The sequence below is a fragment of the Mytilus trossulus genome, chromosome 8, assembly GCF_036588685.1.
Source record: "Mytilus trossulus isolate FHL-02 chromosome 8, PNRI_Mtr1.1.1.hap1, whole genome shotgun sequence".
NCBI classification, from domain to species: Eukaryota; Metazoa; Mollusca; class Bivalvia; order Mytilida; family Mytilidae; genus Mytilus; species Mytilus trossulus.
In genome coordinates, this window is record NC_086380.1 from 40,860,437 (window position 1) to 40,927,160 (window position 66,724).

At 32.0% G+C, this 66,724-nt stretch overlaps 4 protein-coding genes and 1 long non-coding RNA gene across 5 annotated transcripts; 2 read left to right on the forward strand and 3 right to left on the reverse strand.

The window, feature by feature from the left end:
* Positions 1-15,772: 15,772 nt before the first annotated feature.
* Positions 15,773-18,411, reverse strand: LOC134680954 (uncharacterized). The gene is made up of 2 exons (XR_010100544.1): positions 16,972-18,411; positions 15,773-16,189 (listed from the first exon to the last, which is right to left on the reverse strand). It is a non-coding gene; the product is annotated as an uncharacterized LOC134680954 (long non-coding RNA).
* Positions 18,412-19,240: 829 nt separating this feature from the next.
* LOC134680956 (uncharacterized) lies at positions 19,241-29,554 on the reverse strand. Its single transcript, XM_063540270.1, has 4 exons — positions 29,443-29,554; positions 26,852-26,893; positions 23,619-23,891; positions 19,241-23,054 (listed from the first exon to the last, which is right to left on the reverse strand). The coding sequence occupies exons 1-4, from the start codon at positions 29,458-29,460 to the stop codon at positions 22,881-22,883; spliced, it is 507 nt and encodes a 168-aa protein (XP_063396340.1). The 5' UTR covers positions 29,461-29,554; the 3' UTR covers positions 19,241-22,880.
* Positions 29,555-30,419: 865 nt separating this feature from the next.
* On the reverse strand, positions 30,420-32,362 carry LOC134727666 (uncharacterized). The gene is made up of 2 exons (XM_063592046.1): positions 32,019-32,362; positions 30,420-30,573 (listed from the first exon to the last, which is right to left on the reverse strand). Exons 1-2 carry the CDS (start codon positions 32,354-32,356, stop codon positions 30,420-30,422), a joined length of 492 nt encoding a protein of 163 aa, XP_063448116.1. The 5' UTR covers positions 32,357-32,362.
* A 5,396-nt stretch (positions 32,363-37,758) lies between these two features.
* On the forward strand, positions 37,759-42,415 carry LOC134727667 (uncharacterized). The gene is made up of 4 exons (XM_063592047.1): positions 37,759-37,840; positions 39,063-39,380; positions 40,694-41,005; positions 42,342-42,415. The coding sequence occupies exons 1-4, from the start codon at positions 37,759-37,761 to the stop codon at positions 42,413-42,415; spliced, it is 786 nt and encodes a 261-aa protein (XP_063448117.1).
* Positions 42,416-43,369: 954 nt separating this feature from the next.
* On the forward strand, positions 43,370-47,245 carry LOC134680957 (ankyrin-3-like). Its single transcript, XM_063540271.1, has 2 exons — positions 43,370-43,469; positions 44,148-47,245. Exon 2 carries the CDS (start codon positions 44,192-44,194, stop codon positions 46,697-46,699), a length of 2,508 nt encoding a protein of 835 aa, XP_063396341.1. The 5' UTR covers positions 43,370-43,469; positions 44,148-44,191; the 3' UTR covers positions 46,700-47,245.
* Positions 47,246-66,724: the final 19,479 nt, after the last annotated feature.

The following is a 66,724-nucleotide window of genomic DNA, read 5'->3' on the forward strand; positions in this document are numbered from 1 at the left end:
GTTTTATTTAACAGTTTTTGTATCAAAATAGGGTTTTTAAGACCAAGTTTGGTTTCTGTATCAACACATGTAACAACAGCAAAAAACTTCTTCACTTTGCTAACAGTTTTTTTCACTACTAGTCTCCTTCTAGTAGGAGCTTTCTTGATAGTGCTTTGTACACTTTCACTATAGGTTTTTAGACCAGGAGAGATATTAATCTTCCTTTTCTTAGGACGCTGGGTTTGCCAATTATTGGCTGCTTCGTATTCAGACGTACTCAGTACCTGATCTAACACTAATAGAATCAATATGAGTATCATTTAAATTATCCATGTACTCTTCAAGGGGATCTACCTCATATCCAGTCCCTGAAAAATGTTTACTGTCATGGTAACTTTCAAAATATCTACTTAATTAATTAAACTAAATTAAATGTACTAAACTCCTGTAAAGGTAAATCCTAAGTAAATGTATATTGAAATACGAATATCAAATACAGTATAAACAATATAAACAAAAATTGTGCTCAAACATAGACAAAGTGCGACGTGTGTGACACCATTGGACTCACTACCAATGGTATGAAACCAATTAAGGTTTGTTTTTATTGCAATTTTTAATTGAATATAGCTGTAGGACAATATATATGATAAAAGATAAACCAGACTGCTATTCCTATATTTTGTATTTTACTATTCTGGCTATTCCTACATGGGGTATTAGTGGTAGAACAATACATGGTGTTATTGCAAAATATGTTGTTTTAGTCATTAGTGTCTAATTTGGTCAAGATAAATTAACCTGTGGAAATTCAATACAAATTATTATTTATATGTAAAATAATAGACTTTTTTGTTTGAAATCATGCATAAAGGAATAATTTTAAGTATTTAAATACCATAAAATTTCTAAAAAATAAAACTTATTCAAAGAAAAGGAAGTCAATATCATTGGAAAAAATAAAAATAACATGAAAGAAAAAGTAGTAAAAGCAAACAAAAGTCTGGAAAGTCTAAAAAGAAAGAAAGATAGTATTTAAAAAGAAAAACAATAGTTACCCAAACTTTCAACTTCAGCCTCAAAGAATTTAATAATTTCACTATTTTAACAAATTATGATTTTTAAAAATGAATATATTATCAAAAGTATTTAATTATCATAGATAAGTGTGTATAAATTGGCCTCATATATTAAGCAAAGCCAAATGACTTTAAACATTGATTAGCTTTGAACACTATTAACTTGTGCTCAATTTCTTAACTGAACACCACAAACTCTACCAAACAATTAAGCATTACTATAAGTAGCCAGATTTTTCCTGTAATGATCATTCTCAGTTCATCATGGCTAATGCACAGTTAGATATCAAGTTTACAACAAATAGATTAGGCAACCAGAACTTGGTACACAATAACTACAAATGCCAGATAAAGTCAAGACGTGAAGGAAGATGTTAATGGAAATGCTCTACCCGTAACTGCCCAGCTACTGTCAACACACACAGAGTAGACGATATATTACAAGGTATGAAATCTCGTTGTAAAGATGAACTCACTGCAATACCAACTATTTATGAAGAAGAATTAAAACTACGAGACCGGGAATGGAATGATGACACACACCAACTAGTAGAACACAAACCAACCTTCTACTTATGGAAAGACTAGCTTTACAACGATAGACACAAGCTAATACCAGCACTAGCAGCAACAGTAGAAGATACCACAGTAGATGGTGAATGGGCTCAAACTACTACTGGACAACCTTCCTACTTGCAGATGATAACACCAATGGGTGAATGCTTGTATTCAGTACCCAAGAGAACATATATCACCTAGCAGCAGCAGACATCATCTACTGTGATGGAACATTCTATGTTTGTCCAACACTGTTCTACCAGCCGTACACGTTCCACGCCAAAGTTGATGGTACTATGTTTCCACTGGTTTACTGCTTCCTACCCGGTTAAGACCAGCAGATGTACACAAGGCTAATTGCTACTATTAAAGATACTACAATCAGTGTATTTGGAGAAATGCACAGAAGCATGGTCTGCAAACAGAATACAATGAAAAGGGCGACATTCACCAACTTGTTCGTAGAACTGCAGTACTGCCACTTTTACCACCCAATACAATTGAAGATGTTTGGTTTAAAGCAATTGAAGACATCAATAATTCAGATACTACTACACCAACACTCAACTTTAGTGACTATGTAACCAGCTACTGGGTAAAGAACAAACAAAGTCTGTGGAATCACTTTGCAACAGAAGGTCCTAGAATAACAAACCATTCAGAAGGTTGGCATAGTAAGCTAAAGAAGTTAGTAAAGGCAGCTCACCCTAACATCTTTAGTACGATTAGTTTGTTGAGACAAGAAGAAGCATTCCATGCTCTCACATTGATCCAGTACAGGACTGGCGAGAAACGTATTCCAAGAAAGAGGAAGTACAGGGAAATAGATGACAGACTCCAAACATTCAAAATAAGATAACAGAATGATGAACTTACTCAAGTCGAGTATGGAGATGCTGCTTCTCATCTCCTGCATATTGATTAAGACTTTGTATTCTCTTATATGTTCAATCATGTTCAATGTTTTACTATGTGAGTGCTATGAATAATATCAATTCAGTATACTTTTGGTGCTTTGTTCAGTGTAACTCAAAATTTCATTCTAACACACTTTTAAATAAAGGTTCCTTTACATTTTGTAGATTCCTACTGGTTCAACAGATTCCTTAGACCATAGCTGGTCACAAGATACACACCTGTAAATGCAAGCTGTTGAAACCTCATTTTGAAATGAAATGCATCAATCAATTGATGTGAGGATATATAGCTTTGTTAATACTACTAATGCGATTTCTGTCAATGTCATGCTCAAGGGCTATAAATGTTACGTTGGTCACTTCTTCTTTTGTTATTGTAATAATTTTCAAATTTCAAAAATATTGAAAATCCTTTTTTTTTTCAAATATGCTCCTTCTCAATTGCAATACATTCTCGATTTGACCCTCTCTTTCTGTTGTGCCCCCTCTCATAGCAAATGTAACAAACTGTGGATATGGTTTTTCTTTTTTTATTGAAGTCTTCTTCAAAATGTTTAAGTTTACTTGTTAGTCCTCGATTTTGAGAAAATATTCTTTCTTTTTTGCATAATCTATATTGGAATGTCTCATTTGCATGAATTTTCTTTAATACTCCTTTTCCGTACTTTATGTTCTCCAATTTTATCATATTCTTGGTTTTCGGTTGTCTATGTTACCTTTTTTTCAGCAAAGATTACACAGGCCAATGTTTTGTGTACAGTTGAAGTTGATAAAAATATATCATTGTGATTACCATTTGAAATATTTAGATAAACACTTGTTTCATCGGTTCTTATATTGGGATTTAGGTAGTTAGCATCAAATTTGTTCCACTTATATGAATAAAAAAATGGAAAACAACACTTTAAATATTTCATTGCGTACGAAGCGCTTTTCTGGATTTAACTTCATCAGGAACGCTCAAAGCCAAACATTTGAAATCCGAAGATGTATAAGTACCTAAAATCGTTGAATGGCTATATGTCAAAGTTATTGCCAGTGTTGACATAGGTGAAAATGTTAGTTCTTAATAAATCAGATGTTACAAAAATCTCAACTTCTGTTGCCAAACTTCCTGGAATATTAATTTGATTTTGCAATACATAAGAAAAGCATGTTTGACCATGTTCTAGAAGGGAATGAAAATGTGTCCCTAACTGATGGCTGATTAACTATTACTGCAGAACTTATTTTGTTATGATTTGTGTCAGTTCCTGTTTTAGCATTAGAAATGACTCTGTAAAAGCAGTTTCCATCACCTTTTATAAAAAAAATCTTTAGGATACCAATTATGTTTTGAGCAGTTAAATCATACAATTGAATATAATGATTTCTCAAACCATAAACCTAGATTTGTGCAATGTTTCATTTGCCATGTCAAGTTTATCGGTTCAAATTGGAAGATTTTATTTATAGTCTCGACTGCAACGAGATCTTGATTTGAATCCCTTCTCCTTAAGTTATTTGAATGTGTTAAAGCTTAATTATGATATACATTTGTTGTTTTCATTTCTTTTGCATATTGATTTGTTTCAATGTTTTGTGTGTTTTTCCTGGAGAAAAGTTTTGCTTCTAACTGCTTAGTGTTTTTTTATAACTTGAGAAACATATTTTTTTTATTTATTTGCCTGCTGTTTGGTACTGTTTTCGCATTGTTCTTTATAATGTTTTATAATGTTACTTCAGCCTACTTCTGAGTGTTATTCTTTATGATTATGATTGGTATATGTTCATCTTTTCTTTTTTTTTCTGTGTTCAAGATTTTCCCTACATAATAACATATGATTGCAACATTGCTGGTATGTTGATCAATGAAATTGGTCACATCTGGAGTATAAGCATTTATGAGATCTTAGTCTATTCTCTGTAGAATATCAAAGTTTGCATTTCAGAATTTTCCTTTTTAATATCTGTTGTTTCCAATAATGTCTATAATGTCTTTTCAACTTTTGTGCTGATGGGAAGGTTTTTCTACATAGTTACATAGATATAAGAAGATGTGGTGTGAGTGCCAATGAGACAACTCTCCATCCAAATAACATGCATGGTTTTGATTTTTTTAAATCTAATTTTCAAGAAGGAAATTTTCAAAATAACAATTAAATTTAATGTTTTGTTTAACACTACGGTGCTTGAAACTAATTTATGTTCCGTAAAAGAAAATAAAGTTTCATGCAAAAACACTCCATAAAAATTTCAAGTTCTTCCGACTTACTCCCGAATAAAAATTGAAAGTAAGCCAGTAATCTGTGTTACAAATTGCAATGTTGTCTGAAAGCATGATGCATAAGATTTTTTCGACGTGGCTAAGTAACACCTATCTATATATAAATAGTGAAAGTGTTGCATGACTGTTGTAATACGATTAAAATCCTAGTAGAATTATCAAATACAAATGCTGTTAAAATATGGTCAATAACATAAGTGGGCAACAATCCTACAATATTCAAATTCTGTCAACCAGTCAAGTAAAACAGCACTTTGTCTTTCAAGTGTACATAATAAATTTTCAAAATTGTGTCAGCATTTGAGTATTATCAAAGGCATAATAATACAGGTTACTATGTTCAATAAAACAGAATATGTCATTTATAAAAATATTAAATAATAGGGGGGCCCAAATTGTGAGCCTTGAGGTAACGCTTTCTGGATGTCAGCACAACTGCTGCGTACTCCCTGAAGTTTGATTTCTTGCATACGATCTGTAAGATAATTTTGAAGTAATTTCACTGATTTAGAAGAAAGACAGTAGGCATATAATTTACTTAAAAGAACAGTATTTGGTAAACAGTCAAAAGCTTACGAAAGATCCATTAGAATATCTGCCACATACATATTTAATTTAATCCAAAGCTGTTTTCCTATCTTCAAGGAGTGTCAGCAAAGTTGTCTGACATCCATGACCTTTTCTGAATGCACATAAAAAAGCATGAAATATATTCTCAAAAAAGTCAAGTCAACTGGTCAGACATAATCATTTCATATGCTTTTGAAATTGTTTGTAGAATGCTCACTGGTCTATAGTTCTTTTTATCCAGTGGATCATTCTTTTTGTGTAATGCGAGCAGCTCCAACTTTTTATTCATCAAGTGGTGATGAAATAAATATACAATATTAGGTCAATGTTTGAAAAATATAAACTTTTTGATGAGGCTGAGAAACTGGGGAAGACGAGGTTCTACCAAGCCCTTCCCCAGTGTTGTGCCGAGTACAAAAAAGTTTTTTTATTTTTATGACATTGACCTAATATTGTTTTTATACTGCAACTTAAATTAATACATTGATAGCTATTTAAATTGAATCACGAATTTCAAACTTTTCTTCATCCCTAATCGAACCCCTAACTGTTGAAAAAGTGGTCAATGATGAAATATAACTAGTTCCAGTATAAACAAGGTTACTTGTGATTAACTTTTATTTATCACTAAATAGGAAGTAGCTGTCTAGCAATAAAGCTCAACAAATAGTTGAAGAAGTGATTCGATTGATTGGTTGTTGGTTGCTTAACGTTCAGTGGCAAATATTCCATGCATATTCAGGACGAGAACAAGTTCACAATAAATACAATAGGTATGTTGATACAATAGAGGCCATCTGGGATGATGGTCGGGGAAATTTGGACTGCCACTGGAAAATGAGAATATATTGGATAGGGACAGAAATTTTGCCTTGCAACAGGCCACCTACGGCATCGAATTTAACGTCCCCTTCGGACCGGACGTGACTGCGAACTTTAAACATCCCGCACATCCAAACGGACGCCCCACTTCGGCGAGCGTTTTACTGCCGGTCGGGAGAAGACCAAGTGATCATATTTCTTTACCCCAGTCACCCTTGGGGAAGAAGTGATTCGATTACATTCTTTTGTTTTGCTGACAAATAAACAAATTATTTATTGTACAAGGACATTGCCTACTAATATAAATGAAGCTTTAAATTATTGATATTTCTCACATCTATATAATTAGTATAATTATTATTTTATGTTTTAAATAAGAAAAAAACTAATAAGCAATAAAAATACTGGTAAAATAATTGAAAATAATATGACTGCAAAAAAGAACTTTGAACTATGTTAACTATAAGTCATATTTTGCTACCATCAAATCAAGTTTATATTTAAAAGGTATGTACTGAAGAGACATGTATTGTCGAAATGCGCATCTGGTGCAAGAAAATTGGTACCGTTAATTGTATTACTACCACTAGGTCGATGCCTCTGCTGGTGGACTATTAGTCCGCGAGGGTATCACCAGCCCAGTAGCCAGTACGTCGGTACGGGCATGAAAATACGGATTTTTTTGTGTTATTAAAATTTTCTGTTACAAAATATTAGAAATTATTATAAATTAAGGAATGTATCTCCCTCATGCAAAACTCTGATTCCTTTCACGGATTTGACTATACTTTTTGGACCTTTTGGATTATAGCTCTTCATCTTTTATATAAGCTTTGGATTTCAAATATTTTGGCCACGAGCATCACTGAAGAGACATGTTTTGTCGAAATGCGCATCTGGTGCAAGAAAATTGGTACCGTTAATTTTATTATTTATGTACATGTAAATGTTAATCTTTGACTTTGTGGAAACAAAATATTGTTCAATTTTCCATCCCTTCCAATGTTTCAGTTCATCAATGTTCAGTATTTATCACTGACGGTTTAATTTAAAATAATATCTTCATTTTTGAAAACAACTTGTTTAATAATTTCTTGTGTCCGAAGCGCTTTTCTGGATTTACCGTCATCAGGAACGCCCAAAGCCAAACATTTGAAATCCGAAGATGTATAAGTACCGAAACCGTTGAAGAGCTAACTGTCAAAAATACCAAAAATAAATAGCCAAATTCATCTAAAGGCAACTTTTCCTGAGTGAGTTAAACCTTATTTTCTTAATAATTTCAAAATTTATAAACGGACAATTTAAGTAAAGTTTGTTAAATCATTGACTACTGAGCTGATGATACCCTCGGGGACAGAGAATCCACCAGTATAAATAAACTCCTTATAGATACTAGTACCAGGACTAAATTCATTATATACGCCAGACGCGCGTTTCGTCTACAAAAGACTCATCAGTGACGCTCGAATCCAAAAAAGTTAAAAAGGCCAAACAAAGTACGAAGTTGGAGAGCAATAATTCTTGTATTCAATTTTCAAATTCATCTCTGATTACAGATAAAGAAATGAATATAAAAATGAATGACACCGTATAATTATTCAATACATAATATAATTGACTAGTCCCTTCTTGTATAAACTGATTTATAAATATGATAAACTTTAAATAATAAACATTGACCAACGAAATATGACAATAAGGCCAAGGTCAGATATCACCAGCCAGTAAGATATATAAATCTTAATTCTAATAATAATTAAATAACAAACTATATTTCACCAATTCAATACAATATCTTAAAAACAAATCCAAAAAAAACCCAAAGTGCTTGAAACCATTTTTAAAGATGAGGTTAACAATGACATAATTCATATTTTTTTTTATTAGAAATTAGATTCCTGCACCATGCAAAAGTTATGTAATTTTCTTGACAAGTCTAACAGCATTTTGTACATTGAATATCTGAGCATATCTTACATCGATATTTCTGGGAATATTTATGAATAGGATTTATAGAATGTTATGATTCATGCACTATGTTTAGTGTATCAAAAAAGGTAGTGATACGCCTTGGGACATTAAGACCAAGTCAGTGCAATAAGGTTTTGATTGCATTTCATGCAATCTTTACCTAAAAATTAAAATTTACCTATTAACCATACCATAAAGGTCTAGGTCATAAGAACCCTGACACAGACAAATATGCCCAACAATCATTCCATACACCAAATATAGTTGATCTATTGCTTATCGTCGCTGGGCTTCTAAAATGTTATAACATTACAAATTTTTCAAAAAAAGAAAATCTCAAAAACAGGCTTTAAAATTTTTGGCAAAATGCATGCTTCCAAAATGTCGTATGTGAAGTTGAACATTTTGCAAATAGCAGTGAAATAAAAACCTTTGACATTTCTGGATTATCCAAGAACTTAAATGATTTTCACAGAAATAAAGAAATGTACAATTATTTTTTCTTCCCAAAACCATTCTACAACGATTTTCAAGTTTTCATACAACATTTTGGTAGCAAACTTTACAAACAACTGACATTGGCAGTTTTGTTATATGTCTTATTTCACACATTTTGATTGATCTGACTGTATGCTATTTTGTAGTACCAAAGATTTCCTCCCATCCAGACCATTGGTGTCAAAAAGTATCTTTAGTTAAAAAAGTCATATACGACATTTTAGAAGCCCAGCGACGTTATATTTCCTTAAAACAGGGTTCAGCAGGAAAACTTAACATTGACTAATGAGCCATGTATATCAGGTCAAGGTCATATGATACCTGGCAGACAGACATACACACTTCATAAACATCCCATACACAAAGTATAGTTCACCTATTGAAAACAGTATAAGAACAAGAATGTGTCCATAGTACACAGATGCCCCACTCGCACTATTATTTTCTATGTTCAGTGGACCGTGAAACTGGGATCAAAACTCTAATTTGGCATCAAAATAAGAAAGATCATATCATAGGGAACATGTGTACACTTCAACTTCATTAAAAACTCCCTTGGTCAAAAACTTTAACCTGAAGTGGGACAGACTGACAGACGATTGAATCATGACAGGAGAACGGATGAACTAAACAGAAAACATTATGTCCCTCTTCTATCGTAGGTGTGACATAAAGTAGAGGCTAAGAGCCTGTATCGATCACCTGATTCTACAAGGGTTGTTTAAAATCATATAAAAAAATATAAATATGGCTAAAAGTAACAACACAATCTCATAAGGTAAGTAACATTCAGGCTATGTTTGATATCATTCAAAACTGGTGGCCATCTTGGAAGATGGATCTGCTTCAAATTAACAACACTTGGTCAGCCCCTCATAACGAACATTCATGCTGTTTTGTTTTATTCCATTCAGTGGTTCTCTAAAAGAAGTCATTTGTATGCATTTCCCATAGGATCCTATGTTTAACTAAGTCCCCCGCTGGCGACCATCTTGGATTATGGATCGGCTACAAAGTAACAACACTTGGGCAGCACCTCATAAGGAACATTCATGCCATGTGTGGTTTCATTCCATTCAGTGGTTCTCTAAAAGAAGTCATTTGTATGCATTTCCCATAGGATCCTATGTTAAACTAAGTACCCCACTTGGTGATGGATCGGCTACAAAGTATCAACACTTGGTCAGCATCTCATAAGAAACATCCATGCCATGTTTGGTTTCATTCCATTCAGTGGTTCTCTAAAAGAAGTCATTTGTATGAATTTCCGATAGGGTCCTATGCTAAACTAAGGCCACCACTAGCGGCCATATTGGATGATGGATCGGCTACAAAGTAACAACACTTGGTCAGCACCTCATAAGGAACATTCATGCCATGTTTGGTTTCATTCCATTCAGTGGTTCTCTTAGAAGAAGTTCAAAATGTAAAAAGTTAACGACGACGATGGACAACGACGGATGCCAAGTGGTGAGAAAAGCTAACAAGAGGCTCTCAAGAGCCTGAATCGCTCACCTTAATTTTTTTGGTTAAATCTCTCATCAATTATTTTGGCTTTTCAGTTTATTTGAATGTTCTTTGAATCGTCCTATTTTCTTCAAAAGCAAAAAAAAAATCATTTTCTCCTTTGTTCTATTTTAGCCATAGGAGCTATGTTTCTTGACATACAAGAAAATGAAATATAAAATTTATACTAGATACTCTGAAACTCATTTAGCCTAAGTTTGGCTGAAATTGATACAGCAGTTTCAAAGGAGAAGATTTTTAAAAGTAAGTCAACATGATGAACAAATTGTGTAAAAAGTCTTTAAAGGACAATAACTCCTTAAGGGGTCAATTGACAATTTTGGTCAAATTGACTTATTTGTAGATCTTACTTTGCTTAACATTTTTACAATTTACAGTTTATCTGTATCTATAATAATATGCAAGATAATAACCAAAAACTGCAAAATTTCTTTAAAATCATCAATTCAGGGGCATTATACCTGAGAAACCAGTTACCCAATTCGGCTGAAAATTTCAGGACAGGTAGACCTTGACCTTATAAATACTGTAACTACTTGTCTTATTTGCCCTAAATGCTGGATCTTTTGAGATATAAGCCAAAAACTGCATTTTACCCTGTGTTCTATTTTTAGCCATGACGGCCATGTTTTTTGACAAAATAAAAAATAAAGCACAAACTTTATTTTTATACACCCTACTGATCATTCAGTTGAAATTTGGTTGAGTAGTTTTAGATGAGAACATTTTTTAAAGTTAGCAAATATGATGAACAAATTGTGAAAAATTGTCATTAAAGTACAATAACCCCTTAAGGGGTCAATTGACAATTTTGGTCATATCAACTTATTTGTAGATCTTACTTTGCTGATCATTTTTGCTGTTTACAGTTTATCTTATCTATAATAATATTCAAGATAATGACCAAAAACTGCAAAATTTGGCAGCAACCCAACAATTGGTTGTTTGATTTATCTGAAAATTTCAGGGCAGATAGATATTGACCTGATGAACATTTTTACCTCGTGTCAGATTTGCTCTAAATGCTTTCGTTTTCGAGATATAAGCCAAAAACTGCATATGACCCCTATGTTCTATTTTAAGTAACGGCGGCCATGTTTTTTGACGGATCAAAAATCGAAGCACACACTTTGTGCAGGATAATCTAAGGAGCAATCATGCTAAGTTTCATCCAAATCCATTCAGTAGTTTCAGAGGAGAAGATTTTTTAAAGTTAGTAAATATCATGAGCAAATTGTGAAAAATTGTCATAAAAGGACAATAACCCCTTAAGGGGTCGATTGACAATTTTGGTTATATTAATTAATTTGTAGATCTTACTTTGCTGATCATTTTTGCTGTTTACAGTTTATCTTTATCTATAATAATATTCAAGATAATGACCAAAAACAGCAAAATTTCCTTAAAATTACCAATTAAGTGGCAGCAACCTAACAATTGGTTGTTTGATTCATCTGAAAATTTCAGGGCTGATAGATCTTGACCTAATGAACATTTTTACCCCATTTCAGATTTGCTCTAAATGCTTTCGTTTTTGAGATATAAGCCAAAAACTGCATTTGACCCCTATGTTCTATTTTAAGAAACGGCGGCCATGTTTTTTGACGGATCAAAAATCGAAGCACACACGTTGTGCAGGATAATCTAAGGAACAATTTTGCTAAGTTTCATTCAAATCCATTCAGCAGTTTCAGAGGAGAAGATGTTTGAAAAATTATTAACGACGACAGACGCCAAGTGGAGAAAAGCTCACATGGCCTTTTAGGACCGAAACACAAAAACTGTGAAAATCAGGTCATGGTCAGTTGACACCTGCCAGCAAGACATTTAATACTAACAAAACTTAACTTTAACAACCAAACCATGAAAACGAGGTCAAGGTCAGATGACACCTTACAGTCATTCCATACACAGAATATAATAGACCTATTGCTTACAGTATATGAGAAATGGATTTAGCCAACAAAACTTAACCTTGTTCGCAGATTCATGAAATAAGGTCGAGGTCAAATGTAACTGACAGGACAATGACCGCGCAAAGTACCTAAATACCTAATATTGTTATCATATTGCCCATTATAAGAGAGAAATTAACATTACAAATAATCTTAATTTTTTTTTCAATTAGTCACTGAACCATGAAAATGAAAATGGACATATGACAGACAGAAATTTCATAACACAAGGCACTTATATACAATGCATGAAGCATCCAGTTCTTCTATCTTCTAAATTAAAATATAAAGCCTTAAACAAGTTAGCTAACGTGGCCGCCTCTGCAGGATCACTATCCCTATGTCAAGCTCTCTACAACAAGTCACAATAATCAAAGCGCGAAAGCGCTGTAAAGGCAGTTAATTACAGGTTGTGTGTATTTCTAGTCCAGTTATACCATTATCTTCCATAGAACAGAGGTGGTTTGTAGAATTTAAGATTCAGAGTTCTTTTGTACCTAGTTCACCTATATCTATAGTCTATGTTTACAGTATATTTTATGTGCCTCCCATGAAATGCATTTTTAGCCATGGCCTTGTCAGTTTGCTTTAAATTTATGAGTTTGACTGTCCCTTTGGTGTCTTTCGTCCCTCTTCTTTAGACATATAAGAACTTTTCCTTTTCAATATAAATAGACTATTCTTAATTATTGATTGTATACACATATTCTATGACTCTCATAAAAAATAGTTCACAAAGATTGACTAGTCTCTGTTTATAGCAAGAACATCAAGTAACATAATGGTAAATGTACATAGTAACATGTCAACTTTTTTGATGACCATACCTGGCAACTGTCAGTATTTGCAGAGTATTTCCCCCATCGAGCTCAAGGCTCCCAAATGGAAATTTTGTAAGAGCAATTTTGTCGACTATTTTAAAGAAAACAATTAATTCAACAATGGCTATGAGCTTGTTAATGCACGAAGAAGCCAAAAACCACATTAGAATATATTTGAAGGGAATCCATGACAAATCGTCCCACTTTAAAAACAAGAGTGCACACACTGAAATGTCTCGCCTTCTTTACTAATCATTGATATTATGTTGATAATCCTAATAATAAAGCTTTATTACAACTGTCACATAATCTTAACATAAACCAAGAAAACTAAACATTGACAATTGAACCATGAAAATGAGGTCAAGGTTAGATAAACCATGCCAGGTAGGCAAGTACAGCTAACAATTCTTCCATACAACAAATAAAATTGACTTATTGCTTATAGTTTAAGAAAAACAGACCAAAACACAAAAGCTTAACACTGAGCAATGAATTGTAAAAAATGAGATCAAGGTCAAATAAAACCTGCGCGACTGACATGTAGATCATGAAATATTTCCATACACCAAATATAGTTGACCTATTGCATATAGTATTAGAAAAAAAGGCCAAAACTCAAAAACTTAACTTTGACCACTGAACCATGAAAATGAGGTCAAGGTCATATGAAACCTGCCAGGTAGACCTGTACACCTTACAATCATTCTATACACAAAATATAGAAGACCTATTGCAAACAGTATAAGAAAAACAGACCAAAACACAAAACTTAACTATAACCACTAAACCATGAAAATGAGGTCAAGGTCAGATGACACCTGCCAGTTGGACATGTACACCTTACAGTGCTTCCATACACCTAATTTACTAGACCTATTGCTTATAGTATCTCAGATATGGACTTGACCACCAAAACTTAACCTTGTTCGCTGATCCATGAAATGAGGTCGAGGTCAAGTGAAAACTGTCTGACGGGCAAGAGGACCTTGCAAGCTACGCACATACCAAATATAGTTATCCTATTACTTATAATAAGAGAGAATTTAACATTACAAAAAATTTAACTTTTTTTCAAGTAGTCACTGAACCATGAAACCTTACAACCATTCTATACACAAAATATAAAAGACCTATTGCAAACAGTATAAGAAAAACAGACCAAAACACAAAACTTAACTATAACCACTAAACCATGAAAATGAGGTCAAGGTCAGATGACACCTGCCAGTTGGACATGTACACCTTACAGTGCTTCCATACACCGAATTTACTAGACCTATTGCTTATAGTATCTCAGATATGGACTTGACCACCAAAACTTAACCTTGTTCGCTGATCCATGAAATGAGGTCGAGGTCAAGTGAAAACTGTCTGACGGGCAAGAGGACCTTGCAAGCTACGTACATACCAAATATAGTTATCCTATTACTTATAATAAGAGAGAATTTAACATTACAAAAAATTTAACTTTTTTTTTTCAAGTAGTCACTGAACCATGAAAATGAGGTCAAGGACATTGGACATGTGACTGACGGAAACTTCGTAACATGAGGCAACCATATACAAAGTATGAAGCATCCAGGTCTCCCACCTTCTAAAATATAAAGCTTTTAAGAACTGAGCTAACATCGCCCCCGCCCCCGGATCACTATCCCTGTCGAGCTTTCTGCAACAAAAGTTGCAGGCTCGACAAAAAAACTGCCCCAACCTGGATTACCAAATCGCCCCCCACTTGTGAACCGTGTTAAATCCCGTTAATATTACCCCTGCCAACTGGTCCCACCTAATGGAAATCGGTGAAATCTAGATAAATATATTAATAACCAGGATGAATTTAGTAATGCCAACTCACCCCACTTATGGAAAAAGATGTTATCCCATGGAATATAAGTTCAATTCCATATATTGCATTATGATACATTTAACAGGTTTCTTTTCAATTGTTATGCAAATAACTTAGAGCTTCAAAACTTAGTTATTCTTTAACAATCAGGGTTTTTTTAGAATTATAATTTCAGTATATATCAATAATAGTAAGTAAATTAATTTTCGGTTTGTTTGTATTCTGTGTACATTAGTTTTCATTAAAGTGGTGCGAGTTTTTATTTTTAATTATATATATATTATTAATCTAAATATTACCGTTTTTTTATAAGTAGGGCAAGTTGGCAGGAGTAATATTAAACATGATTTAACCAATTTCACATGTGGGGCGATTTGATAAATCAGTTTGTGGCGTTTTTTTAAAAAGTGGGGCGACTTGTCCTGCTTCAATTTGAAGGCCCCCTTGGAGGTTTTGTATGACTATATGAACCATCTTTCATGTAAAACCCCCATGTGCATTTTGAAAAGTTGGCAGATATGTTTCTAACTCCAGGCAAAATCTACTGGTATGAATGAAAAAGAAGTTTTCAATTAAGGCTCTGTGGCCATAACAGCTGTCTCATTAGCATTTTAACCACTTCCAATATTTGCAATTAAAACAATAGAAGAAAATTTTTCAACGCAAAAACAAAACTTACTTGTAAGTAAATATGAAATTCTCTTTACGGTATGAGTTTTTCTCATTGTTTGAGATTGTACAGTAGTACATGTACCTGTAACTGCTTATACCAATTTCTTATTCACTTTTGCTTGATTAACTCACTAAATATCATATACATTGTACCACATCTCCTTATTTTTATAAGCATTCCAATAACATGAACAATTGTAATTCAATTCTATATACCAAAGCAAAATGATCTGCACCACTTTCATTCACTAGTATGCATCTTTTGGCAAAATACAAGTTCTTAAATGACACAATATATATTTATTGATAAAAAAAATAAAATTTAGTATACAACTCTATAAACAGGTATAAAAAAACACAGCTGTGTCATAACTTGTGAAATCTGTGCTGAAAACACAAACGTTGATGGTATTTGATTAATTCCATATGTGAAGCTCAACATTAGCTCGTCAGTTGGTGGTGGACAGTTATAGTTCCTTTCTGCAGGCTAGGATGAATGGCTTTTCAGGAAAACCAATTTCACAAATCAAAACTTTCCTCTAGATTTCTCCTACAATATTCATCCAGTTTAGTTCTTTTGTTTTAATTGGACACCGTCCTGATTTTTAATTTTGCAAACCATTCAGTCTCTTGCTTGCAAATGGTGCATGAAATTAGGATGGGTATGGCAGTAGACAAGTGTCTTTAAAGTGGGTTTGTGCCCTGAAAAAAAGTTTTATAACTTAAATTTTTTTGAAACTTGTGCAACACACATACCTAAATAACTACAACATAGAAGAGAGCAGCATTCGTGTCAATGTTTTGTTCCTGTTTACATTGTCATTGATATTTTTTTCAGAAAGCCTGAGCTCATGAATTCCTGTCATTACATCCTAAATTAACATAATTACTGCTAGCTAGCTAGAATAATTATCAGTATGCAATACGTACACTATCATTGTACAGCCCAAGTCTTCAGTATATATAATTGTTGCATTCATTCACTCCTGTGTTCAGTCGTTCAAAAATATTTAAACATCAACAAATGAACTTTAATAAGGACAAGAAAACACTAGAAAAGATACGTACATACAACCCGTGTTTAAGTGTATTTGAGAGAAATATATCGGGTTAAACGATTTATAAAGGAGAAATATATCTGGTTAAACGATGTATAAAGGAGGAAAAATTGTAGATATTGCATTACGATGCTTTCTACCTAATAGCACGTGGATATGTTTACATATTTAGACTTGACCCACACAGGCACTTGTTTCTATCCATTGGAAGAACCACTATCAACGTATATTTACGAGCGTAATATACGTTGATAGTGGTTCTTCCGATGGATAGAAACAAGTGCCTGTGTTGACCCAGTATGACCCGTACCTTGTAGGTCACCGCCGTCGACTAGACTACAGTCGTGTATAAGACAACAAAAAGCTTAAGCCTGTACTATTTGTGTGAAGTAAATGTGTTTGTTCTGTACATTTAAATTGTTTTACCTGATAGCAAGGACGTAAATCTATCCGTTTCCTTCTCAATTCACTTTGTCAAATTCTTCGAGCTTCTTCGAAACATACGTATTACTGCGCCGGAAGTGAGAAAAATATGAGAAATCCTCGTAAAATAATGCTATTTTCAATTTTGTGGAATCCATTTTGTTATATTTATTATACAAAGATAAAAAAAAGTTACGATTAATTATGAATTTGATATCATTATACGGAACGTTTGTGAACTATTTTTTCCAAAGCTGTAAAACGGTCATTTTGGCGGGAAATCATGTACACATACACACGTAGATTGGCTGGTACCCGATCGTAATGTTACACATCACATACACAAAAAGCTAATACCCGGAACGTAGTACCGGGAACCAGGATAATACGTAGACAACATACATAACTAATACCGAAATTGAAAACGCTTTACAGTTTCTCGTTCATAAACCGAATTCCGCTTTGAATTATAGAAGATGCAATATTAATCATGTTCAGTCGACTTTTCATTGTTATATCAACGTCTGAACTAATTAAAGAATCTTTAGATGTCAGATAACACTCGAAATTGACCCGACCTCTTTCCGCACGGAATACACATAATGATAGTTTGTAGTCAGGTTGACTGCTTATAATGCAAAATACACACTCATAACAAGTTCTATAAAACAAACAAAACACACTGATCGTTTTTTTAGTCCCCAATGTAAATGAAAGAAATAAAAACCATATCATACCATAAAAAGAAGAGGATAAATTCGAACATTTCCGGATCTATTTCTGGCCAAAAGACCCCCTGCAAAGATTGCGTATGAAAAGATGAACCTCATGACTTAAAAGTCAGGCCTTAAAGCACTGCCTTTAAAAACTAGAGGCTCTAAAGAGCCTGTGTCGCTCACCTTGGTCTATGTGCATATTAAACAAAGGACACAAATGGATTCATGACAAAATTGTATTTTGGTGATGGTGATGTGTTTGAAGTTCTTACTTTACTGAACGTTCTTGCTTCTTACAATTATATCTATAATGAACCTTGCCCATTAGTAACAGAGAAAAATATTTGGTAAAAATTGACATAAATTTACCGAATTAATGAAAATTGTTAAAAATTGACTATAAAGGGCAATAACTCCTTAAGGGGTCAATTGACCATTTAGGTCATGTTGACTTATTTGTAGATCTTACTTTGCTGAAAATTATTGCTCTTTACAGTTTATCTCTATCTATAATAGTATTCAAGATAATAACCAAAAACGGCAAAATTTCTTTAAAAATTACCAATTGGAGGGCAGCAAGCCAACAACCGATTGTCCAATTCATCTGAAAATTTCAGGGCAGATAGATATTGATCTGATAAACATTTTTATCCCATGTCAAATTTCCTCAAAATGCTTTGGTTTTTGAGTTATAAGCCAAAAACTGCATTTTACCCCTATGTTCTATTTTTAGCCGTGGCGGCCATCTTGGTTGGTTGACCGGGTCATGTCACACATTTTTTAAACTAGATACCCCAAAGATGATTGTGGCCAAGTTTGGATTAATTTGGCTCAGTAGTTTCAGAGGAGAAGATTTTTGTAAAAGATTACTTAGATTTATGAAAAATGGTTAAAAATTGACTATAAAGGGCAATAACTCCTAAAGGGGTCAACTGACCATTTCGGTAATGTTGACTTATTTGTAAATCTAACTTTGCTGAACATTATTACTGTTTACAGTTTATCTCTATCTATAATAGTATTCAAGATAATAACCAAAAACAGCAAAATTTCCTCAAAATTACCAATTCAGGGGCAGCAACCCAACAACAGGTTAACCGATTCATCTGAAAATTTCAGGGCAGATAGATCTTGACCTGATAAACATTTTAACCCCATGTCAGATTTCCTCTAAATGCTTTGGTTTTTGAGTTATAAGCCAAAATCTGCATTTTACCTTTTTAGCCGTGGCGGCCATCTTGGTTGGATGACCGGGTCACGCCACACATTTTTTAAACTAGATACCCCAATGATGATTGTGGCCAAGTTTGGTTTGATTTGGCCCAGTAGTTTCAGAGTTGAACATTTTTGTAAAAGCTAACGCCGGACGACGGACGACGGACGCCGGACGCCGGATGCCGGACGCCGGACACCAAGTGATGAGAAAAGCTCACTTGGCCCTTTGGGCCAGGTGAGCTAAAAATTAGGCTAGCAATAACTTTTTGAATTTATAGTAAATAAAACAAAATATCTTTTTAAATGTAACTATATAAAAATATATACAATTCAATATCTGAAAACTTTAAACTTTTATTTCTTAAGACCCATTTAAGGGTATGTAAATATAAACAGTAACAACAACAATAACATTTATACAAAACAATAATGAATGAATTGACAGTATTGTATGCAGTAGTCAAAAGCGTAATGTTTTATTGAATTTGAAGAAGGTAAAATTAATTTATATTGAAAAGAACATTTTACAAAATTTGGCAAATTTAAGAAGAAAATTGTAGTCATCAGAACATATAACTAGAGGCTCAGCTGAGTCGATCACCTTGGTCTACAATGTATGTACATATTAATTAAACAAAGGACACAGATGGATTCATGACAAAACTTTGCTTTGGCGATGGTGATGTGTTTGAAGATCTTACTTTACTGAACATTCTTGCTACTTACAATTTTTCCTATCAATAATAAACTTGGCCCTTCAGTAACAGAGGAAAATATTTTGTAAAAATTTACCAAAATTTACCAAATTAATGAAAATTGCTTAAAATTGACTATAAACAGGAATACCTCCTTAAGGGGTCAACTGACCAACTTGGTCATGTTGACTTATTTGTAGATCTTACTCTGCTGAACATTATTGCTGTTTACAGTTTATCACTATCTATAATAGTATTCAAGATAATAACCAAAAACGGATTTATAAAAAAAATTAACAATTGGGGGCAGCAACCCAACAACCAGTTGTCCAATTCATCTGCAAATTTCAGGGCGGAAATATATATATTGACTTGATGAAAAATTTAACCCCTTATCAGATTTGCTCTTAATGCTTTGGTTTCAGTGTTATAAGCCAAAATCTACATTTTACCCCTATGTTCTATTTTTAGCCATGGGGGCCATATTGGTTGGTTGGCTGGCTCACCACACACATTTTTTAAACTTAATACCCTAATGATAATTAAGTTTGGTTAAATCTCGATGATTTGGCACTGCCAAAAAAAAACTAACCTTGTCCTGTAGGCAATTTAAAATGATTAAAACTATGCTGTTGAATATTAATCCCCTTAAAAAAAGTATTTCAAGAAAAATTCTTTTGAATTTCTGAAATCTGAAATGAGAAAATTTTAACCCCCCCCCCCCCTTAATTTTTATTCACCTCACCCTATCCCTTATTCCAAAATTAATCTTAATTCAAATTTCTAATGGCATTGGCAACAATAACTACTCATTTATATACATCATAAAATATTAAAATATAAAATGACATACAGTCATGGTTAAAATTAATACTAATTAACAGTAACTTCTAAAAATAAATTTACAGCAACAAATCTCAAGACAATCATCCTTTCTTAATACATTATTTTCAAGCAGTGTAAGGGAGGTAATCAAGTAATCAAACATATATATAACAGTATTCTTAATATTTCAATTGGATTACCTCCCCTACATTGCTTTTAAATTGTTTAAATTGTCCTTAAACCAGAAAAACCTTGTTTTCTCCTTTTTTGCCCCTAATTGCTAAATGATTTGAGCCATAACCATCCCCAACACCCCCACCCCCTAAACATCCCTTTGTAGTGTGGAAACTTACGGTATAATTTCAGAGAGATTTATACACTTATACAAGTTATTGATTGAAAACTACATAAATGCTTATTTGGCCCCTCATTCCTAAACATACGATACAATTAAACCCCCAAAATCAATCCCATCCTTCCTTTTGTGGTTATAAACATTGTTTTGAAATTTTATTGATTTCTATTTACTTATACTAAAGTTATTATCCGGAAACCATCTGTCTTCAGACGACGCTGACGAAGATGCCGCCACTGAGGACAACTTGATACTAATATACGACCAAAAATGGTTAATTTTTGCAGTGGTATAGTATTATCCACAAAGAAATTTAAATGAACTTTTAAAAAATTTAACAGGTTACAGGTAAATTAATTTACAATTTAACAATGAAATGCTGGGTACACCTGTTATAGTTTGCAAGTTCAAGTAAATATTGTGAAAATTGGTAGATTCATAAACTATGATATATAATAATAAATCAACAAGAATTAAATGTTACTGCAATAAACAGAGCCTTTTCACTTAAGATAGATCTTTCAGAATAATAGAATATACCCTATCAAAACACATAAAACTGTCATATGTCTTTGATAGTGATACCGTATAGCGGGTTATTTTTGCGGGGTGTAAATTTTCGCTTATTTTTGCGGATAGAACAAAATCGCCAAAATAAATTCCGCCAATTTAAATGTGTACATGCAAAGGTAATGTTAAAAATGTTGAATCCACCAAAATAATAACCGCCAAAATTTTTCGTATACCTTATTCAATGAAAATCGCAAAATTTTACACCCACGAAAATAACCCGCTATACGGTATTACTGCTTACTTCAATTCACATAAAGGAGTAGGTCAGGTATGGGCCCATTTTGGCCCCAAAGTTTAGGTTCATCTTAAGAAAGATTTTGGCCCCTTTTAAACACTTAAGTAACAACTTTGGTAGATTTAAATAATTTATGTGAAAGATTTGAACTGAACTATTCATTAAAGACGCTCAAATTCAAGCTTAAATATTTTTTATAAAATATGCCATAACATGTCTTTTATAGTATGTTTTTTGTCAAAAATAAAGGTGGCTGCATCTATGTTCATCCTCAACCTTTATATATGTTATGTTTTATCATCAAATACAATTTATTTTTAGAAATAAGGAATAAACACAAATGCAGCGCCACATCCTTATGTTGGAAACTGTCTAAAAATTAACTCAAATGCTTATATTGTGAAGATTTCAGTAACTTAGCATTACTTAATGATGCGAGTACCCAATAAATGAGCATTGTATTGTCTAAATCAGCCCATATTTATGTATCAACAAGAATTAAATGATACTGCAATAAACAGAGCCTTTTCACTTTAGATAGATCTTTCAGAATAACAGAATATACCCTTTAAGATCAAAATATATAAAACTGTCATGAGTATTTGATAGTGATGTTACTGCTTACTTTAATTCACAGAAAGGAGTATGTCCTGTATGACCAATTCTGGCCCCAAATTTTAGATTCATCTTAAGAAAGATTTTGGACACTTTTTAAACACTTAAGTAACTGCTTTGGTAGATTTAATAATTTATGTGAAAGATTTGAACTGAACTATTCATCAAAGACCCTCAAATTCAAGCTTAAATATATTTTTTTGGTAAAATATGCCATAATATGTCTTTTATCAAATGTTTTTTTTGTCACAAATAAAGGTGCCTGCATTGGTGTTCATCCTCAACCTTTATATATATTATGTATTATCATCAAATACAATTTATATTTAGATATAAGGAATGAACACAAATGCAGCCACATCCTTAAGTCCGAAACTGTCTAAAAATTAACTCAAATGCTAAAATTGTGAAGATTTCAGTAATTTAGCATTACTTAATGATGCGAGGACCCAATACTTGTACATTGTGTTGTCTAAATCAGCCCATATTTATGTAACAGAAGTGTTCTTCTTTCCGATTAATAGCTTATAGTTTGTATTTCAACAATTTTGTAAAACAGCTATATGCTGGGGCCAAAAAGGGGTCCAACTGAACCTACTCCTTAACCATGTTAACCAATTTTCACATGACACAAAGCTTTATTTCTTGTTTAACTAGTAAGTCTTGAACACTTTCTTAAAAGATTACACATTGTTAAGTCTCATAAAATTTTCAATCAAAACAGATCTTGATTCCTCTGATAAAATATCTAAAGGCTTAGAATAGTAAATCACAGCTCGGTCATCATTTTGAAGTAGTTGATTATTTTTCAGTTTGTTCAGATGAGTCCTTGACATAACAAGCACAGTGAAAATGACCTGAAATTATAGATTAAAAAGTACATAAAAATACCAAAAACTCTTAAGGGGGCTCGCAAGTGTAAATATTTCTTTTTTTATTAAATATAGGATTTCAGTATATTTTTCTATAAATGAACTTTTTCATATACATGTGCTTAATAGAATAGTGAAATAAAAAAATGTGGTCACGGTTTATTTAAGCTCACAATCTGCCTCCTTGTTAATGTCCATTTTTTGTTGAACTAGTAGGAGAAATATAGCTATATTGAAATAAAAAATAACTAAATAACAGAAATCGCTTAAATTTTAAAATTATTTAGTTTATGTACAGCTATAAAAAATATAGGTCACCAAAGAGTTAAAAAAAAAATCAATTTTAATGCCATAAAATGACATTTGTTCACCAAAGGAAGGTAATTTGGAGCTTTTTCATTGATGTAAACATTTTAAAAGTAATCTCGGCCCAATCCGAATTGGTCTTTTTGGTTAATTGGTGGCAGATTAATCTAGTTCGTAGGGACAAACACTGCCCCTTACCTCAAAAACAGTGGTGGTAAAATTATTTTAATTAAAGAAGTTTACCTTTGTTTGGTCAATAATCATGCCTGGTATGGTCAATTGTGATTCTGTTGAGGATTCTTGGTATCTTTTCAGATCTAAAAGCAGCTCACCACCATGCTGTCCAAGAACTCTAGTATTAGCAATTCTTACTATAAGAGGGCGAACAGCTTCTTGTTCACCATCTGTTGGCCATGAAAATGTATCAGAAGAACCAGAGCTTGAATCAAACAGAGAGAAAATTTTAGGCGAAGGTTCTCTTCTTCTTACTTTTCTAACTTGTATTGTGTTCTTAACCTAGAAATAAAGACATTTAATTAATAAAATTTGTAAGGGTTCCGTGGAACCCAGTGTCTCACCTACTTTTGCTGTAAATCGCAGGCTCAACAAAAATGAAGAAAAAACTCAATAAAAATATTCCTCTTGATCCAATCTTCTGATTGTAAGAAGTTTCTTTCCAAGTTTGGTTAAAATCCAGGATAGTATATGAATCTGATAAATGTTTTAAAAAACAACTGTAGACTGTACATGTATGTATGGTTAACTGGAAGAAAATCTAAGTCCATTTAAAAGTAAAATACAGAAAAATGGATTTATTATTTTACAAAATTTACTTCTGGATACTATTTTATGATCATAATCAAACTTCTGTCCAAGTGGTACAAACCCAGGATAGTTTAAGAAAGTTATCAAAATTTTAAAAACTTTAACCACAGGGTGAATGCAATGTTTCCCTGCAGAAAAACTAAGTCCATTTAAAATTAAAATATGGAAAAAATGGATTTATTTTTTTACAAAATTTACTTCTGGATACTATCTTATGATCATAAACAAGCTTCTGTCCAAGTTTGGTACAAACCCAGGAAAGTTTAAGAAAGTTATCAAAATTCAAAAAACTTTAACACAGAGTGAATGTAATTTTTTCCCTTCAGAAAGACAAAATCCATTTATAAGTAAAATTTGGAAAAAATAGAATTTTATTTTTACAAAATTTACTTCTGGATACTATCTTATGTCAAGTTATGATCATAAACAAGCTTCTGTCCAAGTTTGGTAGAAATCCAGTTTAGTTTAAGAAATTTATTAAAATTTCAAAACCTTTACTACAGAGTGAATATTTTGGGACGCTGCTGCCGCCGCCTACGACGGAATGTAGGATCGCTTAGTCTCACTTTTTCGACTAAAGTTGAAGGCTCGACAAAAATGTAAAATAAACCATGATAATTGTTTTAAATTTGAAGATAAAAGACCATTTCACCTCTTTCATAACTAATTAAGTGACGTAGCCATGATTGCAGTACTTGAAATTAGTACATGACAAGACAAGACAAGTCCTGTAAAAATATATTCAGTCCCTTAAATTTTTGTTTTCAAGAACAAATTCAAGAATCATCAATTCTGACCTGTAAATTCTATGACTGGCATAATAATTAGAGCATTGTTTGCAGTTAACCATAATTTTTAATATAGTAAAATTGAGAATGGAAATGGGGAATGTGTCAAAGAGACAACAACCCGATCAAATAAAAAAACAACAGCAGAAGGTCACCAACAGGTCTTCAATGTAGCGAGAAATCCCCGCATCCGGAGGTGTCCTTCAGCTGGCCCCTGAATAGTCTCTATTGTCAACCTTTATCATGACAGGCATCCAATGTCATGAGCCTTTTCAGTAGTTCAGTGTTTGTCCTTTTTTTCCCGTCTGTCACATTTGTTTTTTGTTAATTGTTTTGTTATAAATTAGGCTGTTTGTTTTCTCTATTTAATTGTTTCATATTTTTTGTTTCACAGCATTTAATAATGAACTATACAGTATTAGTTTTCTCATTCTTGAAGGCAGTATATATGTTTGCCTATAACTACTTAAATCCATGACAGTATATATGTTTGCCTATAACTGCTTAAATCCATGACAGTATATATGTTTGCCTATAAATACTTCAATCCATGACCACTTCAATTGAACTTTGGTGGATAGTTAGTTCATTGACAATCATGATCATTTGATGATGATGGATTTTTTTAACGAGCTTGACTGGCTACACTGCCCTACGTGGACGTTTTGACAATCATACAACATCTCCTTATTTTTGTATCCTCACAGTGACTGTAAAAACATACTGTGTTGTTCAATACAAAATATTCATATAGCAGGTCTTAGAAACATCATTTGTGCTTTACTTTTGCAAATGTTTTCTTTGCACATCACCATAGCAATGTATGGAAGGCAAAATTAACAGAATGTTTTTATGTTAAAAAATGTTTTATAATATCCTCATTGCTATGGAGAAATAATTGATGTGATGCACACGGCATAACCTGTGTGGCATGAAGTTTTAAAGTGTGCACATTTCGAATTACAGACATAACTTAGAATTCAATTCTAAATTCCATTTTACACCAGAGTATATCATGAAAAAATGTTGATAAATGTCTTGGTCCCATGACAAAATCATGTCTGTGAGCTGATAGACGAACACAGCCAGCCAATTAAAAGATGTGTTATATCCAAAATTAAATGATCTAACTGTAACACTACTTAACATATGTATGCTAACATTGTCTTATCAGGGCCTTTTATAGCTGACTACGAGGTATGGGCTTTGCTCATTGTTGAAGGCCATACTGTGACCTATAGTTATTAATGTTTGTGTCATTTTGGTCTTTTGTGAACAGTTGTCTAATTGGCAACCATATTATACCACATCTTATTTTTTATAATCCGTAAACAAACATGAAAAGACCAATTATAAGTCCATACACCTAATGCAAAATCAAAAACAGCTTTAACATGAAGAACAGCAATTAAAGCAGTTGCTCTGAATTGTGTGTTTTTGCTGTGCATGTGTGGACTTTTTGTCATGGATGGATACCCAATATCCTTTGTTTTTCTAAGGATAATTTGAGTGTGCTGTATTGTCAAAAAAAAGAAAACTGTGCAATTAACACTATACAGGCATGAACTCCAAAGACTTAAGCTGCTATTAAGATCCCATGTTTGTACTACATGTACTTGTAAACAGAGTTTGTGAAAAGTGTCAGTCCTCAGGATTTCACCATCATAATTGTGCATAGGACTGACACAATTTTAGTATTTTTCAATAGATTGATAGTGAGGACCAGCAGGATTTTCTTCAAGAACCACCAGGGGAAAAAAGATTTCGCGAACTCTGTGTAAATTTATGAAGTGTTGCAGGTTTGTTTCGTGTCATGCAAAATAGTTTTATGCAGAACTTGATGTGAAAGATTTTATACCATACCTCATGATTTCTACTACGACTATGTTTGCTGATTCTTGATGCCTGTAATTATATATTTAAGTTATACTGTTAATTACTTATTTGGATAACTAGAACATTTGATGAATATAAATGTTACATGTTTTAAAAACAATGGTTCTGTTTTTTTCTAAAGGGATGTATCAACTTATATTTTTTTTATTTAGATTTACCATAACTACTGATATTAATGTTAGGTTCCTTATTTTTTCCATTTTTATGATATGTTCAATATTAGAGTTACATAGTTAAAATTAGTAAAAAAAAAGATTGTAAATCTATACTGCTGAATCTGTTTAAGAATCTTTTAATTTATTTTTAAATGTTTAACTGTCATATAGCTTTCTTAAATATATCTACATGTAAATCAGATGCGAGTTTATCAAATTACAGATGTGAATGATGGTTCCAACTAAATGTCAATTTCTTCACACTTCATTCAAAGAACAGTTATAGTATAAATATCTGTTTTCTAATGGCAATTCTAACACAAAGTCCTTCAAATGCTTTGAGTACACACCTGTGGTAAAATATGAATATATTGCCTGGGCTGTTCCAATCGTACTCCCACGTCATATGCTTTTTTTTATGAATGAGCTTCTTGACGTCATAGGACGATGAGGTAAGAATATTTATTAAGCATTTTACGGGAAAATACATGTTTAATTGTGTGACCTTAAATCATCACAACAAGGAAATGCAAACAAACAATGCTAAAATGTGTTAAAATGCATATTTTTAATATACATTTAAGACATATAAATAAATTATTAATTAAATTCATCCAAAACTATCTTATTGCAAATAGTTTAAGCTTTCACTAATTCAGTTTACCTCCACCTAAAGGGCTTCGATCCAAAAGAATTGCTGTATTTGTCCTATTAGAATCAAAATAATTCATTGGGGCTTGAATATATTGTATTTTTACCACATGTTGTCCCTTTATCCCTTTATGCGGATATTTTACCCCTGGCTGTCGCTCCAGGTAAAATATATTGCACAAAGGGCCAACCCATGGTAAAATCACGATATATTCAAGCCCCCATGAAGTATTTCTTAAATATATTAAACATGTATACACGATTTAAACTATAAATGAAGAAATATTTTTTGGACTTTCTCATCACTGCAAAATTTGCAAGTGGAAATGGCAAAAAGATAGGTTATCCATGTATAAAACCGTTGTTTCAAATTTTAATAGCATTATTTGTCAATTTTGTATGGAGTACATTTATCAAGATTTTGCAATAATTGACTTCACATTTTTGTAAAGTTTTCAACAATTGCAATAATAAATTAGTACTAAAATTTCTGAATTCACAATTTGTAAATAACAGGGGTGTGGAAATGCTATGCCCGACTCGCCCGACTCGTACATTTCAACAACCGGACAAGTAATTATTTTTGTCTGGGTTGCCCGTGGACAAGTAAAATAATATAAAAGACAAAGTTCAAATCCAACAGAAATATAGAACTAATTTCAACATGTTCAAAATGTATAAAGATGTTAAATTTATGTAAAAGAAACCAATGGTTCTTGACTATAAATATTACATAATACCGAAAATAGATAGATTAACAAAATAAATAAAAATAAGTATGTGAACCCGAGTTGCGTAACATTGCATTGGTTTTGTCCATTGACACGGGATGGTCGATTAGGTTTTATCCATCATGTACCGGAAGTGTCATTTTATATGTTTTTGGATCGAGATTCAGATTGATAAATACTTTATAAAACACCGGGCAAGCAAGACAAAAAGAGTAATGAGTCGAGTAAAAACCCTAAAACGCAAATGGAGGATAAGGAGTATTAAAAAAATATGGAAGCGAGAATTTCAGACATTGTGAATATCAGATTGCACCTGGCTATCTAGGATGGAAATTCGGAAAATAAATTATTTTGTTGTCTTTATATTTATAGATCAAAGGTCAACATTATTTGTTGTCAGAGTGGTAAATGGAAGGGACGGTTTAATTGCCCATCAATACAATTATAAAAAAAAACAAAAAATACCCAAGTGTGTCAGTTGAGAGAAACAGCAAAAAAGTCAATAGTTTATCCATTATTTAATTTCTATTTCTTCACTCACTGTCCTCTAAATTAGTATATCATTATATGTACCTACTGGCTACAATTTTTATTCCAAAACTGCTGCAAAAATTACCTTTACATGGCATTTCATTGGTTGGTTTGCTGTAAAGTTTTTGTCCCATAGATGTTGACCTACTTTACTAAATTTTTACACATAATAAACAAATGGATTTCACTTGTTTGTGATGCAGTTGTAACAGTGCTAAGAATCATATATTAACTACAATGAAATACTTCAATATTTATTGGGACCATCGGGGCAAGTAACATTTTTTCAGGACAAGTGAACTTTACAGTTTTACTTGCCCAGGGACAAGTGCCCACAGCAAATATTTCCACACCCCTGAATAACTACCTGTATTTTGGTTTAACATGTTTTACTGCTGCATTCTAAAGTAAGAAGTTATGGTAAAACTACTGATGCTTTGAAAGATGTCATCATAACTTGGGTTAAAAAAATTTTTAAAAATATGCAAACCTCTAACACTGTCACCATGCTATCTGTCTTCCTTTGTTCCAGTCCAGATTTAAAAAATCTTAAGTCTGGCTCAAATATAACAGAACAACTTGCTAGATTGTGCCAAGTTGATTCTTGTACTTTCCCGCACGTTCTACAGTGAAAAAATATAGAATTTATATGCAGGGTGCAGCAAGTACAACTGCAAAATGTTTACATTACAAATAGAAATAGTACTGTATTTTTACAATAACTTAACTTCATCCCTTTTTGTGTAACTAGGAATATTGTGTGCAACTTATAAATATGGGGTATTCATCATATACAATGACATAAATCCATAATTATAGATTATCGTTGATCATCTCAACGAGATTGGTTTTCTTGAGCCAGGACGGCAAAAGTGAGAAAGGCAATCGAGTTGAGATGACCAATGATTGGTAATCTTTTTATCACTATTTTACCTATGACGAAGTTGTCAATTTCGTTAGCAACACCATGTGCCTGTTAAGTTTCTAGCGATAATTTCCCCTCTCAAGCAAGTAGCATGATATGAAAAATTATTACAAAAAAAAATCAAAGGAAAAATGCACAAAATAGTGATAAATAACATTACATTTGAAGATGATAAAGGATCCATTCCGATATGACATGCTTCTTTGGCTTTGTAAAAAACATTGTGATAAAATTCTCGATATATCTTTAATTAGCACAGACTCAGGGATATACATAAAAATGGATGTTACAATATACATGATATACCTCCAACATAAATCTGCATGTATCAGAATCTATTTGCAAACACTATGCTGTTTTTATATTTAAAAATCGCCATTAAAAAAACTTATTTAAAATACATTTTTTTAGGTAGGTTTTGTTTTTTATTCTATTGCATTATTCCCATATTTACTGATTTCAACAAGTTGTCACGGCAGCTCTTTAGTTAGAAAATGTCAACTTTGAACTTGAACATTTCATTATTGTCCTATTTTATTGACTTACACTGCTTCTAAACAGCATAACTCAGCAAAAGCACTAACAAACTGAGTAAATAATCCCTCATATGGCTTGAAACTCTTAAAGGCATGCTGAACATCTTCTAATAGACGATCAAGAGCCATTATAAATCTTCTTACTTTAAAGGTTACAAGCCTACAATAAAAGAAAATAATGTTCACTTTAAACTGTAAAAAACACCACCATTCAGTTAAGGTACAATGTATATATAAATGTTACAGTTCGTCTAAACATCAACCCAACAATGTTAGATCTGTAAATTTGCTTTCGCAAATTTTTGGTTCTTCCCTCGCTGGGATTCGAACCCATGCTACTGTGATATCATGACACCAAATCGCCTGCACTGCAGCCGTCCTGCTAGACCACACGACCACCTGGGCTCTCAAAAAAAGAGCTTTCGCTGGCCATGTGTTACCTTTCCACGTCAGTTTTAATCTAGCGGCGTACTATAGTACATGATATATAAGGCATGAAGATGTTATTGACAATAATTATTACAGATCAGTTAAATTATCTATAGTAAAGGATCTTACAAATTAATGTAAGATACAGTCACAGAAAATAATTATATTCATAAGTATAAATGTTACAGTTTACACATTCACTATCTTGTTAAAATATATTTACCGTTGGTTTTCCTGTTTGAATAGTTTAACACTAGTCATTTTTTGTGGCCCTTCATACATTTACATGCAATTTATAGCTTGCTGTTTGGTGTGAGCCAACTTTGAAGGCTGAGTTTGAAGTCTGTACTTCAACTTCTAATGGTTTATTTTTTACAAATTGTGATTTGGATGGAGAGTTGTCTCATTGGCACTCATACCACATCTTCTTACAAGACAGTAACAAGTGTATACATTATATTTATCTATAAAGAACACAAATAGTATCTGCAAATCTTTGAACATATGAACAAAGGAAGGATAAAAATCATTAGAGAAACAGGTTCCACCATTAAACTTTTGTATTATTATATTTCTTCACTCTCAAGTTTTAAAATTTTAATCATTTGAAAAAATTGTCAAGTAAAAATGTATTTCGATTTAGGTGTTCATGCTGTTTGAATTAGAATTTCACTGTTTGAAGTGGAGAAAATATTGTAACACATTTGTTATGTGCAATATTATTTATTAATCAATGTCTAAGTCATCAATATGTGCTAAAACTTAAATTTAACCCTCTTGCTGCCAGAAGGACACATGTGTCCACATTGACTGTGCCGGAGGGACTCATGTCCATGTTTAACATGTTTAATTAAAGCAAGCTTCTCCTCTTTCTGTATTATTTTCCAAGAAAAGACAAAAGGTTATAAACAGGTTTATATTTTCTATGATGGATTCCATATGTAATGTTTTGGCGTGCCGTCATATAATGAATGACATCATTGTTGGACATCTGTCGTATTTTCTGGCACACAAAATGCACCCTTGAAAAACAGGATTAAAGTGTTATTAAGATAATGATGGTGTCATTCTGGCTTTGCAGGTATCACAGAAATATAGAGTTCTTATATCAGATTAGGGGATATCGACTGAAGAATGATAAACGAGGATTCTACATGGTACATTTTATGTAATTACTTTTCTGGTTGTTTTTCCAATTCAACATAGAGTTCCGCGATTGAAGATCTCACCAATGGACCATGCAATTGTAATTTTTCAACGGATGCCTCGAATTTGAGGAAATGGTTGGCTTCTTGAATATATTCCTTTTGAAAATTATTCAGTTCGACAAGCGTTGGTATTTTTGATAACACATCATAAGGCTTATCTAAGAAATCTTCGGCATAATAAATATTCAGTTGACTCAAATCAGATCTTTTCCAATCCGAAACCGATTTGGGCAATGCAACATGTAGTAATTTGGAAGATTTTTCTTCTGATTTTCGTTTAGCGGGTCTTTTGATTTCTGCGTCCATAGCAAGGGAATATAAATATAGGGGAAAGAAACGCAATGTATGTTTATATGAATATTGCGTGTATATCCCTCCGATCAAGGAGCACATCATAATTGTGTATAAAATCAGTTTGTGGGTTCTAAAAGTTTTCAGACATAGGACATAAACGTTTATATAGAGTCGGGTTAAGCATAGCAATTACAAACATAAGCTCTGACGAGCTTTTAAAATCGACATAACAACAAGTAGAATTGACATATCGAGACATGCACACAACATTAAACATATAAAGCAAGAGTTCATATCAGTATATAAACATGCAGCACAAAAGTTTTTTAAGCATCTTACAAGTAAAACCCATACTGATACATGTAATTGTGAGATAAAATCACAACAGCACAAATAAAATGGTTTGCAAATAAAAGGCACATTAAAAGCACAGTAATTTTATGTTTCGAAACTTAGCTCAAAGCAGCAGAAGCACTATAGTCAAGACAACAAAATAAATTTGCCATGCTTAAGATAAAGCAACAAACTAACATATAATGAACAGAAATTAACTGGTTTTGTAGGCAAAGTATTGGTAATAAAATTGAGCTGCCAGACCAAGAATTAATCAAGTTCTTGAATTGAGTTTTAAAAGATGATTGTTTACGAAGCTCATATGCAGCAGCTCTTTCCAGAGCCTAGCACCCACATATCTGAGAGATTGTAGGCCATATGCAGTTGTACTTACATGTGGTAGATCTGCTGTATTCTGGTATCTGAAAGAGTAAGTGTTTTTCTTTAAGTGAATCAAATCATGGAGATATACCAGACAGTCTTTAATAATAATTTTGAAAACTTCAATCGCATAAGATCGCGTTCTTCTTATTTTTAAAGATGATAATTTTTATTTACAGAGTAGATCTTCATAACTTGCTGAATGGTCTTCATAGATAAACCCTAGTACTCTGTCTTGAATTTTCTCTATCTTTTTTGTATTTACCTCCCCACAAAAGTGCCAAACTAGTGGGCAGTAATTAAAGTTGGACATACATGTAATCATTGATTATGAAAAATATTGCGAGTTTAGTCAGGTGTTCACCTATTCTTTTTAATACATCTAACTGTTTGGATGCTTTTTTACATATTATATAGACATGTTCATTGAAATTTAGTTTAAAATCTATTGCTACACACCTAGAAGTTTAACGTTATCTTTACATTCTATTGCATTACCTTCTAATTTAAATTTTAAGTTTTTGTCTTTAGTTTTTTTACCTACAGCTATTGCTTAATTTTTTTCTGGATTTGCTTTCATTTTACTTAATAAGAACCAGTTTATCAAAATTTTACTTTCATCTTTTAAAGTTTTAATTAATTTATCTTAATCTTCACAACAATAGCTAGGAGATTTAACTTACTTGACAGTACTAGCAACAACAAACTAGAGGCTCTAAAGAGCCTGTGTCGCTCACCTTGGCATATGTGAATTTAACAAAGGAAGCAGACAGTTCATGACAAAATTGTGTTTAGGTGATTGTGATGTGTTTGTACATCTTCCTTTACTGAACATTCTTGCTGCTCACACTTATCTCTATCTATTATGAACTTGTCTGTGTAGTTTCAGTGGAAAATGTTAGTAAAAATTTACAAATTTTATGAAAATTGTTAAAAATTGATTATAAAGGACAATAACTTCTTAGGGGATCAATTGACCATTTTGGTCATGTTGACTTATTTTTTAGTCTTACATTGCTGTACATTATTGCTGTTTACAGTTTATCTCTATCTATAATAATATTCAAGATAATAACCCAAAACAGCAAAATTTCCTTAAAATTACCAATTTAGGGGCAGCAACCTAACAACAAGTTGTCCGATTCATCTACAAATTTCAGGGCAGATAGATCTTGTCCAGATAAACAAATTTACTCCTTGTCAGATTTGCTCTAAATGGTTTAGTTTTTGAGTTATAAGTCAAAAACTGCATTTGGCTATCTAGGCCATCTTGGTTGGTTTGCCCGGTCACTAAACACAATTTTTAAACTAGATAGCCTCATAATGATTCTGGCTGTGTTTGGTAAAATTTGGCCTAGTAGTTTCAGAGGAGAAGATTTTTGTAAAAGTTAACTAAGATTTACAAAAAAAAAACTTTGTCGCTACAGATCGGATGGTATTTTTAAATGGTCGACATGTTCTTACATTAAATTATGTGCAATTTATTTCTACACTAGATTATATTTCGATGAGTTTGTCAAATGCCCCGAAACGTTGTCCAAAACTATTTGTTTGAGTTTAGGCCTAAATAAAGGCAACAGTAGTATACCGCTCTTCTAAATTCATAAATCGATTGAGAGAAAAAAACAAAACAAATCCTGGTTACAAACATAAAAGGTTTAGCGTATTTTACAAAAAAATAATAAAATAGATGTACTTTTTTTTTTTAAATTGACATATAACTGATGAAGTTAACTATGATTAATCATTAAGAAGCTGAAACAGTTTGTTTCATTATTTTTGTTCTGGTATTAAATTCCGTGATGGGAAAGAATTTTTTTGGCAGAATTTCACGAGTTTAAAATGGGTTGTATATATTTTCAACACTTAAAATTACGATTAAATAACTGTAAGTTGACGAGGGTAAAAATAAGGAGGTTCAAGAGTTCTACATGACCCAAATGCGTTTATTGTTTGATAAATGACATTCTCACTCGCTTCGTGTCTCAAACTTTTCAAAGCGCAATAAATAATTAATTAAAACACTCTAAAGTGTGATGGAAAAAAAGTAAATTAGTTATCCAACTCAGCCGCGCAAAGTTGACTTTTATAGTTTTGCATGGGAATAATAAACTCATCATATATACCAGGATTGCACCTATATATTTCCGCCAGACGAGCGCTAGCGTTTCGTCTCCAAAAGACTCATCAGTGACCTTTTTTAAATTAACTTTAGGTTATTATTATGCTTTTTTCCTACTGAGCGTTCCTGACGAAGGTAAACCCAGAAAGGAGCATTCTGACGCCACACATTTATTACAGGTAATTTTTCATGCATGCTTAAGAAGAGTTTCTTGATAAAGCAGAGTATCAGTGTATTAGAATAACCTAACCGAAAAAAAAGACAGGTCTTATAAAATGAACTAAACTATTTAACGAATAAGTTCGTACTTTTAATTAAAAGTAGTCTTGATAAATGAGTACATTAGTTTGGTCATATATAGCTCTAAAGCTGTTTCGAATCTGTTTCATCCCTGACTCTCGAATCTTCTGCTATGAGCGTTAAATTCCTGATGAAGGCAAATTCAGCAAACTGCGTCGCACAAATAAAATTTATAATGCAGTTTTCGTTTTTAATTCATTTTATGTTTGTTAAGACATTTAAACCACATATTAACACTTGAGCAGACATTAAAATTGATGACCATGATACATTGAACCCCCTTTATTATGTTTAACTTATTATACATATCAATACTTGATAATTTCCGTATCATGTATATGTATTTGTGGTTTTTAATTTCCTGTTTAACCGACATCTTTGAGAGTTTGTCATTCACGCAGTTAGTTGTTTATTCAGTAAAAACGGTAAGTATGACCTAAAATATATTCTGCAACATTCTAAACTAACAATGCCTTAATTTATGTATAACTACATACCTATCGTACAAAATTCTAAAAGTTCATTTGATAATAATTTTTATTCTTAATAAACTATGTCAACCGTAATATATGCAGATAATCTAGGACAAAACCTAAACAACATGTTAATCTTGTTAAAAGGTATACAGTTATTTTTCGGATTCTGCTCAGAAATTTACTTGCAGTCAATCCATTACGATACAGTGTTATACTTGGTGCAGATTTTTCAAAAAAAAAAATAAGATGAATGAACGATGGCAACCAATTGATTAGCTTCTATGTCATATATAGATAGTTATCTCATTTGCAATTATATCACTTCTTTTGATGCCTTATTGCCATCAATCATTAATCAAATTCAAATATTGATTTGTTGACAGGAATTCGCTTTCAAATATGTTGTTCCTCTTTTTTGTAAATGCTGTCTTTCTTAACAAGTTAGTTAGGGATGCAGATAAATTTTTTTGTAAAATATACAAATTACTTTTTAATGATATGAAAATGTTAATAGAAACAAAAAAATCATGGTCTGGGTTAAATAATAATACAATATTCATATTTGATGATATCGGATCTAGTAAAATATTGAATAATCAAGAATATGTAAATCCTAATGTGTCGCTAAGGATTTATTATATATGTTAAGAAATGAGAAGTTCACATTACACTAAAATAAAAATTTAAGTAAAATATAATATTTCCACCTCTACATAACCAACTAATACCACAACACCATAAACTGTTATAGGACGTACGCACAAAAAAGAGAAAAAACCCATTGGACTCCCTCCCTTTTTATCATAGACTATCAAAAATTTTGTTTACAACGTAAGTTATATTTTCATTATTTCTGATAGAAAATGTAATCTTTCATTGGTTGGTTTATGTGTTAAAGGTTTATACAGCTGCACGGAATACTCGACTTTTTTTATATGATATATTGAATTCTATAACAACCTTTATCAGCAGATATTTTTTTTCTATAATATTTCCGTCTATGGGTACTTTGTCGTGATTTCATTTGTTTTGTTTTTTTTCAAGTCAAAAAGTTTGCCCCTTCTTTTAAATTTCCACACCAGTTAAAACCTCTTGTTGCCTGTTTGATTTCGTATGATCGCGTTTAATCTCACGAAGTCAAAATAATACAATGGTTAAAGTGCTGAAATTATTGTATTCTTTAAAAAACAACAACATTGTTTTGTAAACCAGGTTCAACCCATCATTTTTGTTAAAATGTCCTGTACCAAGTCAGGAAAATGGCCATTGTTATGTAATAGTTCGTTTCTGTGTGTGTTACATTTTAATGTTGGGTTTCTATTGGGTCGTAGTTCTCCTCTTATACTTGCTGCGTTTCCCTCAGTTTAAGTTTGTAACCCGGATTTTTTTTCTCAATCGATTAACGAATTTCGAACAGCGGTATACTACACTTGCCTTTATTTGTTAATCATCTTTATAGACTTGCATATACAAAATCACCACTACATCTGAAGTCTTTCAGAAAATAAGTCCGGATAACTGCGATTTTTAAAAAACTTGTCAGAGTCCTAAATCCGTAATTTTGGAAGAAATAAACAGCGGAACGAAACTTCAACTTGATATGAAACTTATCATGGTTAATTCACATAATAAAAATATAATCAGCCCATTATATGAAGGTTCATGGAAAGTAAACAAAAATAAATGTTTATTCTATTATCTTGAACATGTACATATACTAAATTGTGTTTTACTTATCATATTTAAGGGGAGTGCAATGTCTTCAAGTTATTAATGCGGAAGCTGAGAAGTATAAAGACAAAATGGAAAACGTTGGAATGGACAATAAATCGTTGCATTTTCAACCATTCAATAACACCCTTCTTGAGTGTATGAAAGATCAAGGTATAGTTGATGCCTTTCCCTCGGTTTTAGATTGTTAACCGCGGATTTGTTTTTTTAATTGATCTATGACTTTTTAACACCGGTATATACAATTGTTGCCTTACTTTATTTACCAATACAATGACGTTTTAACACCGGTATATACAACTGTTGCCTTACTTTATGTACCAATACAATGACTTTTTAACACCGGTATAAACAACTGTTGCCTTACTTCATGTACCAATACAAAGACTTTTTAACACCGGTATATACAACTGTTGACTGACTTTATGAACCAAATACAGATACGAGCATACAAGTGTTTATCGAAATAATAAAAGCGAGGTATATCCGAAGAGAAAAAAATGCTTTGATCCAAAATTATGGTGCTAGAAATTATCCTATATAGTTTTATATTCATATTTATATTTTCCACTCAATTAAGTGTGTATATATTTATCTTCTTCTTCATTTATTAATAGAGTTTAGGTAGAATAAGATTGACTTGAATTTATTTGGCAAAAAATAAATATATACATATCAACATTAAGAAATATTTATCACCTTTCCACACATTTTTCGTGTTGTTAAGTAAATTCTTAGCAATTGTAACAGTGTTTTAGCATGAGATGCATATTTTGCAAACATATGTTTCTCATAGAGACTCCACGCCGATATATCTGAACATAAGATAAAACCGATACATCTGAACGAAAGATAAAACTGATCTGAACGAAAGATAAAACTGATCTGAACGAAAGATAAAACTGATCTGAACGAAAGATAAAATCTAATACATTTATTGTTGACCTGATCTCTACCTAGTCAAACGTTGTTTCCCCTCTCCATAGATTACTAGTCCAAAAACTGTGATAATTCTTAAACAGATAAATCCTCGCGTAATACACAAATGTTTTCTAGAAATTTTGATGAAATTAAAAAAGTAAAAAAAAAAAGCGTAAATCTTTCAGTTAGCATGTAAATAAAATAGTATCAGACTAACAAGCAACAGAAAATTTCAAACACAATTTGACAAGGATGTAGTTAATGGCAAATGCATTTAAATGATTCATAATCAAAGAAAAATATTGAACAAATTCACTTGAAATCATTATTGTCTTATGTTATTCGCTGTCGAATGGAATATTAGATATAATTGATTGTTTTGATCTACTTATTAGAATGCCGATCGTCTGATGCCTTTATGAAAGGTTTAACCCATTTTGATTTTTTTTTTCAGATCAAAAGCAGTATGAACTCTTTCCTTACTATGATGAGTTATTAAATAGTACAGTACTTGACAAGATGGTTCTAGATAACTTGATTTCAAGATGTATTTTGATGATAGAAGACAGGGAGGAAATTATCAAACCTGCCACACAAAATGAACGCAACAAGGTTCTACTCGATATCTTGACTAAACGACCGTATGGTACATTAAATGTGTTTAAGGAAGTTTTAAAAGAATCAGACCCATACAATACTGATGTTCAAGAACTTGTCAGCAGAATGCAATGTATTGAAAGTTATGATGAAAGTATCAGTTGTCATGATATAAGTGAGTAATTTCTACTGAAACGATTAATTATCGCAAAACGAACAGTAATATTAATTAATACTTTTTTTTGCAAATATGAAAATCTAGTATTTTTGGCACAAAAATATATTAAATGGTCATTCTGAAAATAAACGTTGCGTTCATCAAATGTTCGCTTCATTACTATAAGTTGTCATTAGAACCATCCTTTTATTTGTATAATCTATAATAAAATCAACGGTACCAATTTTGTTGCACCAGATGCGCATTTCGATAAAACATGTCTCTTCAGTGATGCTCGTGGCCAAAATATTTGAAATCCAAAGCTTATATAAAAGACGAAGAGCTAAAATCCAAAAGGTCCAAAAAGTATAGTCAAATTCCTGAAAGGAATCAGAGCTTTGCATGAGGGAGATACATTCCTTAATTTATAATAATTTCTAATATTTTGTTACAGCAAATTTTAATAACACAATAAATCCGTATTTTCATGCCAGTACCGAAGTACTGGCTACTGGGCTGGTGATACCCTCGGGGACTAAAAGTCCACCAGCAGAGGCATCGACCCAGTGATAACCTTTGACCCCATAATTTGAGGTGCAGATTAATAGGTCAATAAGTGTTGATTTCCTGATTTTGTGTTAAACTTTACCACGTGTATTAAGATGTCATACCACCAATTACTTCCTCCGATATAGAGCGTATGCAAAAGTAGTCCTTATCTGACACAAAATAGTGCTTTTGATGTCACTGTTTACTCAAACTAACCAACAACTTTGCAGACTTTTGGTTTAAGAAAAATATGTTTAGACCATGTTTTGCAAAAAATACTCATCTTTGAGTTTGTATTCACAATTCATGATTAATGCGCTCCATAATATACTAATTTAAGATTTCCCGAAAACCCGAGTTTATGTTTGTAGTACCTGTGTTCCCAGGGTCACATTTTTCTTATAAAACTTGAAATGTAGGTTATATATTGGCCATGTAGAAAGGTAATACATGTACAATTTAGGATAAACCTGGTTTCTATGAAGTTAAACTTAAGGTAAAATATTTAGAAAACTGTGAAAATTGCAAAAAATCTTTTAACAGACAGGGATATTTGATTGGTGTTCTGACACCTTAAGGGAGTTTATCAAATTCAAATGTAAATGATAGGACAGATCAATACCTGTTAGTTAAACAATACCAATTCGACACCTACCGTCTTGTCTTAGTTCAGCATACGCAAATTGAAATCAAATCAGCAATTTTGGTTAACCCTTATTTCTCTACAGTTTTGATTAACAACTAAATGGACACACACCTCTCTAACGTTTCTTATGTTTCAGTTTTCCATGAACACATTGTAAAGCTACAAAAGAACTATACGAAGTTCGTCCATGATGTAGAAAGCAAAACTGATATAGCTGACTACCTTTATGAAAATAGTGTTTTAAATGATGAAGAAAAAGAGGAAGTTTGTAGTTGTTCCATTACTCGACACGATAGTAATAGAATTTTATATTCGAAATTGTTCCGGAAAGGTGAAGATGCATTCAAGCATCTTCTTAAAGCTTTACGTCATGGAAAGTATGAAGACATCGCTTTTGATATTGAGAACACCAAAGTTTCAGAGCATGAAATACAGTTGCTTCAAATAGGTAATTAAAACAAATTCTTAAATAATGAATGCATTATAATTGATGTATCTTATGCATTGACCTATACTGCCAATAGTTAAATATATCTAAATTTCAAAAAGGTGCCCTCAAACTTACCTTATTACAACATGTACAATGATAAGAACATAGAATACAAAGCAATCCCACAAAAATAGGATTATTTCTGTAAATATAATTTAATATTTATGTTACAATAATTCAGTCCAAAAAACTAACAGACAGCCTTGTCTTAGTTTAAGATGCATAATCTTTTTTATAAGTTGTTATGTGGCTTGGGTTTCAAACTTGTTGTCAGTAATTTCTGGTGCTCTCTTGGGGCCTTCAATAAGTTTATCTCCGCAACATTCTCTACGTGCCTGTCCAAAGTCAGGAGCCTGCAATTGACAGTTTTCGTTTATTGTTTTCATAGTTTTGTTCTGATGCTGTGTCGTTATACCACTGTCCCAAAGTGTAGCACCAACAAACAAGATTATCCCCGTCACATTCTGTATGTGTATATATCAAGTCAGGAACCTGCAATTCAATGAGTTTCGTTTGTTGCTTTGTTTTTGTTCATTATTGAGTACATCCATTAGGCCGTTAGGTTCTTGTTTGAAATGATTTACATTTGTCATTTCGGGTCCTTTTGTAGCTGACTATTCTGTATATTAACTCATCATAGATACCTAGACTAAACTTAGTATTCGCCAGACGCGCGTTCGTGTATAAAAGACTCATCAGTGACGCTCGAATCAAAAAGGTTAAAAAGGCAAAATAAAGTACGAAGTTGAAGAGCATTGAGGACCAAAATTCCTAAAAGTTTTGCCAAATACAGCTAAGGTAATCTATGTCTGAGGTAGAAAAGATTTAGTATTTCAAAACTTTCAAACAGTAAATTTATAACTATAACAATATCAATGACAGATCATGTCAGCACAAAAAGTTCTGACTACTGGGCTTTTGATACCCTCCTCCAGCAAAGGCATCGACCCAGTAGTTGTAAATAAACTCATCATAGATACCAGGACTAAATTTAGTATGGGATTGCTGAAGGGCCAACGTTGACCTATGGATGTTTACTTCTGTATCATTACAACTCTTTTTGAGAGTTGTCTCATTGACCATCATACCACATCTTCTGATCTTAATATGCAATTGTAAAATGGATAAACATTTTGTCATTGCTATTCGAGAGAAATAAGTACTGTTACTCATAGAGTATTGTTTATATCAGGCTCTCAATGCAGCCACAGTTAATGTTTAACAATATTGATTTAGTAATCAAAACGTTCTTAAGTGTTTTATTTATACATATAGTTAGTTTGTCCTGTTACAGGAATGAAGAGACTTCAAGAAAGAGAGAAGGAAAGAGGTAAACCCAAACGTTTAGAAATATTTCAAGTCTCGTGAGATGTTACAAATGATATAATAAGTGTGATCCGTATTTTAATTTTCAAACCATGATTAACTTTTTAACGTGTGAGTCTATGTTCATCCGATTTGATTCTATGTGTGAATTTCCTCAAAAAGATGTAAATAATTGCTTTTTTTTAATGGCTGGTGAGCTTGATACAAACAGTTTGTGAGCCGAATTACTAAAAACGTTTGGGTTATTTGAAATAAAATATGCCTAGTAACAACAAAATAGTGAAACAGTCATACATTATTTTATAACTAAGGTCAGTATGAAGTTTGGTTGTTGACTATCGTAGACAGCTGTCAATGTATCAAAGCTGGAAACTTGTCAAAGAAATGTATATAAGTATTATGACGGGTGTCGTGAGTGTAGCCGGATCTCATCACTCGTTCTGAGCACACAATATCACTATTTTTGGTGCAGTTCAAGTTGTTTCGGTCGTGTCCTTATTAATGCCATGGCTTATGAGTTTGGATGGTATGTTGGTACCTTTAACCTTTGTTTTATCTGTCAAAACAATATATCAACAAATTTTTAAAAGGCTAACTTACTGGTAAATGTTATTGAAATGAAAATTGCTTCTGATATCAAATAGATTTGATGCTTATTTTCAAACAGTAAAATGTAAATGTAGCGGAATTTGATGAGACTGTTATTAAAGTGAGAGGCTTAGCGCTATATAACCAGGTTTAATCCACCGTTTTCTACATTTGAAAATGCCTGTACCAAGTCAAGAATATGACAGTTCTTGTCCATTCGTTTTTGATGCGTTTTGTTATTTAATTCTGCCATGTGATTATGGACTTTCCAAATTGATTTTCCTCTGAGTTCAGTATTTTTGTGATTTTACTTTTTACATTTTTACAACATACAAAATGCTTAATGTACTGTTTGATATAAAGACTTTACTAAAAATATGAAAACAAATATTTCTACATTTGCATTCCATACTAGTTTTACTTTTTTTTAAAGATTTTCATGTGATTCAAACCAAACTAGAAGATTTAACACGTATACATGATGAAGTTATCCCTAAAAATATACTTGGTAAGTTCATTTCAGAAAAATATTACAGCATTATATTTATAAGTTGTTTATTTAGAAGAAAATTGTTTTATTTCATGTTTTATCCATTACTAGTAATTATTTTTGAATAAATGTTGCCAAGGATTGATAAGAAGTTAACGTCGCTTAGCAAAGAACAACAATTCACAAATACTGACACTTTATTTTCATTCGTTGGTGCTTTGTTAAGGTTGGTAATATCAGTGAATAAGTCTGAAAAGCTACCATAAGTTTTAACATATCAAAGCACCTGTTTGCTTATTCTTTCATCAGTCTCAATAAAGAAGGAAACCATCATATACATGTAAGTTCCTGGCATTATACATACCTATAGGTGCAGATGTTATGGGTTAAGCAAATATTGTTAAATTTAACTCGTATACCTTCAAACTTAAAAAGTGTTTTCTAACACCCAAAATATATATTTTTATGAATATTTTTTTCTTCTTTTCGTATGAAACTGGGTTTGATGAACTAAGATTTGGTGGTATTTCATTTTATAAATGTGCTTACATTTTCATTTAAGTTAGACTGGACAAGACCATGCAAATCTTCTTCACATTTTAAGAAACATATACATAGCTCTTTTATGATCCGAAGCACAATTTTGTAAATAATTTTTAAAATTGATTCAACTAAATAATTGATTTTATACGATAGAGCAATTTGAACGACGTTTGAAACAGTGGAAAGAAGATGATAAAATGTTTTTCAGTACAGCAGCAGAGAAACCAGTTATGACAAGTATTTTGACAGAAAATTGTGTAGCAATTGTTGGAAATTCTGGTACAGGAAAAACATTTCTGTCGCATCATGTTGCACTTACGATGAGGGACCAAGGCTATATTATAATTCCGTGTGAAGGCCCCGGTGATATCAGACAATGGTTTAAACATGGAAGGAAAACATTATTTGTCTTTGATGACGTTTGTGGGCGGTATACACTTAATCAACAGATGTTCAACGAATGGAAACAAAGACAGGCACACATTAAATCTCTGCTTGAAGACAAATGTTGTAAAATTATACTAACGTGTAGGCTGGATGTTTTTAAAGAAGAACAATTTAACAGTCTGTCTATTTTCAAAACGTGTATTATTGATTTAAGTTCACAAGAACTAAGACTCAGTACTGCTGAAAGATTTGCAATAGCTAAAATGTACTTTGGAGAAAGTGCGAATAAAGTTACAGAATTGTCAGAAAAATATGATTTTTTCCCGCTTTTATGTAGTTTATATCATAAGCAGAAACTCAAGAAATATATCAATATAAGTATTTTTTTCAGCAATCCATTTGATGTTTTTCAAAGCGAACTTCAGAACTTGTATATGGAAGGGAATACTGGTAAGATGAAATATTGTAGCTTGGTCCTTTGTGTGATGTTTAACAATACATTAAAAGAAGAAAATTTCTCAATAAAATATAAAAAGGAAGGGGCAGTAATAGAAGATTTACTGGATAAATGCGAATTAAGTATTGAAACGTCAATGGAACGTTTAAGAAAATCCCTCGAAACTCTCGAAGGTACATATGTAGTAAAGGACAACGGAACATACAAAATAATCCATGATAAGTTGTTTGATTTTCTGGCAAAATACTTTGGGGAGAAGATGATTCAGCTCTTCATTGACCATGCCAATACTGGATTCATACGCGAGAGATTTATATGTGAGACAGAAGATAACATAGACACAGATATACAGTTTGCTATAAGAATACCCGAAAACAAAATCAACAGATATATAGAAAGACTCGTTGAGGACTGGGAGAATGGTTTTGTAGACAACGTATTCGATAACAGAAACATGCATTCTTCTACATTCAAAAAGAAGTTTATAAACAAATTAAACAAGCTTGATCTTTCAAAACAAGAAGAACTTGCTTGTAAACACGATATAAAGAGTAAAGATATAGCACTTGGAGGAAGCTGTTATGTGGGTTTTATTGACCTTGTAAGATGGTTAATTAGTAGGAAAAGTGACATTAATTATTGTAAAGAGGATGGTTGCTTTCCTTTATTTTGGGCAAGTCAGGAAGGACATATTGATGTTGTTGAAGAACTACTGCAACAATATGCAGAAGTAAATCAATATAACAACAATGGTGTATCATCTCTGCATATAGCAAGTCAAAATGGACATGTTCATGTTGTTAAAGAATTGTTAAAATATTCAGCAGAAGTTAATCAGTGTAACTTTAGTGGTGTATCCCCTCTGTATATAGCAAGCCAGGATGGACATGTTGATGTTGTTAAAGTACTATTACAACATTCAGCACATGCCAATCAATGTATGATTAACGGCGTATCGCCTCTGTGGCAAGCAAGTCAGAATGGACATGTTGATGTTGTAAAAGAACTGTTACAACATTTAGCAGAAGTAAATCGTTGTGACGAGGATGGTTACTCACCTCTGTATATAGCAAGTCAGGAAGGACATGTTGATGTTGTTAACGAACTATTACAAAATTCGACAGAAGTAAATCAGTGTGCCAAAAATGGTACATCGCCCCTGTGGATAGCAAGTCAGAATGGACATGCTCATGTTGTTAAAGTTCTGTTACAAAAATCAGCAGATGTCAATGTTTGTATAAATAATAACATCACACCGCTGCTTATTGCTTGCTACTATAACAGAACGGAGGTTGTACGTGAACTTCTGAAGTGTAAAAATGTTGATATTGATATCTGTGATAGCAATGGATGCTCTTCAATTTATATAGCAAGTCAACAAGGCCATGTTGATGTTGTAAACGAACTATTGCAACATGCAGCGAAAGTTAACAAATGTAAAAATAATGGTGCATCACCTTTGTATATAGCAAGTGAGAATGGATATATCAATGTTGTTAAAGAACTGTTACAACATTCAGCACAAGTGAACCTGTGTGATATTGATGGCGTGTCACCTCTGTATATAGCAAGTCAGAATGGCAATGTTGATATTGTTATAGAATTGTTAAAACATTCAGCAGAAGTAAACCTATGTGACAATAATGGTGTATCCCCTCTCTCTATAGCATGTCAGGAAGGACATGTTAATGTTGTTCAAGAACTGTTACAATATTCCGCAGACGTGAATCAGTGTGACAATGATGGTATATCACCTCTGACTGTAGCAAGTCAGAATGGACAGGTTGGTGTTGTCAAAGAACTGTTACAACATTCAGCGGACATAAAACAGTGTGACAATGATAGTGATTCACCTCTGTAAATAGAAAGACAGAAATGACATGTTGATGTTGTAGAATAATTGTTACAACATAAAGCAAATGTCAATACCTGTGCCTTTAAATGTAGACATTCTTTAAGTGCAGCTCAGGGCCATAGACTCTTGGAGATATTATCATTACTATTTAGTAAAGGTGAAAATCAGCATTGATGCCACAATGTTGAATTTCCAGAATTAATTTGTCTTCAATTCTCTGTAGCAACCAAGGAAAAATTTACCTCAAAATGACCAAAATTCAATAACGAACATCTCAGTTTTTATTGCAGATAGCTTTGATTGCTTATCATAAAAAAACAGTAGAATATGATTGATAAAAATAAATTAAACAAAGTAGATCATATACGGTGACGTACTGCAAAGAATATTTCAGCCAATTACTACATAATAGGTAATTTGAATCTTTGACAAAAAAAAAGTAAGATTTGACCGAATTATGGCCCCTCAATTTTTTTTGGATAGAAATATAGCTAAAACATGACTCACTACACGTAAAGATTGGGTATTCAGCTAATCGTCAATGAAAAAATATTTCCGGGTGAACATATTTTGAATTACTGGTTGATAATTCAAATTGGGTCATATTAGTGGGTGTAAACTGTTCATGTAGGCCAATTTTACATATCTTTGCTATCATAACAGTCAATTTGCACCATATGAACCAAATAATATGTTATATAGATAATGGTGTGTGTTGAGTATGTTTGTTCAAATGACTGACATATGGTTGACACGAACAGAACCATATTGAAAATCAAAAAATGGGGGTGGGGTGGTGTGGGGTTTCACATTGACATTTTTTTTAATTTTATTTTTGCACCAAAAAAATTGTTATAAGGAAGACACTTATATCAATGCATTTTGGAATTGATACCTCTTAATCAAAGTTGAACGTATAATTTTGTATTCTTTTGTTACAGGACAAAATATTACATTTTGTTGAAAAAACCTAAATTTTGGGAGGAATTAAGTGTATTTTATTCAGATTCTACTTTAAAAATACTTAGTTCAAAATATCTGTTAATTTCCTATTGAGTGAGTGAACATGTGTAAATATGAACTTACTATATACTTCAATCTACTTGCAGTTATCTGAAAAAGACTTAGTTAGAAGTACAATTATTCACAATTTCTGGTTAAGTATGACCAACACAATTGTACATGTTGTAGAAACAATAAATATAGTTGAAATTAAAGTGCATAGTTTACTACACCAGACGCGCGTTTCGTCTACACATGACTCATCAGTGACGCTCAAAACAAAATAGTAAAAAAGCCAAACAAGTGCAAAGTTGAAGAGCATTGAGGACCTAAAACTCCAAAACGTTGTGCAAAATACGTAAGTAATCTATGCCTGGGATGAGAAAATCCTTATTTTTTCAAAAAAATCAAAGTTTGGTAAACAGGACAATTATATATATGACCATATAATTGGTATTCATGTCAACACCGAAGTGCTGCCTACTGGGCTGGTTATACCATAGGGGACGAAACGTCCATAAACAGTGGCATCGACGGTATACCAAAACTAGCCTTGTTGTCTAGCCTGAATTATTATTTTTAGATAAAATTGTCGATAGTATCTGCAATGTATCAAAATCTGTTGTTCTATATATTTCGTCGAGTCATATAGCCGTATTGTCTATATTGGTTCGCGCTCGCTCAATAAACAGCTAGGGTGTTTATACCAATTGGTTGTGCTGTGTACCAAATGTTTGCTTTGGTTTAAATTAAGGCCTCAAATAAAAAAAGTAGTAAGTTTTTCCTATTCTGGGCTGAAATAAAAAGATGATCTTTATTACTTTTTTTCAAATTTGTTACGTTAAATGTAGTTCTATTATTTGTGATTTTTTGTATCTACTACTTGATTGATGTTTAGTTTTAGCACTATTTGCTTCTTTGTGACGGTCAGTTTGTTGTGGCAGAAAAAGGCTAAATTAATGAAGCGAACTTCCGACCTTTGTCAGGGAAACTGACAATCCTATCCAATTAAGATTTTTAGTATAACACACATGACACGTGCGGGATTTGAACGCATTAAAAAGGAAAAGAAAGTTTCTGTACAAAATCCATAGAGATCTACTGTAGAATGCTAGCAATGGATTCCTTAAATACTTAATTGAGTAAAATATAATAAGTAACATAATTTTTAAATTAAAAAAAAATGTCCGAAATTATAGGTCACTCCGAGATTTATTTACTTTGAACATGTTAATGTTAAAAGACTTACACCTAATCGTATATTGTCTCTAAAATGTTAAAGGGCACTAGCTGTCAAATTCATGTTCACCAATTTGACTCAAATTCTCATATTTTAATTATAATAATGTAAAAAACAATTCCAAACTATCAAAAGTATAAATAAACAGTTTACTGGTCATGGTCTCAATAAGATTTAGCTTCCTTTCGCGTCAATTTTAGCAATGACGCCATCTAATTAAATTTCGAGACCATATAAGCGATGTTAACATAAACATATTATATAAAAAGATTAAGCAACTCGTGCAGTTGGATTTTTATAGGTCCACTAAATTTTGTATTATAGATTAAAAATTTATGTTTATCGTCGTTTTATCTTAAATAAGAATGAGTTTTTGTGGATTGAATCAGTCGATCGAATTATTTACCTTTGTTCACTTTCAATGTTTACATTCGTTTCTTTTAAATCACCGTACACGGACAATGTATGCGTTATTTTATCTCTTTCTATGGGGTTGGAGTTCACATGAATACAGGTTTAATGAGGTCGAATTATTTACTAGCAAGTGAATAAGTTATTATCAATTTTTATTAGCTTAATTTGACAAAATTGAATAATTTTTGCTGCTAAAAGTCAATTATTATTTCACTATTTCACTTTCATAAATGATTGAACAAAAAAAATATCATACTATAGATTTTTTTATATATCTCGTAGCTAGTGTCCCTTTAATGAATATATGTCTGTATTTAGAAGTGTAGTTTAAAAAAATGTATATATATAAACTCTACAAATCTGTTGCTAAACTTTTGACTGAGTAAATATATACAAGTCAATACAAAAGAGGGACGAAAGATACCAAAGGGACAGTCAAACTCATAAATTGAAAATAAACTGACATCGCCATGGTTAAAAATGAAAAAGACAAACAGACACACAATAGTACACATGACACAACATAGAAAACTAACAAATAAGCAACACGAATCCCCACAACAACTGTGCACTTTTTGTTGTTGTTGCCATAACCTGTTTTTTTCTTTTTTTCAGTCCATATAGTAAATACAGTGAAAGTACACGTTTGCGAATATAGTGTTTATCTGTGTTACTTTGACACTGTCTTTTTGAATTGACGTATGTATGTCATTATATTCTTTTATAGTTGAGAGATACTAGTAAAAGTCTATATAAAGTATAAATTAGTATTCATTGTATATTTTGGTAATACTGTTAAGACTAAGCTACATAACATATGTGTTTAAAGGAAGAAGTAAAGTCGCATAGTATGGTTAAGAAACATGCCTATACTTGCTTACACCCAATTCATTTGAACCTGCCAAATCGCCTCATTTGTATATAGAAGGTGCCGTTCAACTTCTAACGTATTTTCTTTTCAGTATGGTGTTAAACAAATATTTTCGTTCTTTATTTAGTTGTTTAGAGTGATACATTACCTTGCATGACTTAAATATTTGTTGCTGACGTTTGACTTACAACAAGCTTCGTAAATTGCTTATCTGTGAATTATTTTTCACACAAGAGCTAAACTCTGTATTGCTCTTTCAGTCTTTGTGTCAAACCTGCCTGTTTTACTCGTCCTAATTGTAAGGTTCTGTTTGTCTATATTTTTACATATGACATTGTATTTTTTGTTTTGTTACTTTGTCTACATGTATTAATGTTGTCTATAATGGCAAGCACGTTTTGATGTTTTATTTACTAGTTGAATGATCTTTTATTAAATAATATGCATGTACCAGTCAAAACATGTTAAAGGTTAGATGCCTAGTTTTGATAACTTATACTTGACATATTCAAGTACACCTTTAGAGTGCGCTCAGCCTAAGTGACTCAGCATGAGGTTATGTGAATACTAAACGATATTATGGTTACATAACATGGACAAAGGTGTGAAATATCTTTTTCTCATTGTTAAGAGAATTCCTTCAGTCGGGTTTTTGAGAAAGATATATATTAAGTTTGAACAAATTTAGACACTGACCATTCATCTTTTCCACGGGTACGAGTTTTTATAAATATCAATCATTTGATTTTGAATAAGAATGATAATAATAGCTTGTTTTCATTGAGATTGGTGAAATGAGAAAAAAACATTTGAGTTTCAAAAGAATATGAAAAAAAAAATCACAAAAATACTGAACTCAGAGAAAAATCAAATCGGAAAGTCTCTTTTCATGGCAAAATTCAAATGACAAAACACATATAAACGAATGGACAACATCTGCCATATTTCTGACTTGTTGCAAAAAGAAGTTTTGGTCATTGTCGAAGAGCATGGTATGTCCCTTTTAAAACATACGTTTATGTATGTATATAAAAAGGCCGTTAGTTTTGTCGTTTAAATGTTTTACATTGTCATGTCGATGCCTTTTATAGCTGACTATGCGATATGGGTTTACTAATTGTTGAAGGCCGTACAGTGACCTATAGTTGTTAATTTCTGTGTCATTTTGGTCTCTTGTGGAGAGCTCTCATCAGCGTAAGATGGTGCCAAGGAACATAACCATCTAAAAATGAAAAATTAACAATAGAAAACACAAAATCTTCCTATTTATCGTAAATTTGAGTGTGGAGTTTCCCGTTTAAAACCGAAATATCTTAATCCAAGAAAGGGCAGTTATTACCGTGTAAATTTGATTTATTTAAAATTAGTTCCTTGGGGTAAATTTCAGCAGTATATCGAATAAAATCTTGATTTTTAAACGAAAAAATATTATCAAGATAACGGCAACTGTTGAATTTATCAATTTAATGCAATTTCGTCGGGTATTTTCTGAGTTTAGTCATAAACTGTGATTCGTAACAGTACAAAACAAGTCTACTAATAAAGGGACAAAATTAGTTTACCGACAGGTTGTAGGTATTCCTATGGGCATAAATTGCGTCCCGTTAATAGCAGACCTTTTTTTGTACTGTTGTGAATCACTGTGTATTACTAAACTCAGTAAATACCCGTCGAAATTGCATTTAATAGACAAAATTTGGAACAATCTTACGGTGTTTATATTTCACAACTCGTTCGCCATGCCCGTGTCTGTTGTTACTTTTTATTTTATTTTAACGAACGTAATCTATGTATTACTGGTAAAATATTAAGCCACGAATTTTGTTACCACAAATACCTTAAAAAACTTTACTTAATTTTTCCACAGGTATACAGATTTTGTTATTAAGTTTGGTTGTACCTGGAGAAAACTTGTTTCAAACAGGATAGCACATCCTCATTTTTTACGGAAATGGTTAACCGTGCCTGAAATTTTAGAAACTATCCGTGTAAACTTACCGATCCTTTGAATTAACTTATTATAGCAATTTACACATTCAACACTGCAATTAGATCATTGAATATTGCTTTATTAGTATTACTATTGATTTTGTTATCACTAAATTAAAAGCTAACTAATTATTATTGTTATTTACATGTACGTATGCACACTCATGGATCTACAATCTGTCGATACCTATATCTTTGCATTATACAATGTCATGTTTTTTCTAAATGTTAATGACTTCTTTATATTGAATCCATTGGATGTTGGATGTGTACTGATTGATTATTTAGTCTTAGATGCATGATTTTTTTTTATTAGCTGTAAGTGGCTTTGGACTAGCTGTCAGTAACTACGAGTACTCTCAGATCAGTATATAGTGTCTTTTTGTTGTTGATATGTATAAGTAACAAGTCACGTTCACTTGTATTCTACATATTCTGTATATTTTTTTTATATTTTGTGAACAGTAATTAGGCCGTTAGTTTTCTCGTTTGAATTGTTTTGCATTGTCATTTCGGGGCCTTTTATAGCTGGCTATGCGGTAGGGGCTTTGCTCATTATTGGAGGCTGTACAGTGTTGATTAGATATTTTGTCCAATGAACAATATGTGTATTGCACAGCAGCACTTAGTAAACCAATAAATAAAGATGAATGATGTTCTATTGATTATGATAATACATATTTTTTACTTGGTTCCTTGTATGTCGGAATTATATATCAAAAGAGGGACGAAAGATACCAAAGGGACAGTCAAACTCGTAAATCTAAAACAAACTGACAACGCCATGGCTTAAAATGAAATAAACAAACAGAAAAACAATAGTACACATGACACAACATAGAAAACTAAAGAATAAACAACACGAACCCCACCAAAAACTAGGGGTGATCTCAGGTGCTCCGGAAGGGTAAGCAGATCCTGCTCCACATGCGGCACCCGTCGTGTTGCTTATGTGATTACAAATCCGGTAAATAGTCTAATTCGGTAGGTCAAATTCATGAAAGGGAAGGGGATTGTAGTTACGACGTAAGGAACATATCCGATATCGTTTGTGAAACGGCTATTCCATAACGGTCAACCAACTCGTGATGGCGTCCGTAAAATTTACGAAGGGATGATTTCAACTTCACCATTTGGAACTCTTGGTTTAATAGCTTCCTTGTAAGCAGTAACCTAGCGTTAGAAACACTATTTTTCAAATTCTAATTGTGTCTGAAAATTATATAAGGAAAGATGAGGGCAACACCAGAGTTAGATTTTATGTCGAAAGACGGACGAGGTTAAATTTAAAAGCAATAAGAATTTTTTTTAAATGAGCGTTATTAACCACATTTGAGCTGTATGAGGCAACCCAAAACATGAGAAAAATGGATGTGTTAAATGCAATTTAAAATTTTTATTTTCTCAAGAAACCCCCTTGATGAGTACAAAATTATTTTATTAGTGACTTTAATATTATGATTTTGTGACAAAATGAAAAATAAACAGCACTAAACTGGTCCAAGCACTGCAATAAAGAACGGGTACAACGATAGAATGAATTCACGCTAATGATTTAGGTACTGTTTTGGTCAGCTCTCCAATTGTTTGCAGTCGTATTCATCGTTGGCCATTAAATGTTCGGCTTTGTGCGTTTTTTAAGAAGCAAAATCGTGAACAGCGCCTCCGGCACATACAATTTTAAAAGGGTTGTTTCATGCTATTGGGTTTCTCTATATGCCTTTTTGTGTTTATTTGATACATATGTTTGGTTTAAATAAGTCATTAAGATTACAACACACTGTTGACTATTGGATCCCTAATTTTAACATGGTAACCTATTATGTCTGTTTGTTTTGTTCACACATTAATACTTTGAAAACGTATGCGCCTTTCATACTAGTGAGATATTTAGCTACATAAATGAAGCTTAAAACAGCAGGTTTTATCCATCATTTTTTTGGATAAGAAAATGCCTGAACCAAGTCAGAAATAGGACAGTTGCATTGTTATCCATTCATTTGATGTGTTTGAGCTTCTGATTTAGTCCTATGATTACAGACTTCTCCTATTGAATTTTCCTCTGATTTCCCTTTTTTTGTTTTTTTTTACTTTTTCAATTTTTTAAAATCAATGATTAACAAATAATGTGAGGGTATTACACAAGGAATACAGAAAGGTCTCTTTTTGGTGACCAATTTAAGAACAAGCGAAAAATAAAGACAGCGACAACACTTTAAGGTTTTAGATCGGAGACATGCACAAATAATAAAGAAGATCCCGTACTATTTCCGACGAGATTTATAACTATCCACCAGAGACCAAATGACGTCAGCAACAATAGTTTATATTCACATATCAAATAATTAAAGGTGTGTAAGTTTTAGTCTATAGTTAATGATAAGTAATAAACGAAAAGCAAATTAATTTTATTGCATATTGAAGATTTTGTTCTCTTTATTGGTCAGTTTTGGTCAGCTTACATTCTTTAATCATCACCTTATGCTGGTCTGAAATAAAGAAAAGAAATATTTGTCTGCTTCTGAAAATATTATTCAAGGATATATCGGTTGAATTTTTAACAAAACGTTTTAAACACAAGTTTTATGGAATGAATCGACAATTGTAATGAGCAATTTATCTGTATTAATGATTTTCACAAAAACCAAGGCAAAAGTTCATATTGAAATTTATGTTGGTTTTTTTTGAAAATATAAGTCCATGGATGATAAAATTCCTTCATAATTTTTCAGGTCTTAATCTATGATTTATTTTTATTTAAATTATATCAGAATGTAAAGAAAACTGGCACAATACAAACTAAAGACACAGACTCGTTCAACACATAAAATATTATAGCGAAGTTTAAGGTAGGATACTCGTCGATGACTTTATATTATGTAACTATCGTTTTTGTACAAAACCAATATTGCAAGTGTAATTTTGTAATATGATATGTGAATCTTGTACATTCAACACATTCAAGTAACGGTGTAACATGTTTTATAATTGCATTAAATCTCTTTTGTTAGAAACCAGGTTATAGCTAAAATAAAAGCTTTTTCATTTTTCATCGCCCATTACTAAATCTGATGAGGCGAAAGATACGAAATGAACATTCAAACCTATAAGTGCCATTACGCCCTTTTTTCGTACATCTACTAAAATAGTTTCGTGAAAAACAAACATTAGAATTGCGTCATTTGGTCTGTTACTGACTATTTCTGAAGTGTATGAACATACAACAATCTTTGTTAGCAATTCATTGCATTAACTTTTAGAAAGGGGGATGCAATGGGTTTATTTCTCTTGTCACTTGACATTGCTATAAAAGAGAAAAGCAGATATTTTTATATGAATAACTAAATGTTACTTTTTAGAATAATTGCAATACAATTTTTTCTTTCAGATTGAAAATCAAGATAAAATAGCATAGTTCCTTCCTGCCGATTATAAAGAAAATGACTGTTTACCTATAATAAAAACAAATGTTGATCCTTTGATAGTGGACAGGGTTAAGAACGGACAAAGAGAGCAAAACAAAGAATAAACATGCAACAAATAACCATTGTTAATAAAATGTGAAATAAAAAGAATATATATTCGTTTGATTTTAAAAATCTTATTCACGAATGTGATTGAATTTGATTTGTTTAAAAGTTTAATGAATATTGTCCGGACCATACACGTATTTGGACCACACGCGTATGGTCATGACCATATGGGTATATACTCATATGGTCGGGGTATTTAACAAGTGTATTTAAAATAGTTTTAAACTCTTCATTAGTTATTAATCTTCCAGTTCTTTAAAAAAGGTCATTTTTATTAAAGTTTAATAATACATAAAGATTAACTAAATAAAAATAAACAGTTTCATACAATATATTTTACTCACTATTTGTAAGTACATTTTTTTTACCATAAGCATATGTCAAAATCAAATGCACATATTGTAAATGGAAGTTTTATTACTTTATGTTTACCGGTGGTTGAGAGGGCTTCTGGTGATTAACCACGTTTATTTTGTAAAGTAGATGACATCACCGACGGTGGCATATTTCATTTATGTTGTATTGTGAATATGGTGAACTGCAGTCATATTACAATATTGAAGTTCTAGAATTTAAAAAAAAAACCAAAGACACATATGAATGGCCCGAGACCGCGGTATAACTGCACGCAGCTGCAAAGAAGGCTAGCTTTTCAATCGCATGCAAAATGTGTAACTGAAAAGGAACGTAGACAACCAAGATTTAAACATGCAGAAAATCTATGATACCGCGTGAAATTGAACGTCACCCTAAGCATACATGTAAAAATACAATTAGAGATGATCAATTTTATAATTGAAACGTTTCCAATGCATATTTGAAAAAAACTATATGGTCTGGTCCTTTAATAACCAAACGAGTATATTCTCATATAGTGCGATACGCGTACGGTCGGACCATATGAGTATACGCATATGGTCATGACCATACGCGTATTGTCCAAATACTCATATGGTCCGGAACAAATATATATCACATATAAGTCCCTTCGTTTTACTGATAAATTTACCAAATTTGTTTTTTAAGGGGGGCTTGAAATATTCATAATAGGCAGCAACATAAGTAAACGTAAGTCTGAATCTAAATAAGGAAAAATAATGATCTTACGCAGGTAATTTTGGAAACACTTATTTGACACATTGTATCGTTTTGTTGTTTCGTCACAACACAGACCAATCGTTTTAACAGGAACGAATTCCATATAGGTAAATAAATGAATATGTTAAATAAAAATATTTACCGGCAATTTCTAAAGCAGTCCAGAAGATCCTTTCCTGAAATTATTATAACAGAGAAGAGTTCAGCAACATATTTATAAAATTAACTTTTCGTCAATAAAATATTATTCCGAACAATAAATTTTGCAAAATAAGCTTTTTAATGAACTGTCTCCGAATGATGTTATTCTTTATTGTGATTAATAAAAGCAAGACTTTGTAATATATCAAAATTTTAATTTACTTTGATAAATGATTGAATTTTAAAATCATGAAGTCGTAGTAATGTAGATCAAACTCCAGCAATGTGCATATCAAACAAAATTAAACTGCACCGAACAAAATTGTAAAACACCCACCTGTAAAACCAACGTATTTACAAAAATTTACACACCTCCCATTTATAGCAGCTGTAATTAAAAAGAATTATTTTATTAGGTTAGATTTGTAGGTAATCAATAACAGCAGCATATTATTAATTTCTATCACACATATAAATATATTAATATTCTGCCATTGGTAATGAGATAGCTTTATTATCGGCGAGGACGTTAAAATTCGATAATTTAACTATCGTGACTAATTCAGTAATCCACGAGTAACTACGTAAACATCTCATTTTGTAAAAAGTGCCAAACAAATTTGAATTTTCGACAAAGGACCACTCCTAATCAAGAAGTATTTCGTCATGCATAGTAAAATGCTTCAACAACATTTCTGTAGGTCAAACGATTATTGCGTAGCAAATTAAAAATTTCTTAAAACTTTTTAACACATTTCGAGCTGATAAAAATCTTTTACCATAACCTATCATCTATTGCGATCATCGGTCAAAAACACAATTTTTTGATTTGTTTTAAACAACTAACACATAAAGTGTTAAATTGTTAAATAATTAGAGAATAATCCTTATGAATAGGTTTTCGCTGGAAATATGTATTAGTAGAAAAGTCTTTTTAAATATCAAAGCAATATGAAGAGATACTTACGAATACATACTACTCGGATGCACTCACTCGAAGACGGAGTACCATTTCCTGTAGAGTGACCATAATCATATTTTAAAAACGGTTTAAGCTATATATATATTCTTGAGTTAAAACATTTGATGAAGAGAAGTCTATCTTTTGTCTATATGTTAGACATATAAAATCATTCTTGAATATGTCAAATGAATATAAGAGTGGCGAAAAATACCAGAGGGAAATTCAAACTCAATAATCAAAAATAAGCTGACAACGGCATTGCTAAAAAAGAAAACGAGAAACAGAAAAACAAAAGTACACAAAAAAACCCACAGAAAACTAAAGTATGAGCAACACGAACCCAACAAAAACCGAGGGATGGTCCTAGATGCTCCGGGAGACTCAACAGATCCTAGATTAACATGATTAACATAGTTTAAAATGACATGATTTATGGAGTAACAACATCTACTTACCTATTGGATAATTATCCCTGCAATATTGCATACATTCCTTGTCAGGCACGTGCACTGTATGTATGAAATATACGAATATTTAGTACTTGATTATACATTATCTATATACACACAAATGGAGAGATTTACTGACAGTTCTGTTCTGGTCTCAGTAGTGTATTAACTCAAAAGTCGTATGTACGTGGTGAGTAAATATGTTGGTAGCGATTAAACCCAATGAATGTTGCAATCTTGTAATTTACTGTTTCATAGGCTTATATTTTGATCTGATCGCCACTGAAGATTCTTATGAAGAACGAAACGCGCGTCTGTAGTATTCAATTATGAATATTGTACCTTTGATAACTATTGTTATGCAAAACAGCTGATATTTGATAATAAAGAATTAAAAAATGCTAAATAGAAAAATAGTGCATGTTCATATCATGTATGTACTAATGTGAAATTGTGATTTAAGTGGGTAATGCCACGAAATATAAAAGTTACGTAACCCTTAAGTTAAAACAAGTTTTTGGCTGCTTTCTGTTGGCTGTTTTTACTAGGCCAAACCACTTCAAGTAAACATGATATCCTCTGACTCCTGGATTGATATCTCCAAAAAAATGCCAGATTTTTTCAATCAGCATAAACTTTTAAGAAAACAGAAAAAAATTAGTCCAGTAAATCATTAAGAAAAAAATGGAATATTTAATTCCCCTCTATGTTTTGATATGTACCGGAAACTCGAGTTGTAATACCAGACTGGAACCTGAAGGTTACATTTTTATTACGGTTTTTTTCTTCGTGCAACATTTTTTTAATCCCTACTCACACTTAAATCATCAACAATTGTTGCATCTTCATATTGGTGATTTGCTAAGACAGTAATGAATAAGATTAATGATCATACATTTCTTTAACAAAAACTGCAAAGTTAAAAACGGGAATGACAAATAATAATCTTGTGTTGCGTTTCAAAAGTCGGTCAGTATATAATGACTCTTGAGTTGCAACTCTCTGGTTTAACTGATTTAACAGAAGTTTTTTTCGAAACATCTGTGTTATGAACTTTTATATTCTATTAGTTCAGAATGTTTTTTTTATCTAATCATTGCGAAAATCGGAAAGGAAAACAAAGAAAACTTTTAATATCGCATATTTTTTCAGTGATCAATGCATGCACAATATGTCGATATAAATTTATCGTAATCATGTTCATCTCCTTAATTATTTTATGATTTGCGCACAATCTTTTTATCAGACAATGTTGTAATAATCTATTGTATAAGTTAATAGATAATTACATTTGTACCCAATAAAAACTAAAAATCACAAAATACGCAATCTGGATCACTGCCTTTTATTATTCTCGAGTTCAAGGTTTATTCAGTTGATTTAGTTATTTCTAATTTTTTTCTTCTTTTATGAGTGAATAGAACATTTGAAGAATGTCTAATTTTTCGCCATTGATGAAGGTGTCAACAGACGTTTCACTTATCATGTTTATCCTCCATCATTTTTTATGATGCAGATTTAAATATATTTAGAACATACTTTCACTTGATTGTCTACTTATATAAAATTATCAACATTATAGTTAGAAATATGAGAAAACATTCATTTACCATGATGATATAAGGTTTCCTGTCTATATTGCAGAACAAGTAAATCGGAAGATTCTAAGCATGCTAATTGATACAATACTGGGGAAGGAAGCATAACTTTCTTCCATCAAACTGCCTATTTTACCACATATAATGTTTGTTATAGTAATAATTCTAATAAAGATATCACTTACATCGTTTACTCAAAACTAGCTGAAAACTTGACATCAAAACTAATATCGCCAAGGTAGCCAATGTGTTCATGGTGTTAAAGTCGCTGGATAATTTGACCGTGAAGTTATACAAAAAAATATAATTAATCATTAACAGAGGAGTGTTTGGCTTTTATACATCATTTCTGTTGTAACATGTGTTTTGGCTTTTTACAGTTCAATTAGTGCTGGAAAAAAAAGTGACCTATTGATGTCATTTTTTCCCGTACTAAGAAAATCAAACTGTGAGTTTTTATTTTTAAAGTTGAAAATACAATGACCGTTTATTCAAACTAAAAATACACTGAATGTAACATCTTGGTTGGCAAGTGAAAAACAAACTTAGCCATAGTTTGATCTATTATTGTAAATTTTTTACATTTGATCTCAAACTTCTTTAGATAGAGTATATTTTTGTTGAAAAACTCTTCTTGTTATTGTTTCTAAGAGAGATTTAAAAACAGCGAATTGGGTTGACTTCTATAGCCGTCCTATTGTAAGCTGCTTGCATGAAATGATTAAGTGTTTTTGTACGACGTTAAACTTACCATATTTTTTTTTGGGGGGGGGGGGGGGAAATAACAATGTTTAAGAATTATCAGTGTGCAGCAGTTTCAACAATATATTTTTAAAGTTACTATATGCTATTCCATGTTTATTCCACGTGCAATTTTGTATAAATTCTTAGATTTTGTGAAAGACCACAAACTGTGAGAAAACCATTACTGTGGATTCCATATACTTCGTTGGATACCAATTTTCGTTGATTTCATAGTAACAGGTGAACCACGATTGAAATATTAAACGAAATGCAAATTTTTGCATAGGCATGTATGCAGACTTAAGTAAAAAATTGAAATCAAATATGCATGAAACACGAAGTTTCCTCAATCCACGAAAATTGGTTCCCACGAAAATTAATGAATCAACAGCATTTTACTTTGATTTCAACAATACATTATACAGTATATTGTTTATCATAATTTTAAGGTCCCATCGCAATTTTGAGATTAACAAAGTATGTTCCTTTCAATTTGTTTTTGAATAAGCACATAGTATCATTGTGTAATGGATTTATACAGTATGACTTTCGTTTTAATTATAATATGATATTCCTTTCTATTATAATCCAAAAAATATACGACAAGGTCCTAAATGAGCGTTTAGTGAATAGATATAGGCAACAGTAGTTTAGCGATATTAAATCGATTAAAAGGACAAATCAAGGTAAAATAAACAGAGGGCCTCACATGAACTCAAAAAGGAGCATGACCGGTACCTTAGTTTGAACGTATCTCCTGTTCTGTTATATAATCTGCACAATCCAATCAAATTTGTCAAAATTTGGAATAGAAAACAACTAGAAAAATGACATAACCCGGGATAGGAAACATTTGTGAATAAGGTACAATTTGTTAAATTATTGATTAGACGACTATTCCGATAATACGAAAACGTGTCACTTTATTGAGTTAAGAAATATTTGGATTATATCGTACTGGTCAACTAATTGGTGAAGATAACTACTAATGTATCGATATCAGTCGTTCTTTCCACAACTCTGTCTGAACAGTTGTTGAGCAAATATCATACACCGGCTAACGAAGTCCATTTAGTATTTTCATACCATATCGACAAGTATCAGCTGATAAGTGTTAGCAACATACATGTACGATATAGCAGAGGGTCTGTTACGGGCTACGTAGCGAACACAGTAATTTATTAAAATCGGCTAATTTCGACTAATTGATGAACATCCATAATTTAATGAGATTAAAGAATATTTCTAGTTATATTATGCGATATAAAAACAAATATTTTGAAACTGAACTGTGGCATGTTTTCGCAATATTGGAATAGTTACGGTGGCGAAAGTATCAGCTGATAAATTTTAGCGCTTTATGATCAGGCAGAGGCTTTGTTACGGTTGAGAAATGAGAAATCGAAACTTGTTTTGTATTTAAACAAACGTGCCAGGATTTCAACGAAAAATGAAATCTATAGCGAACTTTTCGTTAAATAATTCCTACCGAAAAATGTAGGAAAATGAAATCCCATACACATACATGTATGCTATCTTATAAAGAAAAAGTTTTTGTATTTGATAAAATGGTCTTTCGAAAAATCTCATTGTAATTTTATTTGCTGTAACTCGTTTAAGGCCTTTTTCTGTAACGAAAAAGGAAAGTATGCTAGATACACTTACTGGAAATGTGAGGATATGATTGAAGCTTTAAACTTTCTGCTTGATAACATTTATGTACGTTTCGGCGATAAAGTGTATCGTCAGGTAGTAGGTATTCCTATGGGCACCAACTGTGCCCCTTTAATAGCAGATTTATTTCTATATTGCTATGAATCTCAGTTTATGACCAAACTCAGTAAAGACCCATCATTGTTACATTTGGTTGATACATTCAAAAATACCTACCGTTATCTGGATGATATTTTTTCGTTGAATAATCCAGAGTTCTCTAAATATACTTCAGAAATTTACCCAAACGAACTTACTTTAACTAAATCTAACATAAACAGCAGCAGTTGTCCTTTTCTAGATTTAGACATTTCAATTTCAAACGGGAAACTTCACACTAAAATTTACGACAAAAGAGACGATTTTTCATTTCCTATCGTTAATTTTCCTTTTTTAGACGGCGATGTGCCTTTGGTTCCATCATACGGTGTTTATATATCGCAACTCGTTCGGTTTGCCCGTGTGTGTTCTGATGTCATAGATTTTAACGAACGTAATCAATGCATCACTGGTAAATTGTTGTGTCAGGGATTTCGATACCATAAATTACTTAAAACTTTTACTAAATTCTTTCATAGATACAAAGATTTGATTAGTAAATTTGGCTATACCTGTAGAAAGCTTATTAAAGATGGTATTTCTCATCCTAAATTTTATGGTAATATTGTACTTAAAGCGAGGAAATCACTATGTGATCCTTGTAAACTCATCGAACCTTTAAACAAACTTATAAGTAAGGGTTATCGTACCAATATTGTAATTAGATCTCTGAATATAGTTCACATTGGCACTAATATTGATTTTGTCATTAGCAAATTAAAACATAACTAAATTTCATTACCTTTTGAGGCGAGATGTATAGGGGACACAGCCACGTTAACTTTTATTTCTATAGAAGTCGCTCTTCACTGTACTACTACCTGTCGATACATTTATTTTTGGCATTGCACTAGTCATGTCTTCTTTGACTATTAATGACGTTAAAATACTAAATCCCTGTGATGTGTTTTAGTCGATTTTAGTCTCTGATGCATGATTTTTTACTATTAATTGGTTTTGGCTTTTAACTAGCTGTCAGTAACTGCGAGTACTCTCAAATCGTATTTTCTTTTTATTTCGACCTGTTGATACTGTTTATAATGCTTTTTTGTCATTTTTTATTTATATGGATCTTGGCTGTATACCAGCTTTGATTATTTGTAATATCTTCAATTTTTCACTTATTCTTACAACATTTGTATAAACTTCAAGATTATAAAAAAACGGTTTTTTTCTAAAGTGAACATTGATTGGTTAAATATTTCTCAGTGTGTTTGAATTTGTTTGATAGCCTTTTGGTCATGACTGTTTGTCTCTAATATTTAATTAACTGTGCATTTGTATTCAGATATCGCAGATCAAATTTATTCGTTCTTTGTTTAATCATACGTTTTTTGATTGAGTTAAGTCTGCTAATTGATATTTTATCGTATGTTTTTATATGTTGTGATGTTATGCTATTGTTTCGGAAAAAGGGAGAAGGTTTGGGCCCATTAAAACGTTTAATCCCGCTGCAAATGTTTGCACCTGTCCTAAGTCAGGAATCTGATGTACAGTAGTTGTCGTTTGTTTATGTAATATATACGTGTTTCTCGTTTCTCATTTTGTTTATATAGATTAGACCGTTGGTTTTCCCGTTTGAATGGTTTTACACTAGTAATTTTGGGGCCCTTTATAGCTTGTTGTTCGGTGTGAGCCAAGGCTCCGTGTTGAAGGCCGTACTTTAACCTATAATTGTTTAATTTTTAAATTGTTATTTGGATGGAGAGTTGTCTCATTGGCACTCACACCACATCTTCCTATATCTATGTGTATTGATTTGGATGAATCGGTATTTGATTTTTTTTCTGTGACTCACATAAATATTGGCAGGGTTCTTGCTGACAGTATAGTTTTTCTAATTTATTTATACATAATGTGTTTATTTAAAAAATCTTAAAATATGTTGTCGAATTATAATATAAATGATTACAAGTATCTACAAGGAATACCCATTACATCGAAGTCCTTCTTGATAATAATTCAAAATAAAAAATGCTTTACAAAGAAACTGTTGTCTGATTCAATGTATTTTCTTGCTTTTTATTTTGATGTTTTGTTTTTGTTTTGCGTGCTTGTTTGGAGATTAGAGGGGATTCGATTGTTTTTCAACTCTCCACATTTACAGACAAAGCAGATGTTTCATCTAAATAGTTACTACTCTTTGCCAAAAAAAACTGGCATTCCTAACGTGTCCTAAACATCTTAGCCATTTGTTGTAAAACATTTAATTATGCTCCAATCAGAATTCACCTGGGATTGGTAAAAACTATATGCTACATTGGATTTAACGTTTCAATGTTCAACATGTTGTAAGCCATGTTTTATAAATTATTTATTTTAAAACTTATTAGTATACTATGGAGTAGAGCTCCAGTAAGTTAATGGATATCTTTGAATTCCAAATTAATTTCAACAATATAATTATATCTGGGTGAGTATACTGGTATCTATTACAAAAAAATAGAAAAAAAACAACTGATGTAAAATCTAAACATAGAAATTTCGTCTATTTAAGGAAAAAACACTATAGGTAAAGTACACATGACAAGAAAAATAGTCGATCAGGTGCATATTCTAATTAACGTTTAATGTCATAATTTTGTTAAAACTTTTAGTGTTTATTAGGTAGGAGTTATTCAAAACCAAACCTTTGTGAATAAATGCCTAACACTTTGCCTATTTTTCAATATATATCGAACGGATGAAAAATGTTTAAATTCCTACTTAAAACGTAAAGTTCTTTCAAGTCTACTGATTCTGCTAACAAAAGTCATGGAAATTTGAGCACTGTAATTCAAACAAAAAGTAAGGTAACCAATTTCTATTTTGTTAATACAAAATCAAATGTGTTCTCAATTCAAAATGCTTCAAAAGACAGTATGCTTCGATATTAAAACTAAACGGTTTATCCATTCTATTATCCTTATCTGAAAAGGTGCATGGTATGAGTACGCAATTTTACAGTCAAGTATAATTCTTATTTCACTCCATTTATCACACTTACAATTTGAAAATAAGTAGTTGGTTTGTAAACTGTAATTTGAAAAACGCAGCATTTTACGTTTAATAGATGCACTTCTTTTTTTAAACACTCGTGAGATCCCCGAAGATAATTCATGCCAAAATTCTCAAATATTTACATGGTTAACAGATGCAGATCGGTGTCAGTGGGTGATAATATGCCACCTTGTGGCGCCCCTATAACTTGTTTATATAAAGTCCCATTAAATTGGAACTCATTGTTTTCCAATATAATTTTTTATCACCCACTGCCACCGATCTGCATCTGTCAACAAAACTTAGAAAAATCTTAGACAGATTTCAATTTAAGAATAGCATTGGTATGATTTGTCAATATCGTGACGATGGTTTCATGATTACAGAGTGCAACAAATCACAAATTGATGAGTTCTTTACAATTGCAAACAACATTGACCCTCTACTAAAGTTTACGTATAATTTCTCCAATACAGAAGTGACGCACTTAGATACTGAGGTGTACAAAGGGGAGCGTTTTAAATCGAGAGGTGTCCTGGACATCAGGTTGTATGTCAAACCAACTGAAACGTATAGTACCTCCCAATTACAAGTGCACATCCTAAACATACTTTTTGAAGTATTATTACAGGAGAAACAATTCGTCACATAAGAAACAATAGCAACGAAACTGATCATAACAAACATCTTCTGACTTTGAAAAATAAACTTATAGATTGAGGCTATGATAAGTTGGAAACTGCAAAAAAAATTAAAGATGTGAAATGCAAGATTAAACGATTCAGTACTCTGTCAGATAATTTTAGACAAAGGGAAATTCCACTTACACTAGTAACTAAATATAACCCTACAGTTATAAATCTTTACAGAGCTATTAAGAAACATTGGCAAATTTTGCAAAGAGATGAGTATTGTAAACGATTTTTTAAACAGATGCCTATCAATGCGTATAAACGCAGTAAAAATTTTAAAAAATGCACCTAGCTAAAACAAGACTTTTTAATAGGGAGACTTTTGAAAAGGGACCCTTACTAAAATAAAACTTAGCTAAAAAATCCCGAAACACCGTTAACTAATTATATATATATTTCTAGTAAAAAAGGCAATAAGTCATTACCACTCTATGAAAACGGTATCAAGTCTTGAGGTGTGAAGAATGCATGTTGGCGATTGGAATCTTTGCAGTTGTGGAAAGTT

Bases quoted from the DNA above. Each gene is read 5' to 3' on its own strand.
- LOC134680956 (XM_063540270.1), bottom strand. The intron at 23,892-26,851 runs GTATGGTATAAA...CTTTATTTCTAG, and splicing joins GTCGTAGTAGAAATCATGAG to GTTAAGAACACAATACAAGT. The intron at 23,055-23,618 runs GTAAACTTCTTT...CTATAATTTCAG, and splicing joins TGATTATTGACCAAACAAAG to GTCATTTTCACTGTGCTTGT.
- LOC134727666 (XM_063592046.1), bottom strand. From the start codon at position 32,356: ATGGACGCAGAAATCAAAAGACCCGCTAAACGAAAATCAGAAGAAAAA. The intron at 30,574-32,018 runs GTAATTACATAA...CTTTTATTGTAG, and splicing joins TTGGAAAAACAACCAGAAAA to GCTTGTAACCTTTAAAGTAA.
- LOC134727667 (XM_063592047.1), top strand. From the start codon at position 37,759: ATGGAAAACGTTGGAATGGACAATAAATCGTTGCATTTTCAACCATTC. The intron at 37,841-39,062 runs GTATAGTTGATG...TTTTTTTTTCAG, and splicing joins TGAGTGTATGAAAGATCAAG to ATCAAAAGCAGTATGAACTC. The intron at 41,006-42,341 runs GTAATTAAAACA...GTCCTGTTACAG, and splicing joins AATACAGTTGCTTCAAATAG to GAATGAAGAGACTTCAAGAA.
- LOC134680957 (XM_063540271.1), top strand. From the start codon at position 44,192: ATGTTTTTCAGTACAGCAGCAGAGAAACCAGTTATGACAAGTATTTTG.